The sequence below is a fragment of the Mirounga leonina genome, unplaced genomic scaffold (genome assembly GCF_011800145.1).
Source record: "Mirounga leonina isolate KUSES-001 unplaced genomic scaffold, KU_Mleo_1.0 Mir_195, whole genome shotgun sequence".
Classification (NCBI taxonomy): domain Eukaryota; kingdom Metazoa; phylum Chordata; class Mammalia; order Carnivora; family Phocidae; genus Mirounga; species Mirounga leonina.
This window is the reverse complement of record NW_023270490.1, coordinates 4,736,688-4,795,928: the sequence shown is the minus strand read 5'-3', so window position 1 is coordinate 4,795,928 and position 59,241 is coordinate 4,736,688. Positions and strand designations below refer to the sequence as shown.

Sequence of the window (59,241 nt, the reverse complement as noted above, 5' to 3'; positions counted from 1 at the left end):
ACAGAACCAGTTCTATAAGTACAAATGGGGCCTTCTGTGTCTTCCATTAAGCATCCTCTCCTTTCCTTAAATTTGAGCATTTCCAACCTCGCTTCTGGTTCTTTCCCTATCTGTCTGGACCAATAAAAGAAAGAAGTCTGTGGTGCCGATGCAGACAACTGGAGACTGCAGGTCAGGAAGGAAAATCACCAGCCACCACTCGAGAATACTATCCCCACTAAGGGTGACTGAACACATTCCCTTATACCAAGTTGAAAACTGGCCATCCATTGACTGGATTCATGATACGGTGTTATTAATAGCTATGAGAAAGAACACTTAAAATAATAATAATAAAAGACTGGGTAACCACTAGTATGAAAACTTCATGAGGAAGACACAAGGAAAGAAGTGGTAAGTATGTTGACCGGAAAATTGAGGGAGGGGGGACCCCGCCTACCCCCATCTATTTGGATTGACATGTAAGCTTCAAAATTGTCCAGACATGTCCTGGTTTAAGATTCTGTCACAAAGCAGTGATGCGGTTTCATAGCAGTACGTGCCCGTGTGCCCTGCAAAATCCGCGCCACCTGCGCCAGGCTTCTGGTTCTGAGACTTAAACAGGAAACCTTGATGGAATTACACTTTCACGTTGGCCATGAGGAGTAAGAAGCCAACCTTACTATCACGTGGTAATTTGTTCCGGGCCTGCAGGAGGCGCCCAAGGGTCGTGTTAGCGCAGCCATTCAAGGCAGTGCGGATACTATTTTACCAAAATACATACAGGACTATTATTTCTTAATTTTCTAAAATATAATCTACTTTTAAAATTTAGAATAAATATATCTTAAAGGGGCATTTAAAAATCTCTGACTTAAAGTGAAAACCAGTCTCAACTTGCTGTTGGAGCAGATCTTAAGTAAATTAAATCTCTACTCTGGGATGGCTCTTGAGAAATTGTTTCAGCTGAGATTTGATCCAAAGGGGAAGGTAACAGACAAAAAGGGAGCAGGACCAAGTGCTGCACCTGAGTGCCTTCCTTACATGTACTCCTCTGGGCACCTCATCTGCTTGACCCCCCCCTCCCAGAGTGGTAGGGGTGGGGGGGGGGGAGTGAAGAGAACCTTCAATATGGAATAAAGGTCATTAAATCATGGTATATTTAAAGAAACAGAAGAAAAGGTTTGGACAGGAAAGAGAAGGAGAAGGGCAAGAGATGAAACTGGCCAACCAACTGGCCTGCTTACACAGCTCCTCGCCTCCAACCATCTGTGGCTAGGAGGGAATAGAGACGCAGTCCTTAGTTCCCCTTTTTACAAAAAGCCAGAAATGTGGAATTTTTAAAAATGTGAAATCTCTTGTTGTTGAAAGCTTCCCTCAAAACTTCACATATGTCAGACAGATGGAAAGCACAGGGCACCCACTCATTTGTGACCTCCAGTAAACCTCCCCATATGCATATATTATGGAATGTTCTTACCACCAAATTTTTCTCCTAAATGAAATCAGAAAAAAATTCCCTAGGTTTACTGAAGTCAAAAGCTGATACAAATTAGGAACTCTATCTCTTACTGAAAAATTTCATCCCCAAGCTGATTACTTTCTCCCCTTGTCACCTCCTTCCCATACTTGCACCATGATCACCAGACTTTCCTCTATGTCCCTTCATGAATAACTCTTGACCTCCAGTGGACCCTTTAAATCTAACTCAAGATTTAATCTGTCCTCTAAAGACTTCCTTGGTTCTCATTAACCTGTTCCATCTTTAAATTCTGCACTTGCTGCACAATTTGGTACTTTTCTAAGCTACCACTGTATATGCCTTAACCTTCTCTCTCGTACTTCTTTTGAATATTCTTACTGAGATGGGTAATGTAAAGTAGTGTGAGAGTTTGTATATGGCTCAACAATTTTGTAAATGGTTTTGTCATGACCCTCTTTGAAATTCTCTGTCTTCCCATTGCACTTAGGGTATAATTTAGATTTCTTACCAAGGCCTTGCCTCCATCTCTGATATTATTTCATACCATCTTTCCCCTCAATATGCTTCATCTTCTAGGTGTCAATTTGTGAATGATACATGCTCCCTTCTGCCTCAGGGCCTTTGCACCGGCTTATCTTGCTATTCAAGATGCCCTTCTCCTGTTTTTCACCTGGCTAAATTCTGTCTATCCTCAACACTCAGCCTCCTTGTCCCTCTATCAAGAAATCTTCCTTGAACACATCCACCACCCAGAAAGAGCAGCACTCCCCCCTCCCCGCCCCGTTATAAGCCTCTCTAGCACATTTTCTTTTGAAATATGTCCCTCCTGTTATAGTGGGAGCACCAAGGGGAGCCGACCATACCTGTTTCTTCATCTCTATAATCACAGCACCAACAGGGAAAGTAAGGAATGGACAGATACCAATGAATAAATAAATGTGTGAATGAATGTGTAATTAAAGATTAATACAGTATCATATAAAGCAATATAGTTGTTGATAAATTCATTCAGCAACACCGTACAAGAGTCTATAGTGTATTTCCATTCACTGTGTGTGTGTGTGTGTGTGTGTGTGTGTGTGTTAGATCTGGCTCCAGTGCCTCACACAGTGAGCACGTGGACTCATTGCCTGAACAAGCCTTCCCTTCTTCACCAGGTGGCCTGTGACTCCAGGATCTGACGTTTTATTTTTCTCTTTGCAACCCCTCAGGAACTGTGTACACTCTTGTCTACACTCTGCAAAGCAAGATTACACAAAATCAAGGAAACCTCTCTTTGGGACAAAATATAACCATCTCTTACTAGTATGAATTCTTACCTTAAATTTTACCTGGCAAAAAGCAAAGCACTTTCCAAAGCCCTCAAATGTATGCATTGGATTTAGCCCTTTTTATAAAACAGACCATTAACTAGCCTGTTTATTTCAAGAGTACATGCTTATAGCAATTTTGATATCGAGAAACAAGTCGGAACTTGTTATAAGTAACAGTCACAACATAGCCTCAAATTAAAATATAAATTCCCTGGTGTGATTCATTCAACAAGAACCTCATTCACACCTGACATTGAGCCAGGCAGCCTCGTCACATAGATGCTGCTCTTAAAAGGATCTGTTTTGTCGTGGAATGGGCATCTACCATCTTTTGAATACTTTTCTCTATATTTGGGGGCATTTCCAGGTCACGAGTGTCAGCCCTCCAACCTGGAAGTCAGAACTTAATTTCCTAGCATCCTTGAAGCTCTGATGCAGGCCTGTGGCTCTGGGTCCGGCCAATCAGATTCCCCAGTGGCGGGATGGTGACCAATGAGGAGAGAACAGTGGAGGGAGGTGCCCAGAACCGGGAGGTGAGAGCAACCTGGCAGAGGAGGCTCAGGTGTCCCCAAGCAGCAGGAAGAGAGCCCTTGGCCTCAGTGACTCAGACCCAGAGGTGCTGAGATTGTAGCAGCCAGCAGTCCTACAAGTTCATCTCAATGTCATCCCTAGCTGTTTGCCTCCACTGCGGATCCCAGGTACCTCACAAAGGGTCTGTACACGTTTCAACTTCCTTTTTCAAATTCTGCTGTATCTAGCTACAGAATCCTGCTGTTCAACACAAAGAACCCCACAGAGCTTCTAAAGGAGAGTTATTCCTCTGTCATTGGAAATTCAGCTGAGATGATCAGGAGATGGAAAGGCAAAATGGCACAGCACCCTTAGGCTGCTGTGGGGGCGAAAATCTTGCTACGTTGCCAGCCCACACACCAACGCCAACTATGGACGCTGAGCTGATTTTCAATGCCTTTTATTTTATAAATCACATACTCAAGTAACCGTGGGTTGCATTTGTGTCGGATTGACACAGGCCTTCGTGAAGAGACGTCAGCTGAAGGCAGCACCTCCCCGAACCAGCACAACCCACGGCCACAGAATCCTCGTGAGCTGGGAGGGCTCCCACATGCAAGTGGGAAATGGATCGAGGGAAAGGGAAGGGGCCACTGCCTGATGCTTGGAAAACCTCAAAGGCGTCGGGACTAGGCTGAGCCAACAAACCTGGCTCATTTTTTGACGACAAACAAAGGACGAGATTGAAGACATCATGGGACTCAGTGTTGTCAATCATTAATGCTTCCATGGTCTCCAAGCAAAATCCTTGGCAGGTGCTGAGGCCAAAGAGAGGCAGAAGGAGCAGCCCCTGCCCACGCCCATTCACTGCCACCAGAAGAGAAACGAATGCTAAGAAATGTGTAGAAAGCAGTTAAATAAAACGAATAAACATTTTTATTGTTTAAGAATAATTCTACTTCTGGCCACCGATTCTGAGAAAATAGGTCTAAAAACCATAAACAGACTATTTATACAAGAGTGCTTAGGAAAGCGGTGTTTATAAAAATGAAGCATCTCAACTACTCTTAACGGTTTGGCAAAAGAGACCAGTTTAAGTGGCCCATAGGGTCCTTCCCTTCATGAGCACTTGTCGCAATGCCCATTCTGAAAAGTAGCAGCAGAGGGAAATGTGGAAAAACAGATCAGATGCAAAATTACAATCCAGTTTTGTTTCTAAAAATCATATGTATATAGATATAGATAGATACACTTAGAAACGTATCGGAATGAAATACATAAAAATGTCAATGTATAACCGTGATTTTGTAGATATCAGAAATTGAATGGAACTTTTTACTTCCATCTTTATAATTTTCTGTATTTTTAAAAATTTTTAAAGTGAATATGGATTAATTTGTATTCAGGAAGAAATTAATATTAAGGTAATTGATATGTAATAATGCAAGATATAATGAAACCTGATGCAAGCTATAAAGTGAGCACATTGTGATTCTAGCTAGAATCTAAAAGTCTACCCATAGATAGAATATATAGGAGGAAATATACAGAGCTATTCTTAGCAAAGTTGTCACTGGGTAGTAACATGAAATCTAATTATTTTATCTTATTTGCACTTTCTTAAATTTATTTTAATGATTATATATTACTTTAATAATATTTGGGACACTTCTTTTTCAAGATATGACTATGGTCCTACCCTTCTCAATAAAGAAGGCTAGATAATTTTCACATTCCACCCATCACAGGAGCTCAATCATCAGAAGCAAAGGATTTAAATCTAAATAGGTCCTCCACATTATTGTCCTAAGTTTCTGAGAAGGAACAAGAAGCTCCCTGAGATATAAATAGTTAACAACAATTTTTTAAAATTTCTAGAAATTTCCATCTTTAATGTAATGAGCACGAATCTTATAAAGCATGTTTGCTACTAGAAGTAGCGTTCAGGGGCACCTGGGTGGCGCAGTCAGTTAAGCGTCTGCCTTCGGTTCAGGTCATGATCCCAGGGTCCTGAGATTGAGTCCCAATCGGGCTCCTTGCTCAGCAGGGAGCCTGCTTCTCCCTCTGCTTGCCACTCCCCCTGCTTGTGCTCTCTCTCTGACAAATAAATAAATAAACTCTTAAAAAAAAAAGTAGCATTTATAATCTATAAATGTTTGTTATAAGAAATTATTTTGCTGACTTAAGCTTACCTAAATATACTTTTTTATAATGAACCTAATATTAAATAGATATAAAGATATATAGAGATCTCTCTCCCCCCCCATCTATATAAAGATTACATTTGATTGTCTGCCCAAGAAGAATTACTCCTCCTAAATATGTGGAATTTGTTTCCCCACATTCATTCAGTTCCCCTTCCGGCAATAGCCCTGATTTTAGTTTAGAGAGCTTCCTCTTCCTCCCTCCGGTGGTCAATATTACATGTAACTTGCAGAGACATTTGGCCAAACGTTTTGTGTGTGTCTGTGAAAGTGTTTCTGGGTGAGATTACTATTTGAATCATAGACTGAGTAAAGCCCTTCCTAACGTGGGTGGGCCTCATCCAATCAATTGAAGATCTGAATAGATAGAACAAAAAAGGAGACGAAGAGTGAGCTCTTCCTGCCTGACCGCTGTGCTGAGACACTGGTCCTTTCCCATTTCCAGACTTGAACTGACACATCAGTTCTGTGTTTCCAGCTTGCCAACTGTGGATCTTGGGATTTACCTCTGTAATCATGTAAGCCACATTTTTATAATATCTATCTCTCCTATCTATCTAGCTACCTATCTATCTATCCGATGGCCTATTCATCCACGTTCTATTGGTTCTGTTTCTCTGGAAAACCCTGACTCATATACTCCCAATTAGTCCATGTAATCTGGATGGGCTCTAACACTCTCCTAGAACGGGGAGCATAAGAACAGGCTTCAGCCAATCAGCAAATGGTGGCCGCACGATTGTTCAGGAATCAGCCCATGACCAAACTTAGGCCCATGACAACCAGGGCTTCTGATTAGCATGGGCACCAGAAGATCTCTCTTCCTGCTAGCTGTGAACCTGTAGGAATGAAAGTTCTAGAACAGGGGTCAGCATCTTACCATATAAAAAGTGAGCTCGTTTGAAAATGGAGCCAACACAGAAGTGAAGCTGAAAAGTGGAGAGAGGTGAGAGAGAGGGCCTGAATTTGAAAGTGTGGCCCTGGACCCACTGAGCTAAGCTAGCTCACGTCCTGAACTTTTCAACGACATGAGTCAATTTTTTATTTGCCGATGGGATTTTGGCTTCATTTCCTGTGACTTATAATCAAAAGAGTGTGAACTGGTATGTTCCAGCCACAGCAATGTCTTGACAGAGCCTGAGACAAAGGCTTACTGCAGGGAGTCAATATTGGGAGGTGACCCTGGGGAACCAGAGCAGGGGGTGGGGGTGGGGGGTGCTGGGAAAAGTGAAAAAGGGCAGGACAGGAAGCTGTTCCCAAGGCCATTTACTGAGCTAGTTACCCTGTGGGCAACTGGACTTATCCTTCCTGGGAACTCTTTGAGACACTGTGTACCACGTATCACAGACTTGTGCTCACCGCAAAGACAGCATCTATCCATCCACCCGAGTTTGGTCAAGGGTTGCCCTGGGTGGTTAACTTGTTTGCACTTCCAGGTTAGTTCTTGTGCCAGAATGGCTGCAGAAGCTACCTGAGGCCAGCAGCAAATCCCCAGGAGGTGAGGCAGGGCTGAGTAAGGTGCACCTTTGCACAGTTGTTTGGTAGGCGAATGGCCAGGGTGGAAAGATAAATCCAGGTTGGGTAGAAGACAAAGCACTAAAGATACCCAACACCATTAAGTATCAGTTATCAGCAGAACAGAAATGCCTTCCAAGATTGGACTTCACCATTTTTTTATGAACTTGGAAAAAGAGCAGGGCTGAATCCTGTGGAGCCCAAGCAGGACTCAAATACTGACATCTCCTATCACTCTTACTTAAGACTAAATAATCCCCTTTGGGAATTCCCTGATGCAAAAAGTCTTAGGTAATCGTTCTGTTGCAGAACAGGGTCAGATCAATTGTGCGTAGGTAGGGGACGGCTTTCCCCTGCAATGAATGAATGGCCCCACTGTTATTCATCACTGGAAGTGATCAGTCTGGATCTGACAGATGAGAACTAGGGAGGTGAACTTTAGATCAGGTGAAGAAAAAAACTTTTTTTTTTTTCACCTTGATCCAGAATTTAAGAAGGTAAGGGGAGAGGGACCTGCCTTGTTCACTCATGCATACATGCAGCACATTATTGAATGTTTCCAGAAAAGCCACGTAATTTTCAGGGCCTAGTGCAAAATGAAAATGGTGGTGGTGTTTGGGGCTTGGGGGGGGCTGGTTATTCAAACATTATTAACAATTTCAGTGTGGCAACAGCAGAGCATTAAACCAAGTGTGGGGATCTTCAGAGCAAGGGGCCCTAAATGTCATCTGCACATCAGTCATGGTGCTAAATTTCAGACAGACATCAGCAAACAAGACACATCCAGCATCTGTCCTCATGAAGAGTCTAGGCTGGGATACATGCTGTTCCCTCTATCAGTCTCCCTTCCCAGGGAACTTCCACAGCCTGAGCACTTGCTGGAGTGAGTTTGATTCTGTATTAAATAATTTTTCATGCCACTTCCTCCCTAAACCTCCGGAACTTACCTGAAGAATCAGTGATACATTCCAGTGCAGAGTGGGGAGGTCTGGCTATGCTGAGAATGTCAGGTGTATCTCCAGGAAGCACATTTGTCCCAAGGGGCAGCTTCCTAAGGGATTGTCAAGTATAATTTTAATTATTAGCCACAGTTGGTTTATAGTTTGATTTAGACCCTAACTGCTAAATAATCCCACTTTACCACACAGGAAGTTCCCACACTCCCTAACCTCTTATATCTGACTGCTTAACATAACTTCCCTGTCTGCACAACCTCTGAAGATTTTTGAGTCCAGGACTGCTGAAATCCATGGTATTCACTAGCGAATATTTACGGTATTCCTCACATATGTTTTCAGAGAACATCTCTGCAGCCTCCAAAGCTTGCCAAACACCAACATCGACATAGGGGAAGAAAGTAGCCAGAACCAACGCCAACCCCCACTAGTTCTGCTACGTTGGGGAATGAGAGCAGATGCCAGCATGAGAAGTGTGAAGGGGGCTCAGGTGCTATCAGGACACACTAAGGTGTTTACGACTCAGGTGTTCCTCGTAGGGGACTTCCTGTACTTACCTTGCCGTGGGATAACACTGTTTACCTTACAGGAATGTGTATTTCTTATCACTGGGTTATATGAATTACTCTTATCAATATCTTACCTGTAGGCACTTTCACTTTAGCTTATGCTGGGATGGGTTCTGTGTATTAATGACTAAATTCATAGGAATCCCGTGAAGATCTTAATTCTGAAGGAGGCATCCCCAACTGCTGAAAATGCTATGGGATGGTTTTATTTCAAATATAAGAAAAGAAAAAAAATTTAATCCTCAAGTACATTTCATTTAAAAATCTCTAACTCACACTCGAAAATGTGATGCTTTATGTTCAAGTTTACCATAGTGAAGATAGACCCCAATTAAGTAATAGATATTTTTTCATTTCAGAAGTGATCCCTTTTTTGTGTGTATATTAAACTTCAATAAAAGTTTTCTGTTTAAAACAATTCTATTGGTTTTTTTCCCTGGGTTGTATGATTACAGGTGATGTTTGTTGGCTTATTTTAAATTTTGTTGCATTTCCTAAGGGCCAGGGATGAACTGTTAAAGCCTTAATTCTTTCTCTAAATCCCACTTTGGTCCAAAATTGATCACCTAATGAGCATTTGAGAATACAAGTGTCTTCCACCTGGTGCTCTAGGCCAACTACTTTTCAGATCAGAAAGGAGACGTGTACCTGGCCCCACACACTGAGATAACATTGTTCTCCCGAGCAAAACAAATCAGTTTCAAACGTTTCCAAGCTACCTAGAACAAAACAAGGAAGTTAGCTGAGATCATTTTAAGGAAAAATGCTTACTCACCATAAACCCACCTCCACGCAATTATTTCCTCTGTCTTGGATCCCTAAGAATTTTGGAGTTTATTTGGAGGAGGTGAAATCGACAGCATCATGGAGACCCATCTGCAGAATGCGTTATTCTGAAGGAGAAGCAGGGTGACTTTTGTCAACAATCTTGGGTGTCAAATTCAGATGCCTGAGAGGGACACCAAAACGTGTGATTCATCCAGCACTTTGAGTCTTAAGAATTTGAAAGCAGGGGCGCCTGGTGGCGCAATTGGTTAAGCATCAGACTCTTGGTTTCCGCTCAGGTCGTGAGATCGGGCTCCCAGCTCAGCCTGGACTCTGCTTAAGACTCTCTCTCTTCCTCTCCCTCTGCCCCTCCCCCGCAAAGATAAGTAAATAAATCTTAAAAAAAAAAAAAATTTGAAAGCAAGAATGCTAATCAGATATTCTGCCGGTATTCAAATGATACCTGTTGCATGTCACTCTGGGTCTTGGTGTCCCAAAGCCCTGGTGCTGATAATTCTTTGGTGGTGGGTTTCTATTTTGGAAACCCACACCCTCACCTTGGTCATCCAGCCACACTTTTGCAAGCCTCTATCCTATGCCAGATAAATTCCTTTACTAATTAGGATAGCCAGCACCAGTTTCTGTTGCTTACAACCAAAAGAATCTAAGTTGCTACCAAATCCAGAAGTTCTAGCTCCACCAGGCCTCAAGAAAGGCCTGCAAATGGGAGCTGTTAAACCATCAGGACCCTCCATTTCTCTCGGCTCAGCTGCTCCAACTTTCTTTATCTCTGAGAACTTTCCTTCTGTACTGCTTCAGTTATAGGGATGTAGGGAGTAAAGATGGTCTCCTCATAACTCCTGATCAAGAGACCAGTTCACACTAATGAGCAGGCTATTTCCCAAATCCCAAATCAATGCTTTGGAGTAAGATCCAAGTGGCCCATTTGAATCAACTGTCCACCTGTCTTGGTTAATGTATGGCCAGAATCCATTGTCAAGTGCCATCATGGCTGCCAAAGGCCCAGGCCAGTGGAGTAGGGAGAGAAGCCATTTCTCACTAACTCACCTTTTTTGTCTTTCACATGGGCTTCCTCGAGTCATGATTCTGGGAAGCTCTGCACTGGGATCTCTGATCACCACCTGGTACCTAGCATAAACCTCTCTGTGTGTTTCATGAGATTGTTCGTCAGCAGAGACCATGATTTTGTAAGTGTTGTGGAAGACAGTTCCTTGAAAGTTCATTAGTAATAAAATAGTAGGGGATAGTCACTTTAGAAACTGAGCTTGGTCTTTTGTGCCTTCATTCATTGTCCTAATTAAAATATCCTAGTTGAGGGGAGGTGGATGGAGGGATGGGGAAATAGGTGAAGGGGATTAAGAGTACACTTATCACAATAAGCACTGAGTAATGTACAGAATTTTTTAATGACTATATTGTACACCTGAAACTAACATAACAGTGTATGTCAGCTACATTGTAGATTAAAAAAAATTAAAAATTAAGAAAATATAAAAAAATAAAAATAAATAAAATATCCTAGTTGATTTTACCTGACCAAGAAAAGAAAGAAGGAAGGAAAGAAAGAAAGAAAGAAAGAAAGAAAGAAAGAAAGAAAGAAAGAAAGAAAGAAAGAAAGAAAGAAAGAATTGGTCTATTTATATCTCCTGGGCTGTAGGCATTAAGGTAGCAGAGGGACATAGAACAATACTATATTTGGAGATAACAGGGAGAATTGCTTGACTGTGATACGAATAGTTCTCAATCATTTGAATTTCACATCCCAATACATTTTTTTAAAAATATGGACTGTGGAGTAGTATCATCAGAGAGGTGCTGACTTTTTATTTTGCTAAGGAAGGACATTAAACCAAGAAAGCTTAAATCTAAAACCAACAACATAAAAACAAAGACTTTACCATAAAAAAAAAAAAAAAAAAAAAGGCTGGAAGAGAATAAAAAACAACCTTTCTCCATATAAAGCTGCTCTTCTAAATTGTTCCAACTTTATAAAATACCCACTGGAGTGGTAGACCACCAAGCAACCCTTTCCAGTGAACTTGAATTTGGAATCCACTCCATGACACAATCTACCTTACCAAAGAGTGAAGTTTAAAATGGGGCCAAAGACAACACCACTTCCATTAGAATTCTTCCCTCCTACAACCAAGGTTTTCAACAGAAGTGAAGGCATGTTCCCCCATCTCAGTGTGGTGTCCTTCTGGACATGAAGTGCTAGCTGGAAGCAAAACAGAGCCTTATACCACCTGCTGGCCATGCGCCAGGCACTCTGCTAAGTGGTATCCATACAACCACGTATGCATTTGGTAATATTCTCTTTTTCACTGATGAAGAAGCCGAGGCTGGGAGAGATGATATTACTTGCCTATAGTCATGTAGGCTGATCAGTTCTGGAGCTGGGATTTGAACCCAACTGCATCTGTTGCCCAAGTCCACTTTTCAAACCATGAGTTTTCTCCTTGAAGATTCAAACAAGGATTTTGACGACCAAGAGACACACACATTTTCATTTTAGAGAAAAGGTATTTATGAAATAATTCATTTTATTTCGGACTTCAGACTTGAGACTGCAGAAAATGTTAACAGCTCTGTTGCCTGAGTCGTGGTGGTCATCTTGTTGAATAACAAAATATCTGAGTCACTTAGACTTTAGAAAACCCATGAGGAGCTTTATTTGTGATTGAGTGGTTTTGAAATCAAGTCACAACCTCAGGCATGAGGATCACATACTTATTTATGTTGGTGAGATAAACTGATTGTAAGTGTTATGTAAGTAAAAGTGAATAGGTTGACACCCCTCGGGACATTGTTAATGGTGAAACTCTATGGACTCATTGATCACATGTCTTCAGAGCAGGGCAAGGGAGCCTTTTTATCGCATTCTATCAAACTGTTATTTATCTCAAGGATAGAAAATAATTTCCCTCCGGGGCGCCTGGGTGGCTCAGTTGGTTAAGCGACTGCCTTCGGCTCAGGTCATGATCCTGGAGTCCCGGGATCGAGTCCCACATTGGGCTCCCTGCTCGGCGGGAAGTCTGCTTCTCCCTCTGACCCTCCCCACTCTCATGTGCTCTTTCTCATTCTCTCTCTCTCAAATAAATAAATAAAATCTTAAAAAAAAAATCATTTAAAAAAAAAAAAGAAAAAATAATTTCCCTCCATCCCTCTGTCTTTAGATACATTTCAACATCTGGATTTAATTCCTGTACATTCACTTGCAGCCTTGACCTTGTGTAGGTGGAAGTGTCATTGAGTTCTGTGAGTATGGACTCTTCTGTCCCTGAAAATATCCCCTGAACTTCTACAAATATCTCCAATTCCTTGACCAGGATTTTCATGGTTAGAGAAAGGGCTTCATTTGAGGATATTCCAGTGAGAGAAACAAATTCAGACCGAGATCCTTACACAGTATCGATTCTTTTCTGAAAGCTGGTTTTGATAAAAGAAAGGGTATAAGAGCAAGTGTGCATCACATGTGATGAAAACACGTAAGAGCTAACCTGGCATTTACTACACATCAGACATTATTCTAAGTGCTTGACATGAATTAACTCATTTGATCATGTTAATAGCGTTAGGAGATAGGTAGTATCATAATCCATATTTTATAGATTAAGAAACAGAGACACAGAGCTGCTGAATGATTTGCCCAAGTTTGCAAAGCCAGGAAGTAGAAGAGCTGGATTTAAACTCCGTTGGTCTGACTTAAATTAGTCCCTTTTAACCACTGCACTAACTAGGCCATTGAGATGGGGTGGGGAGGGGTTGGGTGGCCACATGAGCACCGTAGAGAAAATGCTAGAGCCCAGAAAGGACTCCAGACTTCCAGCCTCACTGAGGACATCCCGACAGCCCTGTCCATATTTATTAAGATGTGAAAAGAAAATGGACAATTCTCTTATTGATTCAAAAAGAAAAATGTAAACATTCAAAGAGTCTTCATGAAAAGTCTGTTTGCTGCCCTGGCTTGGCAAGTCCCAGAAATGGGCTGCTCAGGAGCCTTGCAAGGTTGAAGAGGACACCTGAAACATTTGAAGAGAATACGGCCTCTTTTCTCTATCGTCTGGTCACAGTTGGTCAAACTTCTTGTTTTAGAATCACAGATGCCCACCGTGGCTACCCTAAGCAGAAAAGGAATTTGTTGACAGATATCGTGGAGTCCACAGAATTGACAGCAAAGCTAGACAACCTGACCTGAAAAAGTAGGTAGGCCTCAAGGGGGATGAAGCAGCCAAACTGTGGCCAGAATTATACCAAAAGGAAAGTCTGGTTAGGTTCATAGTCCCCGAGGCTGCCACAAGCAGGGGGGACACAGCACGTGGAAGTCCCTCGCTGCCACCACCCACGCAAATCTCCAGTCTGCAGGCTCCTCACGGAAACCCCCACCCGCAACATCTGATTGGCTGAGGTTAGTCACGTGCTCTCTAGTTGTGGCTCAGCTGGGAGAGGGGCTTTTTTTTCCTTTAATTCCAGTATAATTAATGTACAGTGTTATATTAGTTTCAGGTGTATAATATAGTGATTCAATAATTCTATACATTACTCAGTGTTCATCATGATAAGTGTATTCTTAATCTGTTTTCCGCTTCCTGCCACCCACCTCCCCTCTGGCAACCATCTGTTTCTTCCCTATAGTTAAGAGTCTGGTTTTTTGTTTGTCTCTTTTTTTCCCCTTTGTTCCTTTGTTTTGTTTCTTAAATTCTGCATGTGAGTGAAATCATACGGAGTTTGTCTTTCTCTGACTGACTTATTTCGTTAGCATAATACCCTCTAGTTCCAACCCTATTGTTGCAAATGGCGAGATTTCATTCCTTTTTATGACTGAATAATATTCCATTGAATACATATACCAGCTCTTCTTTATCCCTTCATCTACAGTGGACACTTGGGTTGTTTCCATATCTTGGCTATTGTAAGTAATGCTTCAGTAAACATAGGGGTGCACGTATCTTTTCATTTTCTTCGGGTAGATACGCAGGAGTGGAATTACAGGATCATAGGGTATTTCTATTTTTTATTTTTTGAGGAACCTCCATACTGTTTTCCACAGTGGTTGCACCAGTTTGCATGCAAGGGGGACTTTTCTGAGCCTCTTTGGCTTCTGTAGTGGTGCAGATGTCCCTATTTTAGGGTTCCTTAAAATATTCTAGGTTCAAATGCTGGGCAGAATGGTGTATTTGCCATCCAGATTTAAGGAAAATGCAATAATCGTCAAAAGTATGGAAATATATTATACTCAAGATGGAACACAGGAGAGTATGAATGAAGCTGGATGAGGACATGCTTTGATTCTCAGCTCTCCTACTAACTTACTGTGTGACCATGGGAAGGTCACTCACAATTTCGGAGCCTAAATTTCCTTGTTTGTAAAATGATAGTCAACATGGTATTTGCCTTCTGGATTTGTGGTGATTCCCAGAAAGGGTGAGAGCAGGGACATTCACAACATTTACAAGTTATACCTGAACATCTTACATACGAGTGTATATTCATTCTCCACTTCCACTAGAGGCAGAATTAGCAGGAAGAATGTCCCATAGTAGGAAAGGGGGGTCTTAAGTTGTGGTGAACCATGAGAGATGCAGAGCTGAATGATGCAGGAAACCCCCAAAATTACCTTCCCTGTTAACGTTTAGAGAAAAGTCCATTCACACCTTGTTCTAACATGCTTGAGAATATAACCCCTTAGGTACTTTTTTCCTTACAATTAACTGGATGGCCATGACCACTGGATGTTCCTTCTAGGTGTGTACTTTTCAAGATATCTTGCAAAAGTTTCCCTTTAGGAACCTTCTCTTTGTTCTCACATGATAGAGGCTTCTGAAGATAGGATTATACGTATAAAAAATGCCACCTGGCCCCAAAAATTCCACCACCCAAGACATCCACCAAAAGCACTCCTTATGGAATTAAGACATTCCCCTGTCTTTGCCTTCAGTTAATAGTAATTTAGCTAATATTTACTTGCCAATATTTATTGACTACTTGTTACATGCCTCATATGCATTGTCTTAGTGCTTGAACCAATTCTATGAAGTAAGTACCACCCTTTACAGAAGCAGAAGTTGAGTCTCAATGAGAGGATGTCGCTTGTTCAAAGTCATGCTTTAAACCCAGGTTTCTCTTACTCTAACCTTTAACCGCTACCTTTTGGACAATGTATTTGACAGGATGAGTGAGCAGCTGGGGTGCATGTGGTGAAGGTGTTGTGGGTGCATGTTCATGTGTTGGGAGGTGTGCATGTGAGGAGGATGTGGGGGGTGTGCATGTATGGGAGGGTATGACTGAAGGACCACGTATGGCCACACAGCTACAAGTGTGTGGGCAGGTGTACGCGTGTGGCGGGGTGTGGACATGCTCCGTGGTTAAGCCAGATTTCCTGCATACGGAGAACACAATAGGTTCCTAACATCATTGTAGAACTCTGAGATTCTGAGCTTTGAGGTGCAAATTGGAATTTAAACTTGCCATATGAGACTTTTGGAGGCCCTCCTAATTTTACTCATCCACTGGGAAGGCCACTATACGTCCTTTCACCCAATCATCGTGAGATGCTCTATATTGAAATATCCACTTCATCTTGCATCTCCAGCTAGTAGGGAAGAGCTTTTCTGATGATAACTTCTTTTCTACTAGGTTATGAAAATCAGAGTCCCAGAGAACTCAGGAGGTTTCCTGAAGTAGCCATCTCAGTAGCCTTAAATGAAGGATGGTGGTCAGACATTTTCACTTTGGATTCCATTTCTGAGGGAACTGCTGACTCAAGCTCCTCGGTGTCGATGCACCCATCCAGGTTTCCTGCTGGCTGGGCGGAAACGTAATTTCTGGAATAAGAATTTTGGGCTTTTTGTCTTTTCTCTTAATCCCTTAAGGTAAGAAATTGCGACATATCTACCCCTGACTTTTAAGAGAACGTAAGGACTCATTCATTAACAATAACAGAAGAATAGGGGCGCCTGAGTGGCTCAGTTGGTTAAGTGTCTGCCTTGAGCTCAAGTCATGGTCCCAGGTCCTGGGATCGAGCCCCTCGTTGGGCTCCCTGCTCAGTGGGGAGTCTGCTTCTCCCTCTACCCCTCCCCCCTGCTCATGCTCTCTCTCTCTCAAATCAATCAGTAAATAAAATCTTAAAAAACAGTAACAGAAGAATAGAAAGAAAGGAAAAGGAGAAAGGGAAAAAAGTGCCATCACGGGAGCATTTGCACCCATGGGGGCACCCTTATTTTTTAGGGACAAGAAACTTCTTTTTGGTCAATAATGCAGAGCAACTTTGGAGTTAGACAGACTTGGGTTTGAATCGGCCACTTTCTACCTTGGACAAAATACTTACCCTGAGTTTCATTTACTTTTCCTATAAAGTAGGATAATAATATGCATGCTTCTCAAACATTAATGTGCATATAAATCACATATTAATGTGCATATAAATCTGTAAAATACAGATTCTGGGGGGGAATCTGTGAGTATTCATATAAACACACGAGATCCCAAATTATTCTCTCCAAGTTGCAATAGGATCAGACCCTGATTGGCTTTCTCCTGGTTGCTGTAAACATCATTTGATGTTGTGCAAGAACCAGACTATGGGAGGTTTGCCTAGCTGTTCTCTAGCAGTGGAAGATCAGATCACAGGGTCTAGATTGTGAGGCCTATTTGACATTTGCTACTAAACTTTGTTTTTCCTAAGGACAAAGAATTCTTCTAGTGTTTTCTTATTTCAGAACAGTTCCCTTGACCCACTTCATGAAACTGATAAACAATCAGATATCCAGTCCCATTCATCCTGGAGCTGACTGGGACTACACAGGTACTTTCCACGATTCCCTTTAGGTGCTTATCCCTTATGAAGGTATGCACTCGTGCTTCATATTAAAGCTCTGGGAATACACAATCAGAGCGCAAAATGCTTCATGCAAATCAACAGCCATAAGATCTGTCAAGGCAGGCTCTTGACACACAGGAGCAAAGGAAAATGTATTTTGCATCCAAAATAATGAGCAATAATAATTCTATCATGGAATTTCTCCGATTTTCACCCTGATGGAATTAGCCAAGTTATATCATGCAAGAAAGTGTAGAGTAGGTATGTCTGTGATGATGTAATGATGACATCATTTTAAAAGTCAGTTATGAAACATATATAGTACCAATGGAACTTTTCAAAATCGATGGATTGCTTCATTAGGCAGCTTAACTTGACTCTAGATCCAATAGTTATAGCTGTATCTTCCACAACTATTATTGATAATAATAGCTAATACTCTTTACCATGTAACAAATACCATTTATAACATTAACTTATTTAACCAATTATTTCCACTTTCATGTGGAGATGTGTTGTTAAAGAGTGCACGTCTTCTTTGTACAGATTTCTATTTTCTCAGACATTTCAAAAAAAGGAAAAAATGAAATAAAATGTTCCTTTATATCGATCAACTCAAAAAGTACAGCTATAGCAAATAAGACATTTAATCTCTGTTATCTTGCAGGATATTATTTGACAAATATTTATTGAGCACCTAACCCGATCAAAGCATAGGTATAGATACTAAGAACATAGCACAGAGTAAGACAAACCGTCTTCCTGCCTTCAGGGAGCTGACATCCTAAAGCAAGCTAGAATTCAAGTTATAGGATTGTGACTATATAATACTATTATAATTATAATTTATAATAGTATAGAAGAACCACTATTATTTCCATGTTATAGATGAGGACAAGGTGAACTAAATCGGCCACATATGGTAGGGTAGATTCAAACTCAGGTCTGGCTTAAACTCTCTAAGAAACACGTTTTTCTCCTATAAAAAGAAAAATAATACTTATTTTACAGTATAACTGTGTTGGAAGAGATAGTAAAATATCTGGCACACACACAGGAGCTCCTCAATAAATTATAATTTGTAGTAAGAGGAAAATGATTCATAAACTTGAGTGTGCACCCTGTGTTTTTCATCGCCTTCAAAATGGAACAGCTCTTTTAATGAGGAAACTTCTCAAAAGTTCTCCCCATGTAACTCTGTTTGGGGGATTTAAGATACATTTTTCCATTATATAACTTTAACTTACCAACAGGACCGAATTCTACTCAGAAATCATTAGCATGTATGGGGCCCGACAATGTTTGTGAAGATAGCATTTAATTGTTTTCTACCCATTTAAAGCATCCATCTTAGCCTTCCTGAGATATAGGCATAGTAACCCCCGATTTTATGAATGAGGAAACCAGGTTTACAGAGGTTAAATAACCTGCCCTAGGCCACACAGCTTGTGAGTGGTGGGTTCATGGCTTCAACCCAATACGTGGAGACCAAAACTATTATTTATACAGAATTGCTTTCTATATGACACACAAATAAAGCCTTCCAGGATTTACCAACAACTACTCCCTCAGAACACAGAGAATGCATTGATACTGATCTTTCTCTTTTCGCTGAAGAATGAGGAAATAATCAATACTCAATGGTCTATTATTTGCTTTTTGGGTGCTGGCCAAGGTAAACACCACTATGTCCTATGCTCCAGGAGAGACAAAACCCAGGAGACAACATCTGTAATTTCAAGGAGGTTTTTGTCTACTTAGGTGGAGAAACATTTGTTTCTGGGACAAATGTAATAGAGATTATGACCTTAATTTTTTGAAAGCCCAGTCCCTATACTTAATAACTTTAACGATAAACATTTTAGAGCTTTAGTATATGCCAGGAACTCCCAATGCTTTGTCATCCTCAGAAAAACACCACTAGGTGGGTGCTCCCCTTATCACCACTCTGAGCTGAGATACCTGAAGCTTAAAGAGATGAGTAAATCGCCCTTACTTTATCTGCCTACTAAGCAGCTGAGCTGGGATTTGAACTCAGCAGCATTTCTTTGCTAATATTCCTTTGGCTTTAGTCAATTATACAGTCTCCCAAATCAAAATTGCAATATTAAGGTGAACACAAGGTATAATAATTGAGACATTATAAATTGTCTCTCTTGCACGCAGTTTGCAAAAACCTGTGCTGAGAACTTTTTTTTTTTTTTAAGATTTTATTTATTTATTTGACAGAGAGAGAGATGGCGAGAGCAGGAACACAAGCAGGGGGAGTGGGAGAGCGAGAAGCAGGCTTCCCGCCAAGCAGGGAGCCCGATGCGCTGAGAACTTTATCTGCATTGTTCTCACAGCAAACTCCATGAGGTTGGCTATTATTATTATTTATTATTATTATTATTATTATTATTATTATTATTATTATTATTATTGCTGTTTCCATGGAGCTTGGGCTTTGCTCAGGGTGTGAGGTTGGAGTTCTAACACCAACCATGCTACAGATGCGGAAGGTAAGTCCTCTGCGGATCCACAATCTGAAAGTGGCTCTAGGACCTACACCAAATTTAGTCAAAGCTTTGAAGCACAAAACTATATTACCATTTAATGTATTTGAAAGAATTTTGTGTTTTTCAGTGGCGAAACCAGCTATTGTCCTTCCAAGGACTTTTCCGCTATTCCCTCATCACATATGCTCACACGCATGCACATGCATGGGTGCACACATGCACACATACACACACATAACCACACTTTGTCATCTGCGGTGGCTTGGTGTGAGGGCTGGAGTATAATTATCCCGTCAGGACTTGGTAAGATTTCCCAGAACCAAACAGAGGGCCTGGGCCTGTCTCAGTAATGATGGTGGGCATTTATGAGATGCTTCAGCATCTCTCATTAGTAATTCCCAGCAGGAACCCCGGGCAGGATGACTCACAGAGGCTAAGTAATGAGCTAGGGATGAGGCCCAGTTAGGAAGAGTGTTTCTGGGCTGGGCTCAAAGCAGTCACGTTGAATTTAGCTGCACCTTGTCAAGGATGGATAAGTTTCCGAGAACTAATCTTCTTCCCTCTGCCATCCAGTATACAAATTACTGGGGACTTTCTCCACTGGACATGAGAAACCAATTTTCCTGAAATAAGAATGTTCTCGCCGGCCGTTATGCCACTAACAACTGCCTACACTTCCAAGTGTTTACTTGGAGTTTATAAGGCAACACAGTGCTAAACTCATATGAAAATCTAGAAAATATAAAATCATTGCCCTTTCTTTTTGGGTGCACCTGCAGAGAGAGAGAGAAAAGAAAGCACAAGGAAGGGGGATAACTCAATATCTGACTTAACAGAAGAGTTATTTATTGACCATTCACTATGTGCCAAGCACCTGCCAGAAGCAAGGTACACAATGGTGGACTAAATGCATCTTGTATTTGGAGCTATTCTTTTTTTAACCACCATTAGCACATAAAGCAACGTTCTTTCACACAGCCCCACACAAACTGATCCCATGTCCGCCCCTCTTTGTGATATTCCCACTTAAGGAACATTCCCAATATTCTGAGATGGTCTTGGTTTAACAAAAGGCGACGTAAAATGCATGATGTAGATGGATGTATATAATAAGGGCTAGAATCAGAAAAATCTGGGGTCTGAATCCCACATGAGCCACACGTGACATTGGGCTTAACTCTCTAAGCTTCCGTCTTACTGATTCATTTATTTTTGTCATTGGGCTGAACTCAGTGGGAAAACTTTCGTACAATGTCTAGCTTAAGTGCCCTATCATAACCTCTAGAAAGCGCTCATTTGTACATTATATAAGATGTATATATTACATATAGTATTTAATCTATAGTATGTGATATATAATGCGTATATATAGGGATATCTATAAATATAATGCATACCAATTACATTGTAAAAGGAGATATAATAATTAATATAATACATTATATTAATATAGTTATTATTTTTTTTAAGATTTTATTTATTTATTTGAGACAGAGAGAATGAGAGAGAGAGAGCACATGAGAGGGGGGAGGGTCAGAGGGCGAAGCAGGCTCCCTGCCGAGCAGGGAGCCCGATGCGGGACTCGATCCCGGGACTCCAGGATCATGACCTGAGCCGAAGGCAGTCGCTTAACCAACTGAGCCACCCAGGCGCCCTTAATATAGTTATTTTTATTAACATTAGCAATCATCAACATCTCAGGACAAATCTGAAATGACAGAGTTCAAGCTCAGCGTGGACTGCTAAAGGTTCTCAAGAAACAAACTAGAGGTTTAGAATAAACTCACTAGGGAAGTTACCAAAACTAGGGTCAAAAAGGGCCCGGTCACGTGACTGGGGAGCCGGAAGAGAAAACAACTTGGCTGGTCTTAGTTCCCGTGCTGGGTCAGAATGACAGGCCACGAATTACTCTAACACAACCAACAAAAATTTCCAACTTCTCTTCCTGAATTAGTAGAACAAGTTCTACTCTGGCCAGCCCCGATGACTCTAGAAATTGTGTGCGTGCGTGCGCGTGTGCGGCCCCGCGCTTGCCTAGGATGGACTTTGCAGGGGTGGGTGGGGCTGGTGGGGCCCGGCGGGGGGAAGCTGCACGTGCGCGTCTTTGCACAAAAAGAGAGGGGGCCGGTGGACGTGGGAGAGGTAGCCCAGCCGCCACCGCAAGCCTCGCTGTCACCGCATTCCCTAACTGCCCAAAGGGATAACAACTGTATCGAGTGCTGACTACCGACTAGGCTCTGCTGTTGGCGCTTTACCTCCTGTAATCCATTAAATCTTCCTAACAACCAAGAAGTGGAGCAGCCAGGGAGGAAACTACAAACCCAACTGTCCAGCCTGGCCCAAGTGAAGACCCGAAGGTGAAATGCCCTCTTTGGATGCATTTCACTTGTCTCCGACACCCCACCTTGGGAGGCGCAGAAAGCCAACCTTCCTCCAAAAGGAGTTCGGTCCAGGCTGGCAAGCACTGGCTGCCGGGAGGCGCGCGGACTCCGGGGCCCCCGGCCGGCGCCGGCAGCCTTCCCGGGGCCGCACTCGGAGACCTCGCCCGCCCGGCTGCGCGATTGTGCAAGCGCGGGGCTGCCGCGGCGGCCGCCACTGCCGGCTCCTGCCCGCCGGGGCAGGGCGGGGAGGCGCGCTGGGCGCACACCCGGTGAACTCCGGGTGGAGTCCGCCGCGCTCCCGCCCGGGGAGCCGCGCACCCGCCACCCGAAGCCCGGGCGCCCTCGCTCACCTCGCTGACTCCATCCTATTTCCACCCCCCGCCCCGGGTCCCGCGTCCCTCCGGGCCGGGCCAGCCAGGGCCCACTCCGCCCTACTCAGTGTGCTCATTGGCCACCCAGGGCCTGCCCCGGCTCCATAAATACATGGTCCCTGGGCATGGAGAGGGATAGGAGGAAACCGCAGCGCCTAGCAGCATCTCTCTACCCTCCCTGACACCTCCACTTCGCGGCTCCAGACCAGAAAGTCAGCCTCGCAGACCCACGGGCGGATCCATATTCCTTCCCTTCCTCTTCCAAGAGACACCCAACCCCCAGAGGCACCCCTCCAGCTCCTGGGGCCAGCGCTCGGCCGCCCCCCGCGCCCTGAGGCCCCCGCACGGGGCAGCGCCGAGCATCCTTGCTCCAGGTCCTTTCTTCTCTCTGCTCCTCTGCCGCCCCCTCCATCGCACCTGCTGGCCCTCTTTGCCCCTCTCTCCCAGAATCGTCAAACCCCCAGATCCCGCCGGCGCCTCTCTAGCAAAGTCGCATTTCCCGGCCCCCGCGCACTCCCACGAGCCCGGTGTCCCCCGCCGCCATGAGCTCCCCCATCAGCAAGAGCCGCTCCCTTGTCGCCTTCCTCCAGCAGCTGCGCCACCTGGGGCAGCCACCCAGACCGGTGACGTCTGCGGTGTGCGCACCCCCTCGGCCGCGGGAGGTGCCCCTCTGCCCGCTGATGGAACCGCGCGAGGCGCAGAACGCGGCCGCCCTGCCGGGCCCCACCAACTGGCCGCTGCTGGGCAGCCTGCTGGAGATTCTCTGGAAAGGGGGCCTCAAGAAACAGCACGACACGCTGGTAAATGCCTCGTCGCGCCCCAATTCCCTCTCGCCTCCCTGCCCTGCGTGCGTTCCAAACCCTCGGCGAGGCGCGCGGCCCGGGCGCACAGGGCGCTCGAGGGTGGCGGCAGCTGCGGCCCCGGGAGGCGGGAGGCGGGAGGCGGGAGGAGCGCTCCCGGGACTGCGAGGGATGCGCGCTGACTTGGCCCGGCCCGCGGCAGGCGGAGTACCACAGGAAGTATGGCAAGATTTTCCGCATGAAGTTGGGTTCCTTCGACTCGGTGCACCTGGGCTCGCCGTGCCTGCTGGAAGCGCTGTACCGCACGGAGAGCGCGTACCCCCAGCGGCTGGAGATCAAGCCCTGGAAGGCTTATCGCGACTACCGCAAGGAGGGCTACGGGCTGCTGATCCTGTGAGTCCAGGAGGCAGGATGGGGGCCGGCGTCTGGGCTCCATGCGCTTGGAAACTGGGAGAGGGTTTTCCGCGGTGGTACCCTCCGTATGCTGGGGGAACACGAAAGGCTCTACCCGGCCTAGTCTCGAACTCTTGCCTAGATCAGAGTGGGCTGAGAAGAGGTGTGCACCCAACACCTGCCTTTTCTCCAGCAACTGGGCAGGGCTGTGCCTTTTTAAAGAAAGGCCCAAAGCATTATCCAAATTGTGGTGTTCAGACTCTTGGGCAGGTGGAAGTTCGGAAGTCAGCGTGCCAGGCCAACGTATTATATACAAAATTATCCCTTAACGATTGTCTGTAATCCCCTCTTGTGAGCTCAAACGCCAGAAATTACCTTCTTTTGCTTTTGACAGCTACCTTCCTATCTGGAGGGGACGCATTCCCCTCCAGAAAGATCCAAGTCTAGTCAGAAAGGTGGGATGAAGAGGGACATCAAGGTCTCATTCTTTTAGATAGATAAATGCCATTATGTGATGAGATTCCTCTGCTTTTTCATTGTTAGCATTTAACAGGTTAGCACTTCTTTTTTTTTTTTTTTAACTTCCAAATTGTAACTCCTAATAGTTGTATTTTTCAGGATATAATCATTGGAATTAAAAGCCATAGTAATGTCTACTCTGCAAACCCAGAAGGTTTCAGGGGTCAGGTAATTCATATAAATGCGTAAGGAAGGCCCAGCAGGGATTTTAATCACAGGCTGTGTGGTCTACTATGGGGTGAGGGAAGAAGGTGGATGATTAGAACAGGCTTTTACAGCTCCAGTGAACCTCTGACTGTGTATTATTTGGAGGCAATGATAGAATTCTAGGGTTGCGGTGTTTTGTGAATGTGACTTTCAGCCCAAGTCAATGGATTAAGAGAAGAGAAAATTTTTCTCAAACAGATCTGGGTTGCTGGTGAAGGGGATGTTTGGGTGCCCACTCTTACTGCTGAGAATTGAGGCATCTGGCCTCCCAGGTCAGCCCCAGCAAGGGCACCTCAAAAGCCCTGAACCCCAGTTACCTGGACTTCACCTTCCTGGCGTCATCTTTGGCTGGGAGGAAAGGTGGTTTCATTCGGTTGTCAAACCAGCCCCCAATATTCCAATGCTGACATTCTCTGGGAGGTTGGTGGCATGCTTCTCAGTGTTCATTTGATTATAGAGTTCACAAAGTGGCAGAGCTGGGGGGCGTCTTTGCTTCTCCCTTCTTTCCCTTTCAGTTTGCTCTAAATACAATTCTGCTTCCCTCCCAGGGAAGGAGAGGACTGGCAGAGGGTCCGGAGTGCTTTTCAGAAAAAACTAATGAAACCAGTAGAAATTATGAAGCTGGACAACAAAATCAACGAGGTTTGCAGGCTGGGAGCCTGGGGAGGGAGAGATGTTTATGGAACTTCAAGTCATAGCTATAAAGTGCAGGCAATTTGATGGTTCAGGGGTCTTCTTTTTCTCCCCACTCCTCCTCCCCCAAACCCTTATTCCTCCTTCCTTCACTCTCTTGTAAAGTAACATCTCAATAAGGGAGTGATTACAAGCAGAGACTTTGGTATTCCTCAGCCTTGGCTTTGAACCTCAGCCCTCCACCCCCTAGGTCTGTAACCTGACTCTTCCCTTAACTTCCCTAAGCTTCACTTTCCTAATATATACATTGGGAAATACACGACAGTTCCCACCCCGCAAATTTGCTGGGAGGATTAAATGAGATAATGCTTACAAAAGTCCTCGGTCATACCATTTGAATAGGAGTCTTCAAGCCAGAGAAGGTGGAGAAAGGCATTCAGGAAGAGAGAATAGCTTGCTGAAAATAGAGAGGCATGAGATAGCATGGAGTGTTCAGAGAATAGTACATTCAGAGCAGCTGAGGCGAGGCTCTCTCTGAAACGATGCTGGACAGAGGGCAGAGCTTAATGTTTTTGGACTATGATAAGGCATTTAGACATTATCCTTTAGTCAACAGAGGGCCAAAAAGGAAGAGATTTAAGCATACAGTGTTCTCTTTACTCCTGATCACTTAGGGTGTTTGTTTTGAACTGAACTTGGACCCAGATAGGATCATATAGGTGCAGATTGCAAACCCAGAAGGTTTCAGGGGCCAGGTAATTCATATAAATGTGTAAGGAAGGCCCAGCAGGGATTTTAACAAACAGAACAGTGCATGCCCTTTCTAGAAGGGACAGCTGCCCCAGTTCCAGCAAATGACTACCACGTGGGAATGCAGACCCAGTGTCTCCAGATTTTGTCATTATTATTATTATTATTATTATTATTACTATTATAAAATTCCATATGTTTATGTGAAGTTTCTGGAGTTTTTTGATGGTAACAATTTCAAAGTCCTTTTTAATGCACTATGTGGACAAAATGCCCATTGGTTACACGGATGGGCTTTGTAGTCATACCTACCTTGTTCCAGGCCCCAGCATGGCCACTTTCCAGCTACGTGTCCAAGGGCGAGCACCTGAGCCCCGCTGGAAGCCCGTTCTCCCCTCTGTTAGGCAGGAAATGGGAGTAATGATAGTACTTTCTACCTCACCGCGTTGTTGTGAGGATCAGCTAAGATAACACACTCCATAGTGCTTGGTACGATACAAGCCTTGTTAAATGTGAGGCGTTAGTCATCTAAAACCCTGATTTGGGCAGTTGGCGTCTAGAGACCTTATGTAACTTGTCCCACGTCACAGAGCTATTTAGTGAAGGAGCTGTGTCCCAAATTTGCAGGTTTTTCTGCTTCCAAGTTCAACACGCCTAACACAATACCAGCCAGTAAGGAGATGTTTGCTGGCCCAGATACGGAAGCGGCAGACCTCATGGTGTTTGACAGGATATGCCAACAGACACTTGGCTGATTGCTCCTTCATGGTTTAGTCCCCAGTCTGATTAGAAGAAATGTTTTCCTTTTCTTAAATTTAGATCAAAAGCTGAAACCGAAGCTTTAGGGTGGTTTTGGGAAAAGCTGAGAAAATAACCCCTGGACGAGGTTGTTAGGGCAGAAGGTGAGCCCCCAGCGAGAATATATAATTAGTGTTGCTTCAGAATTAATAACATCACGGGCAGTGAATATACAAGGTAGCAAAACCTGAAGTTAGCTTAGGGAGCCTTTAAACTTTTGTTTTCCTTCAATGACTGAAATATATCTTCTGTGGTTTCTTTCTTCTAAGGTCTTGGCTGATTTTACGGGTAGAATAGATGAGCTCTGTGATGAGAGGGGCCATATTGAAGACTTATACAGCGAGCTGAACAAATGGTCATTTGAAAGTAAGTTGTCGGCTCCCTGCTCGGCGGGAAGCCTGCTTCTCTCTCTCCCACTCCCCCTGCTTGTGTTCCCTCTCTCACTGTGTCTCTCTCTGTCAAATAGATAAATAAAATCTTAAAAAAAAAAAAAAAAGTAAGTTGTCTTCACGGTCTTGTTCGTTTGATTTCCTAGTGGCTCTGTTAATAACTTCTATAATCATATACTGTCAGTGACAACAAAGAGCTGTTCATGCAGTCTTTTCATGCTTTTGGGCACTCAGGTTATGCTTTGCACTATGGGTTGTTTATGTAGTCATTCAACAAACGTTTATTGAACACCTGCTATGTGCCCAGGAGTATGCTAGGTACTAGGCACACAGCAGGGAACAAAACAAGCAATGTCTGTGTTCCCATGGAGCTTAGAGTCTAGTAGGGTTGACGATCAACAAGTAAACACACTTTAAAATATATATTTTGACAAGGGGTAAGGAATTCAAGAAAGAACCTAAGCTCCTAGATGAGGCAAGTCTGTTTTGGGAAGGAGACAGTTGAAGTGAGACCTAAAGGAATAAGCCACAGGGCATCTGTGGGGAAGATCGTTCCAGAATGTGGAGACAGGGAGGGCAAATATGCCGAGGTGGAAGTATGAGTGATGTCTCGGACCATAGGGGTGGATGACAGGGGAAGGGAAAGAGGGGTTGAGGAAGACCAAGCCAGGGGCTGTAGGTTCTGGCCAGAACTTGAGCTTTTAGTTTGAGTCAGGTGGGGAGCCATGGAGGGTTTCAAACAGAAGAGGGGATGATCCCTTTCTTTGAGGAACACTCTAGGAACAAAAAGCAGAGCTCCGCCTGGACCGGGACACTGCCCAGTGGGGATACAGGCAAGGAAGCTGTTTCCATAGAATGGGTAGGCACCTGACTGAGGAGGTTCAAGGCTGTGGGAGAATCCGAGAGAGCTGCCTCAGCTGAGCTTGGTCAGGGGGTGCTTCACAGTGGTGGGGCCATATCAGATGAGGCCTGTTAGATGAGTAGGAGTTCACCAGGTGAAGGTCAATGAAGGAGCAGAGAAGATTCTATTGAAGGAACAGGAAGATGTTCAGAATGACCAGAGCATGACCAACATGGTGAGGGCAGAGGATAGGAGGAAGGCAGTGGCCAACCCATGTAAACTAGGGATGGGAATTTGGTTTTGAGCTTGGGGGTACCTGGGAGTGATACAGAATGCTTTTAACTGGAAGGAGACTTGGACCGATTTTCTGGAAGGATCACTCTGGCTGCTCATGCGAGGGATTGGAGAGGGCACTCCAGGATGGAGGCTTTTGTCGTGACCTGTCTCCCCCAGCTGCTGAGCCTCACTTTAAAGATAGAGACCATCTGACTATCTTAGCACATTAGAAAGCTCCATGCAAAGAAGAAACCCACAGAAGGTGTTAAGGGAAGGGGGAGTAGAATAAAGTGAGGGAATGTTTACAGAGGAGAAACAACTGTATGTTTTGGAAACTATCTGCTGGAAATACCCAAATGAAGGAGTATTGAATGCATGTCTTTGCAAGTCAAAGAAGATTGGACTGTGGTGGCTTAAAAATTATTGTTCCAGTGTTATGAGAAGTCTCGAGGAGAGCAGTCTGCAGCCAGGACTCAACGATGTCACTGGGGGCTCTCCATCTTTTTGCTCATCCATCCTTAGCTGGTTGGCTTGTTGCAAAATGGCCGCCGCCCCTCCTGGTCTCACCTCTGCACTCTAGGCAAAAACAAGAAGGAAAGAGGGAGGAGCTAAGACAGCTGTACTTGCCCCTTTTATTGAGAAAGCAAAGGAGTATTTTCCGTAAGCCTCATTGGCCAGACCTGGGCCATGTGGCTTCTCAGGCTGCTGCAGGAAGCCTGGGGAATCAGGGAACAGGATTGTCACCAGAGTCTTAGATCAATCCAGATTCATTGCCTGAGGACTGATACATTGACACTCTAAATAAAATTGGGGATCTCTTAGGGAAGAAATGGGAGAGAATGAGTATTGGGTAGGCCATTTACAGTGTCTTTTACACATGGTGTCAATGATAAACTCTGACAAAAGCAAGGCATTGCAGGAGACATTCAATCCTGTATAAAAATGGCTGTATTTTCACTGTGGCATTTCTGACCCAGAGGTTCTGCAGCGGTTGGGTCAGTGGATGTGGAGACAATTTCTAGAAAGTGAGAAGAGTATCATGCCCCTTTCTCTCAGATTTTTTGCCTTTCCTCTGTTCTTGGAAAAGACCTTGCTCTTACAAAAGATAGAATCAAGCCTTTAATAGCCCGCTACTCCCAGACTACGGTGCCTCTGTGATTGTGTAACTCTTGATTATTTTAAATGACAGGCATCTGCCTTGTGCTCTATGAGAAGAGATTTGGACTCCTTCAGAAGAATGCCGGGGAGGAAGCTTTGAACTTCATCATGGCCATCAAAACAGTAAGCATCCCCTTGAAGATAGCAATTTTCCCAATTTTCAGAACTTAACAAAGGTGCATCCCATTTCCCCAGGAGGGGCACACACACCTATTTTATTACACTAGTTAAGTGTTACTTTCAATGTGTCATGTGTTTTCATGTACGTATGTGCATGTATGCTCGTAAACCAGGAATCACACTACATCATCATTTAGGCAAGTTTAAATAGGTGTTTCAATTAAAGGTCGGTCCATTAAAATACTATTTGAAAAAGAGTCTGAAAATTTTCCGATGTAATATTTTTGAATCGTGTCGACCACACATGGATGTGATAGATGCCATGAAACTGGTGTAGAAAATGGCGAATGTTGGGAAATTAATGGAAATGGAAGTCTCTATGAAAGTGATGGCTTTCCTTCTTTCTTCTTCTTTTTAAATATGGAGGTCCTAAGATCACATATTTTATTAAACACATCCAGTGGGAAATCATCCCAAAGATCATTTTCATTGTGCCACCGGGGTGGGGGAGGGCTCCGCGTCCAGCACTGGGGGGAGAGTTCCTGCCTTTGTGGAAGCAGAGGGTGCGGGTCGTGTAGAATGCTCCTCTCCCATGTGAAGGCTCCTCTCCAGTTGTCTTTGAGAGAGGTAGAAACCGGAATGAAAAGGCATTGTGTTCCTCACAGATGATGAGCACGTTTGGGAGGATGATGGTAACCCCGGTCGAGCTGCACAAGAGCCTCAATACCAAGGTGTGGCAGGCCCACACACTGGCCTGGGACACCATTTTCAAATCAGGTAATGCGGCCACACACCCCCGTAGCCCTTTCTCTGGTGCTGCTGCCAGAAGTCTGGAATGATCTTCTTGACCTGACAACCTTGATCCTTTGACTGAGTTGTGCCTCCTGATTGTTTTGGCTTTGTAAACACAAGTTTAGAATCGCCCTGGCATAGGCAAATTCTAAGGAAAAGACAGCTTTGCGTAGTCTTTGGGAGCTGGGAGAGGTTAAAAGCAAGAGCTTTGGAGTCAGAGATACCTGGGTTCAAATCCCAGCTCTGTCAACGGTGTAGCACATTGACCAAATGTGCTATAACTCTTTCGTCCTCAGTAGTCTTGTGTCTAAAATGGGCTAATAACAACAACAATAATACTTACCTCGATGCAGCTGTTTCTAGGTCTAATATAGATAATGTAAAAACCTGGCTAATCTCAATACCCAATGGATCAGAGCTGTTTCTGCTACATTATCAGGGGAATGCTGTGAGTATTGTTCTATGAGTTCCCAATAGGTACTAGTAGGAGGATCCATATCATATCATACCATGTCATATCTTTTCTACACACACATAAACATGTACTCAGCTAATTCTCACCAAAAACCCTGTAAAGTAGGTCCTTCTATTAGCCCTGAGTGACAGAACTGAGGCACAAAAAAGTAACTTTGTCAGGATCACATGCTAGATGATGGCAAAAGCCAGGGTTTGAAGCCAGACAGGACTCTCAAAGGTCTAGCTCTAACTGCTGCACCACTTATGGTCCTCATTATTACTGTCAACCTCACTGTTATTATTATTCTGGTGGTGGCTTGCCTAGTGGACTGAAATAAGGAGACACATGTCTAGAATGTGTCCAGAATGTGTCCAGAAATTTCTGCTACCTTTGCCAGCATGCACGAAGCACGGCACTTGAGTGTGTGTGTGTGCACGTACGTGTGTTTATGTTTGATAACATTGGGGGAGGTTCTCTCCTCCCCTACAGCCCAGATCTGGGAGCCAAGTCCCACACTGCCCGTATTCGTGACCAAACCAGCCAGACACCTGGCTCTGGGTGCGAGTTCTGATTCTGAAGGTGGACCCAAATCCCATCTATGTCCCGTGACGATCTCTTCCAAACTCTGAGCTCTTACTACTCGAAAGGTGACCTGCAGAGCAGAAACAGTGCCTGGGAGCCTGTAAGAAATGCAGATTTCCAGGCCCGCCCCAGACCCCTGATTCAGAATCTGCGTTTTGGCAAGATGCCCGGGGGATTCTTTGGCAAGTTAAAATTTGAGGAGCCCTGCTCCTGTGGGCACCGATCAATCCTTGGTGACTTAACAACAAGGCAACGTTAACTCATTGAAGAAATGGTCAGTGTCCCCCCCCCCAAAAAAAGGCCCTGAAGATGTCACGGGGAAGATTTTACCTGGGGTTCTCTTGCATTCTTTCGCGTCCTAGTCCTAATCGTCCCCTGACTTCCTTTCTCCAATAGTCAAGTCTTGTATCGACAACCGCTTAGAGAAACATTCTGAGCAGCCCAGCATGGATTTCCTCTGTGATATTTATCACCACAATCAGCTTTCCAAGAAAGAATTGTATGCGGCCGTCACAGAGCTCCAGCTGGCCGCCGTGGAAACGGTAAGGGGCCTGATGTCCGTTCGCTAAACGAATGGGCTGAAAAATCTTTTTCATGATGAATTTTAAATACTCATTCAGCTCACTCATTCCACAAGGATTAACTGAGCACTGGCTTAGCAAAAATGGTAAGTCTCCCACGAGATGCTGCGGGAGACCCAGGACACAGTCTCGGTCCTTAAACAGGTGATAGGAGGTGAATTCATGCGCTCCAGCAGGGGGACAATCAAGTGTTATATTAAAGACACAAGCTGCTATGGGAATTCAGAGGCAGTAAAATGCCACACCATAGGAAGATTTTTAAAGATTGAATATGTTCTAAAAGGTTGTGCACGTTACCCCGAAGTGCCTGACTGTGGTTGTTACTCTAAAAATATTGGCATGCTCTCGGCCAGTCCGATTATTTTTTTCAGATTAAAAGCATAAGCATAGTGAGTCCGGAGAAAACTTGATTTTGACTTACATGAAACAACCTATCTGAAATACCAAAATTCTGTCCCCAGTGTGCTTAATACGCCTGGTAGGTACACAACCCAGCCAGACTCCAAACAAAAATTCTGACAGGTGTTCAGGTGGGTTTGATTGTCTTCGATCCATTCTTTGCACCATCACTGGAGGGACGTGTAGTAATATTCCTCATGGCCCAAAGGTTCACACACCTGTAATCTCTAAGAAGAATGTGTCCCAGTTCATTTCTTTCCCACGTTTCCCCTTTCTTTTGTGTTTCTCGTCCAAAGAAAAAGTAGGGTTTTCTACATCAGGGAGTACAGCAAAGTTATCATTTCTCCTCACGCTCCAGAAGGCTGTTAAAAGGAAGAATTCATTTCGCTCACTGTCATACTGAGTCACTTAGCCTAAGAGGCTCCCTAGAGTGATAAAAGTAAAGCTTCACCCATTATCTTTTTTTTTCAGCTGGAATATGAGTTTGTTGAGGGAGATGACTTGGTTTTGTCCGCTGCTATATGCCTAGGATGTAGAATAGTACTTAGCATAAAGTAGGTGCTCAACGAATACTTGATGAATAAATGAAAGGATTCAGAAACTACTGAGTGCCTACTATGTGCTTGGCACTCTTCTAGGTGCTTGAGGGACCACCATGAACCAGAGACCAAGGTCTTGGCCTTCATGGAACTTAACTGCGGGGAGGGAAGACCAACCAGAAACATGTAGACACACCAATAAATGGGATCTTTGCAATTAGTGGTAGGAGACATGGAGGAAACCATCTGAGTGATGGGATAGAAGGAGAATGGAGAGGGGGCAGGGTTCCCTCTCTTCCTGGGACTGAAATGATGAGAGAGAGCCAGCCAGGGGAAAGATGTGGTGGAAGAGCTCTCCAGGTAGAGAGAACAGCATGTACAAGGGCCCTGGAGCAGAAAGAGCGTGGGAGCTGGAAACCTAGCCAATGTGGTCAGGTTGACGTTGGAGAAGTCAAGGGGCCATATTAACCAGAAGCCTTAGTAAGCCATATGGATTTTATTACACCTGTGATGGAAAGCCTTTGGGGTATTATAAGCAAGGAAGTAGCCTGATCAAATTTATGTTTTGAAGGGATGGCTCTGGCTGGTGGAGTGAAAGAAGATTCTAGAAGAGGAAGGGCAAAAGCCGGGAGGCCAGCTGTGAGATGGATCTCCTCCACGGAGGTCAAGCCGGGATAGTTAGTGCCTGTGAGGTTTCCCAGGCCATTTTCAGCCCCTGCAGTTACCCTAAAAGACCCAGGCTGTCTTACAAGTCTGGTGAAAGCTACAGTTATCTGCCTTTTGGAAACTCTATTTGGTACTTGCGGTAAGGGACCCGCTGATATGGTTAAATGTTTCTTTTTTAGTCCTGGCAATTCTGGAAGTCACTTTTGGAAAATCAGAGAAATCTGAAAGTGTATCTAATTTGGTGGCTACACCCTCTTCCTGTTTTGTAAATTGGACTCTTGTAATAATGCCGTCCACTGTTTATTTGCAGCTGAGGCTGCCAGTCTTCTGACATGAAGAAGCCTGCCTTGGAGGCATCTTCTTCCCAAAATAGTAAATTCCATTGGCTCCGAATCATCTCGCACTTTGCTCATCTATATCAGTGGCACATGACACTTAGCAAAAGCGTCTTCGTGTCTGCAATGACCATTTTTACAGGAATATTTGGCTTACATTAACTTGAAAAAAAAAAAGGCCTAAAAACAAATACATATGACTACCAGTGGTGAATATTATGAAACTAAAAGCTACCCTGGCTGTTTCAGCCAATATTTTTTCTCTTCTGCTGAAAGGAAGTAAAGCATGCCGCTAAAAAGACCATGAGCCTTCGTCAGAAACTGTGGCCAGTTCCTTGAAATACTCAACGCAATGCTAGAATGTCTTATTTTGGTGTTGGCACCCTCCTGCAAGGGCTCTTTGCATGTGGCTGGAACCCAGGGTTCATAGATAACTTTTTAGGATGTGGCAAAACAAACAAACAACCCTCTTTTTTTAAATTCCAGAAATATAGTTTCTTGTGCATTTACACTATAAAATTAAAAAAGAAAAAACTTATTAGCAACGCTGCCAGGATCTCTATCCCTCTTTCCCCACCCAAGTATTCTATCCATTTTCTATATTATACAATTTTTGATCAAACGCTTTTTTATTTTGAGATAATTATAGATTCACATGCAGTTCTAAGGAAAAGTAGAGAAGAGTCCCTTGGATCCTTCCTGCAGCTTCCCCCAATGGTAACATCTTGCAACAATAAAATCTTATCACAACCTGGAAATTGACACAGATACAATCCTAACCAGCTTGCTTTCCTTTCATCAGCTCTACATGGTTTCTTTGTGTTCAAAACAAACTGAGGGTTCTAGAGGGGAGGGGGGTGGGAGGATGGGTTAGCCTGGTGATGGGTATTAAGGAGGGCATGTTCTGCATGGAGCACTGAGTGTTATGCACAAACAATGAATCATGGAACACTTCATCTAAAACTAATGATGTAATGTATGGGGATTAACATAACAATAAAAAAATTTTTAAAAAAAGAAAAAAAAACAATTTTTTTATCAAACTGAATTTTAAGTGTCCTAATGCAGCTGATTATTTCAAAGAGTCTACATTGATTAAGCTATCCTTAACTGGCATTATTTTCTAAAATAAATCTGACTTTTTATATGCTGTATTTGTGTAACGCACAGCAAATAAGGACACGTGAAAAAGTCTCACCAATACATTTGCAGAGCAAGATGGTAGGCATCAGTTTTTGTTCAGCTCATGATGGTTTTAAGGCAATTTATTTGCAGAAACTCAGGTTTATGTCCATTTGCCTTTCAGACAGCAAACAGCTTAATGTGGGTTCTCTATAATTTATCCCGTAATCCCTATGTGCAACAAAAGCTTCTTAAGGAAATTCAGAGTGTATTGCTTGAGAATCGGATGCCACGGGCAGAGGATTTGAGGAATATGCCATATTTAAAAGCCTGTCTGAAAGAATCTATGAGGTGAGAACACATGCCTAAGCCAACATGAATATGCTGGGAAGCCATTCTCTTAAAGACACAATGAGGGGTCTCCACGCCCACAGACAGCACCCACAGTTGACTCAGAAACATTTATCAAACTGCAAAAAAAAGGAGCCTTAAGACCATATTCTTTTACTATTATTCATTTCCTAAATCATTTGGGCAAATTCTATTAAATCTCTGGAAAGTCAATGTCCTCCCTTTCAATCGGTAATAATAGTCTAATGAATGCTGTAAGCACTAAGTAAGCTTAGGGGCATAATTGAAGGATATGAGAAGAAGTTCAGCAAGAAAACTATATTATTATTTGATAAGACAAAGAGACATCTTTGTTTTTGAGCCTCTGGTATAAAATGTTCTCTGAAAATTCTTTTTATACACTTTCTGGAAAACAAAACTCACAACATTCTAGCATTAGGAAAGAAATAGCTTTCACTTCAGGAAGGGCAGATAGGAGAAACCTAGAACAAAAGTCAAACTTAAGCGTGACACAGGAAACACACACATTTGAAGTCCAGAAATAAACAGGAGAAAACCACTATTAACAGCTACTAAGCAGTTACTGGGAAGTTAACCAACACAATAAGGAAGAAAAACAGAAGATATAAATTTCAGAAAGAGAGAGACAGAACTTCTTGGGACACGTGGGGAGCTCAGTCGGTTAGGTGTCCTATCCTTGATTTCAGCTCAGGTCATGATCTCCGGGTTATGAGATCAAGCCCATATTGGCCTCAGCACTGGGTGTGGAGCCTGCTTAAGATTCTTTCTCTGCCCCTTCCCCAATAAATAAATAAATTAAATTAAACTTTCTTTCTAGGGCGCCTGGGTGGCTCAGTTGGTTAAGCGACTGCCTTCAGCTCAGGTCATGATCCCAGGGTCCTGGGATCGAGTCCCGCATCGGGCTCTCTGCTCCTTGGGAGCGCTTCTCCCTCTGCCTCTCTCTCTCTGTCTCTCATGAATAAATAAATAAAATCTTAAAAAAAAACAAAAAAACTTTCTTTCTAAAAAAAAAAAAAGAGAGACAACTTCCTTATGAGAGTTGTGATCATGTTCTGTTTTTGAGTATGAACATATGCAGGAATTATTTATTTAACCAGTTTCTGTATTCCCATTGATATTTGATCTAGATATTGGTCTGTGCTCACCTTTACATCTTTAATTTTGTTTTTTCAGGCTTACCCCAAGTGTGCCATTTACAACTAGGACTCTTGACAAAGCAACGGTTCTGGGTGAATATGCTTTACCCAAAGGAGTAAGTAGGATTCGTGCAATCTGTACTTTATAGAGCTTTGAAAGATACGCCTTTCAAATATTCATCAGATCTCCATAAACACTTTCCCTGGGAGAGCATTCATTTTGGAAATATGTATATTTTAGTGTATAGCTAACATGTGTCGTATGGTGTTAGGATTAATGGTTTGGGGGAAAAGAGACCTAGATTCAAGCATAGCCTTGAGTGAGTTACATAACCTTTGTGAGCCCCAGATTTCTCATATGTAAAATGGGGATAATAATGGAACCCACCAGGGCACCTGGGTGGCTCAGTTGGTTAAGCGACTGCCTTCTGCTCGATCCTGGAGTCCCGGGATGGAGTCCCGCATCGGGCTCCCTGCTCAGCGGGGAGTCTGCTTCTCCCTCTGACCCTCCCCCCTCTCATGTGCTCTCTCTCATTCTCTCTCTTTCAAATAAACAAATAAAAAATCTTAAAAAATAAAAAAAATAATGGAACCCACCACATAGGGTTGCATGAGAATGTGATGCTAAATTTTAAACTTTACCTATTTATTACCTGGTATATTTCTAGTACTAAATACATGTTGGCAGTCACCATATTATAAACTTGTGGGTTGTTTTTACATTTGTAAGGGGATCCCTTTTGTAAATTTTGCTGTTCAAATGTTTTCTTCTAGTTATTTTACACGTTTTGTGTTTCTGTGTGTTTTTAGACAGTGTTGATGTTAAATACCCAGGTGTTGGGATCCAGTGAAGAAAATTTTAAAGATTCAAGCCAGTTTAGGCCCGAACGATGGCTTCAGGAGAAGACAAAGATTAATCCTTTTGCGCATCTTCCATTTGGCATTGGGAAAAGAATGTGCATCGGTCGCCGACTAGCCGAGCTCCAGCTCCGCTTGGCTCTCTGCTGGGTAAAACTCTGATTTTTGCAGTTGTGCTCTGTTGTATTCCACAAGGCAGGAAAAGAGGGGGTAATTCTGCCCTTTTCTTTGTGCATGTGTGTTTCAGATCGTCCGCAAATATGACATCGTGGCCACGGACAACGAGCCTGTGGAGATGCTGCACCTGGGTATCCTGGTGCCCAGCCGGGTGCCCCCCATCGCTTTCCGACAGCGGTAAGAGCCTCAGGTGAGCATCTGGCATGCTGTGAATGACCAAAGTGTGAGCTGAGCTTAGAAAGCAGCCAGACTTGGGTTTGAATCACTGCTTACCACTGAGTGGCTGGGTGACCTTGAGCAGTTTCTTAACATTTCTGCCTCCATATTTTTTTCATTTGTAAAATGGGGACCAAAATCATATCTCTCTAGAAAGTTGATATGATACTAAATATTTAGCCTGGATCCTGGCATCCACTAAGTGCTCTGTAAAGGCAAGATGCCATTATGGGGCCAGAGTTCCTCTCCCGGCTTTGAATCTCTCCTCCCTCTGCCATTCAGGATAATTTTCCCATCTCAAGGTCCATAAACTTAATCACATCTGCAAAGTTCCTTTTGCCATGCATTCACAGGCTCTGGAGATTAGAGCATAGACGTTTTCTCAGGGCCATTATTCTGCCTACCAAGACTGTTCCAATAAAACTTTATCTATAAATACAGGTGGTCGGCCTTATTTGACCACAGGGCTTTGGCTTACCGGCCCCTGGAACGTAAGTGTATATATTTACTAGCCTGTGTTAAATATCGTTTACTTATACTTCTTTAATATCTAATTGGAATTTACTTTATCTTCCAGAATTTTTTTTGACCAGGACCAAGAGCAGCAATGTTTACCCTCCTGCAAGAATGGTGCTTATGGCTTCTTCGTTACTGGAAAGCAAAGTTCAAACATCAGAACGTGAAATGGCACATAAAGAACAGTTAGGCCCAGGTGTTTATAAACAACGCTTTCTTCGGTACAATTGTTCTAGAAGCTGCACTGTCTATGTAGATGATGGTATTTAATAAGATTGTATCTGACTCAGGAAAGCAGATTGTTGGGTTACAAGGTGCTTTACAGGGTGTACTTCAGGCTTACTTGAACCAATGTCAGCACCATCTTGGCTTACACAGAACTGCTCATAATACTGTTTTCTCTTGCATCTTCCATGATGTGCCAGGGAGGCCAGGCACTTGTCAGTTAGTCTGGTAAAGTCACTAAATGTTTCTGTTCCTTCCCTACCAAATTCACTGCTTGGTTCTTTACTTCTCAAAAGTGAGTTTACATTTCACAATGAAAGTCCTACGGAACACAAGCTAAATTGTCTGGGGCTTGGGGTAATATTGACAATCCATTCATTGTAACTCTGTTTGATGTAGTATTTGGGAAAATACTTGTTTATGACATAAGCAAAGCTAAATGTTAAAGTTACCAGGTCTCTGTGGAGCCGTATTTTTCCTGTTTTGAAATTGCAGCATTATTGGGAAATTAGAGAGTAAGTCTATTTTAAGTACTTTGATGAAGTCAGAATCTCTTATCTAAGAATGCCTTAATGATTCACTGTGGCATCATTTGGTCAAAGGATTCTGAAATTCTTTATTTAGCTAATGGATTTCCTCTCTGGCATTAAGAAGTAGATCAGCAGTTTTGAAATTGTGTGTGTATGTGTGTGTGTATGGTAATGACAATTTGCTTAAGTCATTTTCAAAATATATACGGTATTTGATTTAGGATCTATGGTTTAGGACAATGTTCTAAAGTCCAGTTACAGTTTAAAAATATTCAGTGACTTCCTACGCTTTGCTTTCCCCGCTACAGAATAGAATAGTCGTAAAGTGTGCATGCATTACTTAAAACTTTGTAAAAAAAAAAATGTTTACATAAAGTTTATTTTTACATATCTTTACTATTATTTTTCCTAAAAACATACTTCCATTTCTGTATATTTGATAAAGATTTCCCTTTTTAGGTTATATTTTTAGAATATTTCAGGAGTATACATTTATATCATTCTATTTGAATGAATATGTACATATCACTAAAATAGGTGCATGCTCTCTCCCTACTATGAAATTAATTTTAGAATTATAAATCCACATGTTGTCAGATCTCATTTGTATATCTTCTTAGAATTCTCTGAAAATAAAGGTTTTGAAATATTCAGGAACTATTTCCTCTTTGTTGCATTTGTTACATCAAAATTTAAAGTTTTAAACTTCGTCTTACTAGAAGATTTTTTCAGGTGGCCATTTTAAAAGCCCTATATCACGAAATCTACTCTGACTAAAAGCTGGACTTCCCGAACAGTTTTACAGAAAGATGAGAATTTGAGTGGCAAAATAATTTTCCTTTTTTTTTTGCTGCTTCATTATTTTTTAAGTCCATTTAGTTCTGAAGCACCACCTCCCTCTAGATGAGCACAGAAACTTCCAGCTGATGTCCAGTCTGTTCTTTGTATGCTGGCCATTTTGGCCTTCTCAAAACCCAAACCCGACTGTCTTATCCTTGCTTCTGTGGGGTCCCACTGCTTTTATGTAAAGATCCAATTCCTTAAGCCAGACGTCAGTGTCCTGGAAAACATGGCCCCACCGAACCACAGGCCCCAGCCCACATCACCCACACCCAGATGCCTCCGGACCCCGCCACACTGGCTTCTGCCAGTTTCTTTGATTCCCTCAACACTCTCGGCCCACGAGGTTTTGTACCTGCGGTCCCTCCTCCTACAGTCTTCCCTCCTGGCACATTTTCTTTCTTTTTTATTTTTTTAATTAATTTTTTTTTTTGATGCAGTGTTCCATGATTCATTGTTTGCATATAACACCCAGTGCTCCATTTAATACGTGCCCTCTTTAATACCCATCACCAGGCTGAGGCACATTCCTTCTTTACCTGCTCTTCCCCTACGCACCAGTCAGAGCCCAGCTCCAGCTTCCTGGAGGAAGTCTTCCTTGATGACTGAGATGCCCCAGAGGCTGGCCCTGGCATCAGGATTCATTAAGGAAGTGATTCCAGAGGAGACTGTGAGGGACTGAGGGCATCAGGGTAGGGAGAGGAGCCAAAGGAGGTGCAATCTGGGGGGCGCTCTAGCCTCAGCCTGATCCCCTGGGGAGCTCTGGGCATGTAGCTTACAGCAGAGTTGGTTTTTTCTCCTTGTGACAACCCTCTTCAGGCTGCCCCTTGAGGATGCACACTCTCCCAGGTACCTCTAGCTCTTAGGTGAGGTCCACACAGAATGGCTTACAGAAGCCCAGATTCATCCTGTTGATAGGACTCATGGCAAGTCATAAAACCTCTTCTCTGAGGCCTGGTAGATCGGGTGGAGTATGGTGCTTGTCACAGGGTAAAGGTAACTCAGATCTATGATGATTGTCACCAGTAACACATGCCATTCAGTGCCTGTGGCCTTTATCATATGTCTTCTCCAGTCCCTGTTCTGTCTCCCTTGAGGCCAACTCAATTCTTCAACTTGAGCAGAAGTCTAATGGATATTTATAAGAAACCAGTTCATGATGATACATGAAGAAGGCAGTCCCCTCACTTTGTGGTGTCCAGATAATTTTTTGAGAGTGGGAGGGAAGCAAAGACAGAAGGCAAAGATGAGGAGGAAAGAAGCATGTTCGTGGCCAGCATTCCACACGCTGGCACTGCTCCTCAGAAGAGCAGAAAATTATTTATGGAGTAACTCCTTATATGCAGGTGGTGAAGTGGAAACGTGTTCCGGCACTAGAGGGAAGGCTAGCTGTGTAGATGGGTAAGAGAGGACACTTGGTTTCTACGATGTAGCTTGCACATGGTTTCAGGGATGTGAAGATAACTCTAGGCAATTTTTGCATTGCTTGCTTGCTCTGAGAACCTAAATCTCCAGTGTGCCTCCCCTCTAATGAAACACCTCTGAGTTCCATGTCCTGCAAACTCCATGTTGGTGTAGTAAGAAAAGTATGGCCTTAAAGTTATTAACCTCACTTGGGTTTCCATCCTAGAGGAGCCATCTCCTAGCTGCATGACTTGTGTCATTTACTTAGCGTCCCCGAGCCTTAGCTAATCAACAGAAGCTAACATACCTCATGCAGAAGTGTTCTTGTAAGGGTTAGAAAATTTGACGTGGGCTCAGGGCTTGGCACAGAGGAGGAGCAGTGTCTGAAGTCGTATTTCTGGATCAAAGGGGCAAACTTGAAACAGCTTCCCTTACAAGTGTTCTTTACAGACCATGTCCAGTGAAATGTTCTGGACCCAGCTGGGGAAAAATGGGACATTACAATAACAACATCTAGAAATTCAATCGGTTTTACCTCCTCATGCAGCAGAACTTAGGACATTGGGAGATGAAGGAATTAGTCTATGGTTTTTATTTCTGTTCAGGGTTTTCAGGAAACTGATGGAGAATTACCAGGGTAATAAAAAAATACCATTTATTCCATCAGACCAATAGTCTAACCATGGGCGCTTTTGTGCTAAATACTAGAAACCACAAACCCATAGATTACATTGGATACATTCCATCTGGTCCACACATGGCTGCCAAACACTGATTATTCTAATTCCATCGATCTTTCTACTTGTATTAATTGGCATTCTGCCAAGAAGAATTTTTGTTTGTTTGCTTCAAGTTTTTATTTAAATTCCAGTTAGGGGCACCAGGGTGGCTCAGTTGGTTAAGTGTCTGCCTTTGGCTCAGGTCATGATCTCAGAGTCCTGGGATCGAGTCCCACATCGGGCTCCCTACTCAGCAAAGAGCCTATTTCTCCCTCTCTCTCTCTCTGCTGCTCCCTCTGCCTGTGCTCCCTCTCTCTAATAAAAAAATAAAATCTTTAAAATAAATAAATAAATTCCAGTTAGTTAACATAAAGAAGAATTTTTCTTTTTAGCTTGTTTATGTATATAAGTGTGAGCTTGTGAATTTTTTCAAGAAGTTATAATTTTTCACTATCATTATTTATTTTGATGTTCAAATTGTCTCAGATCTGACTGGTGGGAGCCTTTTCAGATAGGTTCCTCTGTGTGTGGGAGAGAGAGAGAGAGAGAGAGAGAGAAACAAAGCAGAAGTAGTGAAATGCTAATGCTTGAGGGATCTGGGTGAAAGGTATATGGAAATTCTTTATACTGCTCTTCTACATTTGATATTATGTCCAAATAAAAAGTTTAGGGGCGCCTGGGTGGCTCAGTGAGTTGAGTGTCTGCCTCCAGCTCAGGTCATGATCCCAGGATCCTGAGATCGAGTCCCGCCTCGGGTTCCCTGCTCAGCACGGAGCCTGCTTCTCCCTCTCCCTCCCTGCTCATGCTCGCTCTTTCTCTCTCTCACTCTACCTCAAATAAATAAATAAAATATTAAAAAATAAAAATAAATAAGTAAATAAATAAAAAGTTTAAAAAACCAAGAAGCAGTTGAGTGCATGGTTCAGAACCCAGCACTGGAAGCAGGTTGATTTGGTTCAAATCTGGGCTCCTCCACCTGCCAGGTGTGTAATATTTAAGCAAGTTATTTTGACCTCTTTGTGCTTTAATTTCCTCATCTATGAAACAAGGGTCATGATCACAGCATACCTCGTAGAGCTGCTGAGACAATACATTGAAACCGTGCATTAAAACTCTTAGAAGATGTCTGGCACCTTCTGAGTCCTCAATAAATAGGAGGTGTTTTAAAATGCACCTGGCGCCTGGGTGGCTCAGTCGGTTAGGCGAGGGACTCTCGATTTCCGCCCAGGTTTTGATCTCAGGGTCTGGGATCAAGCCTCACAGCGGGCTCTGCGCTCAGTGCCGAGTCCGCTTGGGATTCTCTCTCCCTCTCCCTCTGCACCCCCCCCCCCGCCCCTGCTCATTCTCAAGCTCTCTCTCCCTCGCAAATAAATAAATCTGTTAAAAAAAAAAATGCACCAACACGGACCGTTGTGAGATATGACCTAGGATTTCCGATGTCTCACTTCCAGGGACGCCCAGGAGGCCCGCCCGCACTGCTTACAAGGGCATAAGGCCATCAGCAGAATGGCTCCTCCCCCAGAGGCAGGGCGTGGGCCTCGGGGCCCCCCCACTACCCCCACCCGGCCTGTGCCCGCCCCCAGTACCTGCCACACCTCATTCCCCAACTCCATTTTGCACGTCCTAGGAATCTCCCACGTTTCCCCCTTGGTCTTTAGGGAATCTCACTGGATTTCACTGAAACCATAAAGCCCAAGCTCCTGATTAGAACAACCAAATTTACTGAGTGTATCCTTAGGCCCTTTCCTGTACCTTATTCTTCACCGACGCCTTGCCAAGAAGCCAGAAATCTTCCTATTTTTTAAATAGGCTTGCAGAAGTCAAATAACTAGCTCAGGAAAACACAGTAAGCAGGAAACGGACTTAGACCCTGATCCCTCTGACTCCATGCGCCTTACTCATTCCCCCCATATTTTGTGACGCTCAGAGAACCTGTAAATGGGTCAGTCAATTAATCTATCAGCACGTATTTTAGTATAAACCTGTTGAACAACACTGGTTGAGAGTCAAGTTTCCATTTATGGTTCAATCTAATTTGTTGAACTTCCCTTAATCTCCTGGATTGGACATTGATCCAAATGACATAATCACTTACTGCCGTCCACGATTGCTCTGTCCTGCAGAGTCTCCCTTTATCAGCCACAAAATATTTGTGGAACTCTTAATCATCAGGATGCCTTGCACTTGGGGCCTTCCAAGTAGCATCAACTCCCAAGCACTGGTGCCTTGGAATTAATTTGAAGACTTGCACGGTGGGCACTTTTCCTCCAGATTTCTTTTTGCTTTAGCGAAAAGGGGTGTGAAGTGCTTTCTGCACATGTTGAGCAGAAAGGTGAGCCAAGGAGTAGAAAAAAAGTCTGGCAGTCAAAATTTAATAGTGAGCCAAGACTTGACGGCACCGACTTGAATGATGAACGCCTTGTCATTGTTTTTCATTTCCATTTGCTTTTTTAAAAATAAGGACATTTCCTCCCTCAGTTCATTCTCCTTCAGCTGTGTCCTCGCCTTGGCAGCACATATACAAATTCTCCTTCAGTTATAATTTGCCCAGACCTCTTGACACCAGGGGACATCCACTGGAGGCTTGTAGATGTCCCCCCGGGGGGTGCCAACACCAATTCTAAAGTTGAGTCCAGAGACAGCAGGAAGAGAATTGTGATTAGCCCACAGAGATTCACACTCTGTGCTATATATTTATGCATCCCATATATAATATATTCTGGATACCAAACCTACAGATATGTAATAAGAATAGCTAACCTTTATTAAGCACTGTCTCTGTGGTTGGAACTATATTAAGTGCATTACATCGACTTTTTCCCCCCAGTGCTTTTATTAAGGGTGCATTTAGGGGCACCTGGGTGGCTCAGTGGGTTGGGCGTTTGCCTTCGGCTCAGGTCATGATCTTGAGGTCCTGGGATCAAGCCCTGCATCAGGTTCCCTGCTCAGTGGGGAGTCTGCTTCTCCCTCTGCCCCTCCTCCCACTTATGCTCTCTCCCTATCTCAAAGAAATAAATAAAATCTTTAAAAAAATGCTTATGCCTCACGGAAGAATTAACTAAAGAAAAAAAAAAGATGCATATATATCCCTCACAAGTTATGCAGGATGAATTTTGGAGGTATGCAGACAGATACTTTTCATTACCAATAATGTGCATGTTTATAATTATCTTCTGGTAATACTAGTTCTTTTTAAGTTTCTAGTAGTATTTTAAATTTGCTTTTTAAATGAGTTGATTTAAATTTTAAAGAGGAGATGATAATAGTAAATACTATTTCATGAGGCATGTGAGTCAGGCAACAATCACGAAAATGGCATAAGAGTAGCTGGAAATTAGGAATTGCTGGAAGTTGATAAGCCTGCGATGAAGAGGTGAATAGACTTTCCATTTTACGGTTGAGGAAGCTGAGGCCTGGGGATTACTGATGCTCAGGGTCCACGGAACTAGTGTGTGATGGGGCCTAGGATTTGAACCCAGGAAATCTGACTGTGGAGGTTTAACTCGGGTGGCCCATGGCTTCCCCACCTCCTGGCAATCACATCTTTGTGACATAAGGGCAAGTCCTGTAACTTGCTTCTAACCAATGGGATATGTCAACAACAAGATGTCACTCCCCTGATTGTGTTACAGAAGACTATAACATAATCTGTCATCCCAGGAGACTCTCTCCTTCGATGGTTTTGAAGGGTAAGCAGCTATGTTGGAAGGCCCACATGGCCAGGAACTGAAGGCAGCCTCCTATTAAAAAGGAACGTCCAAAAATGAACTTAATAAGTCCTAAATTAATCATCAGAACCAGCATCATGCACTACTTTATCCAACAAATATCTGTTAAATCCTTATCCACTAAACTGCATACTTGTTAAGGATAATGGAATTCTGTTCTCGTATTGCAGGAGTTGTTCCTTATTCCCACCTTAAAATTCTGTTCTCCACAGTGTAATTCATATAGGGACAAGCTCATCCCACCTTTCAAGCTTGACTTTATTAGTTCTGTTTTAATACCGGCATTGCAGGAAATTGTCTGAGATCATTGTTCTCAAATAATTTTCATGTGGGAAAGCCCTACATATGAGTTATCTCACTCTTCATTGGAAATAAATTAAAGCAAGGAAGGAAACATGAGAAAGTGAGTAAGAAAAGAAGCATTGATGTTTTTGAGACATCACTGAAGTGGGTTCTGGTTTTCTTTTTTCTTTCTTTTTTTTGGGGGGGTTCTGGTTTTCATTAAATAACAAACAGAAGCAGATTATTAATTCGAACAAGCAACTAACATCATAAGGCCCCAAAGATTACTTCATGGCTGCCTTATGGAGTTAGGGTGTTGGCTAAATCAAGCTATAGAAACAGCAGAAGAAACAAATATTTTGCCATTGTGGCTCTTAATGAGATTTCTGAGACTAATTCCATCTTTTTACGTTAGAGTTTCCGGAGTAAGGTGCTGAGTCAGACTTTGGATGACCATTAAATAAACTTGCCTCATCTAAAACTAATGATGTAATGTATGGGGATTAACATAAGAATTAAAAAAAAATAAAATAAAATAAAAATAAATAAATAAGTAAAAAATAAAAAAACGATTTAAAAAAAAATAAAAAAAAATAAACATGCCAAATCTTTCCAAAGTTCGCAAGCAAGTGACCTGGAAAAAAATTCATATTAAGGCTTTAAAAGTGTACAAGTGCCGGAAGAACTTAAAATAGTTAACTCATCAACTTGCCCAGAATGAACTTGGGATAAGCTTGTCTTGCATGTTCCTTGTTGGGACCAAAAAAAAAAAAAAAATCAGAAAACAACTTCATTTGAGGGAAGGACGTTTCCATTGTATAGGTCAATATCAAACTTTTTAGGTAATGAATGACTATGGTAGTTATTCATGTTCTGGCCGATCTGATGAAGTCACATTTCTAAGTGACTGACCAGATCTTGGAAGTTTACTAAGTTACACTACTCTTCTAAAATGAACTGCATAACTTGCCTTCTTCTGCCTTCAGAAAAGCTTTGTATTATCAGTACCTTAAAAGTTTCTTGTAAAACTTACCTATAAAACTATGCAGGCGTGGACAGGACTGGCTACATAATTTGCAGGGTCCAATATACAATGAAAACGAGGAGCTCCTTGTTAAAAAAAAAAAAAAAATTAAGAATTTCAAGATAGTGGCTCACAGAGCATTAAACCAAGCACAGGGCCGTTGTAAGTAGGGGACCCCATGCACCTGCCTGGCTAAGGTCTCAATCACTCGGGGCCAGCCCTGATGTAGGCACGGAGATGTTTGACTGTGAGATTCATTCCTTTAATGGTTACTGCTTTATTCAGATTTTTTTTTTCTCGGGGGGTCAGTTTAAGGAATTCAAACCCTGGTTCTGGTGAGTGACCTAAGCTGCACAGGAAGCACTAGGAAAAGGAAGCTGGGAAATCACCAAGTGACTTCCATCGAGCCTGCCTTGTAAATTACATGATTCTGATTCCTTCTTGGAGACTGCTACCGCTGGTGTCTACATAAAGAAGCTAATGATAATAATATCTTTTATTAAAGTGCTTCTTATGTGCCAAGAAGTTACTCCGCAATCTGCATACATTATTTCATGTTAAACATACAGCAGTAAGTCATTACTGTCACTAACCTCAGGATACAAATGAATACTACGCTTGATCTTAGCCAAAAGGCCAAGAAGCAATAGGATACAAATAATAAACAGGTTTGGATAAATGAAGAAACTTGTCTGCAGTCATCTGCCTAGAAAGGGAGACAGTAGATGTGGATCTCAGATTTGACTGGAAAGCCCAAAGTCTTAAGAACTATATTTTATCACTTCATTTTATATGATTTTTTAAAACAGAATTGAAAACCCTGTGGATGAGGGTTTCTCAGCCTCATCATTAGTGACATTTACAGCTAAATAACTCTGTCATGGGGGTGCTGCCCTGTGCATTTTGGGATATTCAGTAGCATCCCTGGCCCCTACCTATTGCATGCCAATAGCACCTTCTCTCAGTTGTGATGAAAAGATGTCACCAGACATTGTCACATATCCCCTTGAGGGGTGAGGGGTGGTCATGAAATCACCTTAGCTGAGAACTACTGTTCTAGATCTCTCTCACACTAGATTTTTTTTAAAAAAGATTTTATTTATTGAGAGAGAGAGAGAGTGAGCGAGGGAAGGGGCAGAGAGAGAGGGAGACAGAGAACCTCAAGAGGACTCCCCACAAATATGGAGGCTGACGCAGGGCTCAATTTCATGATCCCGAGATCATGACCTGAGCCGAAATCAAGAGTCGGGGATGGTCAGCTGACTGAGCCACCCCAGCACCCCTCTCACTAGAATTTTTCTCAAGAGACTATTTTAATGCAAAATTTCAAGAGTTAGATGCAAATTCCATTCATTAGAATGAGAATTTAAAAAGGAGCATGTATTCATTCCACAAACATTTATTGTTTCCCTCGGGACCTGTACACACAACTTTAAAAATACCTACATTGGCAGTGTGAACTTTCCAAGATATGTAGGAATGAGGTATTAATTGTTGGAGATTACAATCTGCACTATGGATTAGCAATGGAACAAAAAATTGGCTTGTTGGGCCAGATTAGGCTGACCAAAGTATGACCCACAGGAGCAACTGAGTTAATTGTAACAAAAGGTGCAGTTGACAGAATGCATTCCATTTACCCAATTCACAAGGAATTTCACTGGCCTTTGAAGAAAGTTTAGGGAATGTATACATTTCCATGCCGGTGTTGAAACTGCTTTGGGAATCTATTCATTACTAACATATTTACCTTGCAATACAAACAGTTCGCATGGATCTTGTATCAGCCCTCACAAAGTCAACTGAGAAAAATGACTTGTAATCATATTATTGCTCAAAACATATTGTTGGTAATTCAGTTCTAGGCAGTGGCTTTGGGAAACACTTTTGTCTCAACAAGTTAATGCATTTTTATCTATTATTGAATAATTAGGCTGCTAATTAACTGGGTACAAATGTTTTTTACAGGAAAAAAATAGGATTTTTCCCCCTCCTGCCTACCACTAATGCTACTCATTTGAATATACAGATGGTAATCCTTCAAGCTTCTAATAATTTCTGGCAACTTGTAAAAACTTAAGCCATCAAATAAAATAATAAGAGTTATGTGCTCAGTCTGGCTGTTGACTTCATCTTCGAACACTATGAAAGTTGGGGTTCAGGCAATTTGTTCTTATCTGCTTTGCCAGAACCTTGCCGAGTACCTGGTATACAGTAAGTGCTCAAAACCTTAGTCGAAAAAAATGAATGATCTTTAAAAGTTCATTAGCTTCATTTCCTAGAAGACTCACCAAAAAATGTAATTCGGGAATGAGTATGAAATTCTGTTTTTCGTCCTCTGCCATGTTCCAAATAATCTTTTAACACCTTTTGATATAAATCATCAGCTCATTCTTTGACTTTGAGAGTTGATTAGATTTTTGCATTGGGGTTGAACTTAGATGCTCCCGCGGCACTCACCCAATACTTGACTCACAGCACAGCTGAGGATGAATGGAGACACTACCAAATTCTACCATATCGAGGGGGAATTTTTTATTACACGTCTGAGCTGCTGACATCCTGAATATGCATCCCCAGGGCTCTTCAAGAGCACCAAATTTACCATCCCTCCAATCTAAACTGATTGCATGCTTGGCTTCCCAGACGTGTTACCAAACGTTATGAAAGACTTCAAAAAGTAGCTGCATTCCATAGTAATAAAAAAGGGAATATGAGCCAGGGCAGTGATAGAAAACATACATGGAGAATGTGTGTGCCAGAGCGTTGTCTCACTTTCATCTTCCTATCGATCATGAGCTGTAAGGTAGGATTATCTCCACTGATGAGGGGTCAGAAGCTTGGAGAAGTCAAGAAATGTGCCACAGGCCACAGAACTAATAAGTGGTAGACTTGGTTTCTGAACCTAGTATTCTTTATGACCTCAGAGGATAGGTTCACAACTACCATGATTTATGTCCTCAAATGAGTATCTGAAAAAAAAATCAAAATAGTAGATACCACATAAATTTGATTTCATATTTAAAAAGGATGGGAAGCCTTTCACGTTGTGCTCTTTTGGGTCACTCTCCGTGAGGACATTCACCACCATGTCATGAGGACACTCAAGAAGTCCCATGTAGACGCCCATGTAACAAGAAACTAAGGCCTCTTGCCAACATCCAGGACCAACTTACCAGGCACGTGAGTGAGTCAACATGGAAGCAGATCCCAATGCCCCAGTCAAGCCCTCAGATAACTACAATGTTGGCTGACATCTTGACGGCAATCTCATGAGAGACTCTCAGATGGAACTGCCCAAGTGAACCACCCTGGACCCTTGATCTATAAACACTGTAATATTAAAAAAAAAAAAAAAAAAACCCTCTCTTCTTAATCCACTAAATTTTTTTGTGAAATTTGTTACATGGCAATAAATAACTAATACAAAAGGGGAAAATGTTTTCAAGGAAGTGATCATAATGAAGAACCATGGAATCTAAGATGAATAAGTAGGGAAATGAAGAAATGTATGGCATGCAAAAACAGTTGATGGATACATACTTGCAGTAAAATGCCAGCTCTTTGTTCCCATCAAGATAACCCGGCCCCTGATGCACTCTGATGTAATCTCTTACCCCTCAGCCTCTAGCTCACTGGGATACCCACACACTGACCCATTGGTGCTGTTATCATTCCTTCAGTGAACCAACTTCATTCCTGCCTGACAACTGTTTGCATTGACAATGCCTTTACCCAGGACACTCTTCTTCCAGATCATTACATGGCTGGCTCTTTCTCATTCTTTGTCTCCACATAAAAATCACTTATTCAGAGAGAACCACTTCATCTAATGCTGCCATCTCTCTACTCCTCCTGAGCTACTCTATAACATCACCTTATTTTAGTTCCTTCAGATCTCTTAGCACTTATCTAAAATTTGTCTTTGTTTCCTTGCTTGTTTACTTATTTATTTCTTCAGCAAGAACATAAGAAAAGAGGGACTTCGTCTTGTTCACTGCTCTGTTCCCTGGTATCTTGAATAATACCTTGGCCATAGAGGGATCATAATAAACAGTCTACGGAATGGATGGATGGATAAAAAGAAGCCAGGAGAAAGAATAGCTTGAATCCTGGCTTAGACACACAGTACAAAGTACAGACGACCAGGAAGTGCAATTATACAATAACTGAGAATACTGAGAGGAGCCATGGAGAAGCTGGACAAAGACCACTTTGGCCTCGGAGGATTCTAAGCCACTATTTATGACTCAACCCTGGGAACGAAGCCAAGCACAGTGAAACCAGATCCTAGCTTCTGAGTGGAAATGGCACGTTAGCCACATTAGTAAGGGTACAGACGTGTCAGGGAAGAAATAGGAAGAAATGTCGCATGTGTGGCTGAACCCCCATCCCTACACTGTAGCTCATCCTATCTTGGGAAGCTTCTGAGGTGCCCAAGGTAATCACAACTTCTTTGGTGCTCTGAACATGGCCACACGGTGACATGAGTGTTATCTGGAAAGCCATTCCTCCAATTTCATAGAGCACATCGCAGCTTCAAAGAAAATTCCACCAAAACACGAATGATCTTGTATTCATTCGCTACCACACACTGTTTGACATTCCACCCTAATTGGACACCCTGAACCTGATATTAACACATTATTGGCAACTAGAGCCCCAGTAGCCTCACCCCAATTATGAAATTACAAGCTGTTGACACATCGCATGTGGGCATTTTTAATCATTAAAGACAAACCCGGGAATAGTTGAGATTTTATGCCCAACTGCACTGTTGCTCAATGTCTACATTTGGGCAACTTGAGACTTCAAAGGGCATGAAATCCAACCCCTTGTCTTCATGAATCACTACCCCCTCAGAGTAGACCTCAGCACATTGTAGGACCGTTAAACACAGGCTTCATATCTGAACCCAGAAAATACATTCCCGTTTTGAAAGGGAAACAGTTTTCCCTTATTCTGAGGAAAGTCATGAACTTGTGTTTTGAAAACTTACCAGAACAATAATGAAATCATCCTCCTATTTGGGAACTGGGATGATTAATAACCAATAATTCTGAATAGGAGGCTGATTTGTGTGGCACCTTTACCAGCCCACAGACATTGTGTGGAGCAACCGAAGTGGCTTCATTTCATCAAAGCCTGAAACACAGCTTTGGGATGGGTCCCAAGAGTCACCTGAGGGGCATAGCCAATGCGCAGCATAGGAACAGAAAACAGCAAACACAAAAATGTTGTGTAAGGCAATGAGGAAATAGCAACGATCTTCTTCTGGGAAAAGATTTACAATGTTCATGATGTTTATTTCCTTTCTCTCTTTTGGGGATTTTCTATTCTCTTGCTGCACGATGTAAGCAGTCCTCATTTATCTGAAAGAACTCTACCAAAGGTCTTGGTTCCTTTTGATAATCAAGACCAATGCTCATATCCTGAAGGAGAATTCCTGAGCAATTTTTTCAGCTTCAAAATTGGAACCATCCTACTGAATCCTCCTGCTTCACTGGAAAAAAAGGAGTTTATAAAAGAGATTCTTGATGGTTTTCAATGGAAGTTTATGACCTTTGTTAGGCTGAGCAAAGCTCCAAGAATAAGAGAGATGCTGAGCAGAAGAGAGAGAGAGCAGGAGAGAAGATGAAGAATAGAAAAATAGAGAAGAAAATGAAGGGTAGGAGATGTTAAGCAGGGAGGAGACTCACTGGGTGGAAGCAAAACAAAGTCAAAGAAGTTCATGTGTCAATGGACATGAGTCCTTTGTTGGTAAGAAACCATGTAGCTATGGCTGGGGCAAAAGCTTTTGAGAAAGGATGCCTGAGTTGGAGGAGCTTTTCTTGGATCACATCCCCCTTATCCATGTGTTTGCCTCCCCACCCAGATCCATCTTTGCCCTCCTCTATTCCTGAGAGTCTGACCTCCATCGTATGCACCACTTGGACTCAAGATCCTTTGCCAGTGGCTGCATTTGGTTTAGCCCCTGGGAGACAACCAAGAGCAAGATATCAGAGAATGGGAAGTGAGAGAGGTCAGAGTATGACTTCTATCACCGCTCTGACCTCATGTCCAGCACTGGCTTCATTCCACTAGGTGATAGCTCCTTCCAGACAGCTCTTCCAGGACAGAATCCTCCCCTGATTCAATTCTCGCTGGGCATCTGCAAGAAGTATTTCCTCTACTTACCCCTTCAGGCTATAACCCTAGACCTCAGCACAGGTAGGGTTTCAAAACAGTATCTCAAATGAATGGAAGAAATTAAAGAAACAAATGTTTGTTTCTGATAACTAGCAGAGAGTACATCCCATCAGGTACTCTTAATGTGAACACATTCCCCACTGGAAAAAAAATTAAAAATAAAAGAATTAATGCCCTTTTTCTACAGTGGAAGGTAAATGACATCATCATTTACAGACTAGGGCCATGCCAGCAAACTAATTCCTTTATTTTTAAAGTAAGATAAAGCATTCTTCCAAGCAAAAGGACTTCAATCCCTAATACCATTTCTAGAAATGACCTCTAAGAAAAAAGAAATGATTTTTGATGAGGAAAAAAAAAACCCACTTCAAAACACAGCGAAGGAGTGAACTAGAACCCCAACTTTAAAGGGGTCAACTAGATGCAATATTCCATGAAGCATATGTGGAACCCTAGGTCCCTCCTCTGAACCACATTTGCGGCCCAACATGCTAATCCATTGCTCAAGCCAAGAAAAGAAGCAATCTAGAAAGAGAAACCAAAAGATGTGAATCCCCCTGCTGAGCATTTTGTTGACATGTACATAAACCAAGGGTCTTTAGGGTTCCCTGTGAGATACATCCTCCCACACATTGTGGTCCATGGCCAGCTACAAACTCCCTGAGTTCAATTATGGTCCAAGAAGAATCACTATCCCCATGAGGGATGTGATAAAATTATTAGGTGAACTCATCAGGAACTCATCAGGATCTCATAAAAAAAAAAAAAAAAAAAGATAAAATAAGGAAAACAATGTTCTCTTGGGGATGGGGCCAAAATTCTTTCTTATGAGCACTTTATCACAAGATAGATATATTACCTGCTTTCCCTTCAGCCTCAACTAATACTGGATTTGAATGCTGGGGTTCACAGCATCCAGATTTAGGAACAGTTTATGATCCCATGCTGGTAATTTTGAGGAAGACTAATAAAAATAACTCAACAAAAATGGCCAATTGGGGGTGCTTGGGTGACTCAGTCATTAAGTGTCTGCCTTCTGCTCAGGTCATGATCCCGGGGTCCTGGGATCGAGCCCCACATCGGGCTCCCTGCTCAGGGGGGAAGCCTGCTTCTCCCTCTCCCACTCCCTCTGCTTGTGTTCCCTCTCTCATGGTCTCTCTCTGTCAAATAAATAGGTAAAATCTTTAAAAAAAAAAAAAAAGGCCAACTGGCCAAAAATAAGTGGTAGGAAAGAATGCGGGAGAAATGTGAAGGGAAATATAGTAACTACTTTGTAAAGACCGAACACACCTCTCTGGGTTGAAGACTTCTCTGTGTCAGACAGAATAAGCATTCAAAGGCTTGCGAAGATTCTGATTTGACAGTAATAATATTTCTCTTGAAGAAAAGACTAATGATAGACTGCTGCATACAGGAAACTTTGAGGCCTACTTGCCAAAGCCAGTCATTAACTGCAGTAAACTGAGACCGGGGGGGTAATGTCATGGTGTCTTGTGCTGTGTTTTAAACACAGATTGGGATAATTACAGAATATTATCTGAGTGCCCCAAAACACCTCAAGTAAAGAATGCACTGCATCTAAAACCAGCTCCTCCAAGGAAATCCATCTAAGTTCATCGTGTCTGGTGCCCAGATCGTCAAGATTCCTTTGCCCCTTTCCTTCTCTCTCTCTCCTTCAGCACACCTGGGCCAAGTGTGTAATATTCGTGTGGGGAGAGGAATTCATTCTTGACCTAAAGATGATCGGTACACAAGATGAGAACTATGAGATGAACATCTCTGAATTGCTTCATTCCCCTTAGCTACCAGCTTTGTAAACAACCACGGATGATGTAGCCCTTTCCCCAGTGTGCCCCAGAGCACTTACCTCCATGACCCTCTGCTAAATTCCTTTCGTTGGGTGCCATTTTTCCTTTCCTTTCTCCTCTGAGTATTCTTTGACTTTCCAAAGGCAGATATTGGCAATAATTAAAACCCATGCATCTGTTTTGGGTTTTAATATGTCCAAGAGAATTTATTGAGAACTTACTATGTGCCTGGCAATGGATGTAATACAGGAATCAAAAACAGGCACAGTTCCTGCTGCCATGAAGTTCCCCGTCTGGTTGGGGATGGGGCCAAAATGGGGAAGAGAAGGACATTCCATCAGACATTACCTAATTGGGGGTGGTGCACAGAGCTTCAAGTGTCTTGCATGGTAGTGTGGTTCCAATCACAGCTGAGGGTCTTTGATCATTGAGAACCTCTCCTACAGAGACCCTCCAATATGTTGCCTTCTTTTGAAGAGGACACGTCTAAGAGCATTTGATTTGCTTAAATTCAAACTATTTAAAGCGCAGATTCCTCAGTTCAAAATGTCTCTTTCATGAAGGACTTCAATGCACACATGGACCTCCTTTCCATGTCTCCTGCCTCTTTGGGAAGTGGGGTTATTCGGTTATTCCCTCCCTTAACGAGTCAAAGACAGCATGGTGTCAAATCAGCGAGCCCCAGGATGGCACCACCTGGATTTGTCAAGTCTATAAAATCAAGTCTATAAACTGAAAACCTTGGGCATTGTCTAGCCTGAGAGGAACCTCAGGAATGAGTTGATTTATTGATGAGGCCATAAAACATATATTCCCCTAAAGTTCATTCATCTCAGCTATGTTAGAACTATTTGAATTAGGGTCAGGGTTGGGCCTTGAAAATGAAAAGAATTGTGTGAAGAAGAAACATCAAAATCTCATGCAACCAATATTTAGCTAAATATGTACAAAACAGAAAGCTACGTCGATAATCAACTGCTACTCAGACTCATGTGTATAGGGATGTACATACATGCGTGTGTATGTATATATAAACATGTGACTTAGTGTGGGATGTGGGTGAGTTTAAATCTGTCATGGGATGTGGTAGAACAATCCAGGTTTATGAGAAAAAGGAATTTGCGGAAACACCGTGGGGTCGAAGTCTGAACTGCATTTTGGATTAGGCTTCCAAAGAGCAACCCAAAGCGATTATTTTCTGTTTGCTGCTGGTCATATTTTTGAAATATTTCTTTTAATTAACTGTCTGAATCGAGTGGCCCATGTTTGGTGGCCGTGGTTCCCTTGCATTCATGCCCTAGGTGTTCATGGAGCGCCTATCCTGCTGAATGACATCCCATTCCTCTTCAAGACTTAACATAACCTGTACCTTCAAAACCCTCTTGGGCTCTGCTTTGGCACCAAGAGACAGAGAGAGAATCAACAGGGTCTTTTTGCCTGACTCTGGCAAGAGACAACATGACTTCCCTTCCCGGTGAGGGTGAGGAATGTTGCCCGATGAACCTGTTCACCTCCACTCCCTCCACCTGGTGAGTGATTCAGCGGGAGACCTGCCCTGCTGTCTCCTCACTGGATTTGGCGAGCCTGATAAACAGGCAGTTTGCCTTTTGATGTGTCTAGACACAGAAATGATTCAGAAAGTCCCTCTCAGGAGCTCCTACAAGAGGCGCTGAGTTACTCAGGAGAGAGAAGCCTGCCTTCCTGACTCCCTGCCGCACTGAGCAGGCCCCAGCAGGGCCAAACGCTCTTCAGTTACTCCTTCTTCCTTTGAAGGAACCAGAGGATGAATCAGCAGCTTGAAAGAGTCTGTTCTTTCCTTCCTAAAACACAAAAATAAAACTTTCAAGTGCCAGTAAAACATTCCCTCTAAAAAAAAAAAAAGTTCCCTCTAACAGTCCCTGTTTTCCTTTTTATGCTGCCATGGTTCAGAGAAGATTGAGCTAGCCTGACGTTTGCAAACAGAAACACGCTTTTCCAGGTCTTTTAGGTGTTTTCTAGACAGAGGTCCTGAACCTGGGGGTTAGGGGGTCAGTGCAGAGATCTGTGAACCCTTGAAAAACCATCAAAATTTGGGTGTGTGTGTGCATGAGCCTTTCTGGGGATGGGGTCCCTCGCTGGGGGCTGGAAAGTTCAGAATCTGTCAGCACTCTGAACTGGCTGAGTTGGTAGAGCTCATAATTCTTGAATCTGTACACGAGGCCAGGCATTGTTCACGGTATTCATTTAATCCTCCAACCAGGTTAGGAGTTGGCACCATTATTTTCATCAAACCAACCCCAAATTAACAAAGCAACAGAAGGGGCACAACTGGCAATCTGACATAGGCACCTGGTTCTAGCATTCCTGCCCCTTGCCACCATCCTGTGCTGCCTCATGGAAATGAAACAAGTCGAAGAGACCAATTTGTCCCCATTTTAGCTGTACCCGGTCTGGGTGGGAAACCGTGAAGGGAAACCAGATTTAACAAAGAAATACTGAATTATCTGGGTGGTTTTTTGATTAAAACACCACACTCTTGGGGCACCCGGGTGGCTCAGTCGGTTGAGCGTCCGCCTTGGGCTCAGGTCATGATCCCAGGGTCCTGGGATCGAGCCTGCATCAGGCTCCCTGCTCAGTGGGGAGTCTGGCCCCTCCTCCTGCTTGTACTCTCTCTCTCTCTCTCTCAAATAAATAAATAAAATCTTTAAAAAAAAATTAAAAGGAAACATCACACTATTTAGCAAACTTCCCTGTGCATTACAGGCACGGCTTATGTAAGACCTCATGGGTAGCAGCCACCTGCCAAACTCATCTGATGCATCCAGAACTAGGTTTCTTCCCTTGGGACTTCAGTGTCCCCAGACAGAGACGGGCTCCCCGCCATCACGTCATTTCACAGAGAATCTATGCTTTATAGGGAGCACTACAATGAGCGAGATGGGCGTTCATAGGCACAAACACTCTCACATTTTCAGTGAGACAAACATTGCCCAACATTCTCGGCTTCCCTCTCCTGCTGGGATGCGGGAAGCAGCCACTGGTTGTGAATTCTGTCCTGTTTACCCTGCTCACGGTCCTTGAAAGGAGTGTGTGCTCTGGAATTTAATAGCTCTGGCTGCATCATTTAATGGCTGGAGGCAAGGTACCTCTAAGGACATCAGTGATGGATATTAGTAACACTCTAGCAGCACTTACATTTATGAACGTTTTGGGAGGTGCTATTACTACTTATGTTTTACGGATGGAACAGAGTAAGAAGACTAGAACCCACCTCACAGATGGGAAGCTCAGAGTCACGAAATGAGCTGATGTGACTGGTCACACCGAATATTTGCTCACTGTCTTGTGTCTTGGATGTGCATGTGTGTGTATGTAATTTGTTTTTTGTTTTTTTTATTTGAGAGAGAAAGAATGAGACAGAGAGCATGAGAAGGGGGAGGGTCAGAGAGAGAAGCAGACTCCCCGCTGAGTGGGGAGTCCGATGTGGGACTCGATCCCAGGACTCCAGGATCATGATCTGAGCTGAAGGCAGTCGCTTAACCAACTGAGCCACCCAGGTGCCCCTGTGTGTGTAATTTGTAAGCCACATTCTAATAGGTGAAAACACGGATTTCTATCCCCAATTATTTTATTATAATATATTTTTCTATACAAGTGTTTGAAGCATGGTAAACTATTCCAGCATTTCTTTGAAAGATGATATCTCTTCAGTAACTTTATTGATAGGCATTTTAAAGTAAACACATTTGCTCACTAAATAGGAAAAATTATAACCTGGGGAAACTTCCTTGTGTTAAATGAAGGGAATAACTGGAAACTGAAGTTCATGGGTTTATGACTCACCTCTGACTCATTTTCCGGGGTTCCGTGGAAATCCAGGAGAAAGACTTACAATTAAGTCAGGTGTTAAGATGCTGTTATTCTTATTGTTGTCTTATAGATGCTCACGTGGATTCAAGAAATAGAATCAAGGGGCGCCTGGGTGGCTCCCTTGGTTAAGAGTCTGACTTTGGCTCAGGTCATGATCTCGGGGTCCTGGGATCGAGCCCCATGTAGGTTCAGCACTGAGTCTGCTTGTCCTTCTCCCTCTGCCTCTGCCCCTCCCCCCACCCTTGTTCTCTCTCAAATAAATAGAATAGAATAGAATAGAATAGAATAGAATAGAATAGAATAGAATCAGGAGTACATGAAAAGTGGAATTCATCTCTCAGTCAGTGTCTTGTTCCAGTGACTGCTTCAGTCAGGGAAGGAGTAGTATTTGAGCATTAAAGATTGACCAAATTGTATTTTTGCAGTTCTATTTTTGGGCTCTGCTGATCAAATGACCCTGCACCTTATGAACCTGGACTCTGAACATCCTCTCTCTAGTTTACTATAAAAAGACGATTCTTTAATAAAAAATAGAGCTCAGATGGGAGTTTAAAAGGTTCATCAGTTCTTAGTTTTCCTTGCAGGTCCTGAATTTCTGGCTGAACAAGCACAACCCAGTGGGTGGTA

The 59,241-nt window shown here is 43.0% G+C and overlaps 1 protein-coding gene across 2 annotated transcripts; it reads left to right on the top strand.

The window, feature by feature from the left end:
* Positions 1-22,849: 22,849 nt before the first annotated feature.
* LOC118024098 (1,25-dihydroxyvitamin D(3) 24-hydroxylase, mitochondrial) lies at positions 22,850-37,465 on the top strand. Of its 2 annotated transcripts, XM_035025664.1 has the most exons (11): positions 22,850-23,184; positions 23,387-23,577; positions 24,852-24,945; positions 26,754-26,850; positions 29,180-29,271; positions 29,934-30,045; positions 31,496-31,641; positions 34,926-35,092; positions 36,287-36,365; positions 37,060-37,257; positions 37,355-37,465. In XM_035025664.1, exons 1-11 carry the CDS (start codon positions 22,927-22,929, stop codon positions 37,463-37,465), a joined length of 1,545 nt encoding a protein of 514 aa, XP_034881555.1. In that variant the 5' UTR covers positions 22,850-22,926. The 2 variants fall into 2 exon arrangements, with proteins under 2 accessions (XP_034881555.1, XP_034881556.1); XM_035025665.1 differs by lacking the exon at positions 37,060-37,257.
* The last annotated feature ends 21,776 nt before the right edge of the window (positions 37,466-59,241 follow it).

Excerpts from the sequence above, each read along its gene's own strand:
- LOC118024098 (XM_035025664.1), top strand. The coding sequence starts at position 22,927 with ATGAGCTCCCCCATCAGCAAGAGCCGCTCCCTTGTCGCCTTCCTCCAG. Across the intron at positions 26,851-29,179 it reads GAACAAATGGTCATTTGAAA|GCATCTGCCTTGTGCTCTAT; the intron begins GTAAGTTGTCGG and ends TTTAAATGACAG. Across the intron at positions 35,093-36,286 it reads TGTCTGAAAGAATCTATGAG|GCTTACCCCAAGTGTGCCAT; the intron begins GTGAGAACACAT and ends TTGTTTTTTCAG.